This window comes from Microtus pennsylvanicus, chromosome 11 (assembly GCF_037038515.1).
Source record: "Microtus pennsylvanicus isolate mMicPen1 chromosome 11, mMicPen1.hap1, whole genome shotgun sequence".
Classification (NCBI taxonomy): Eukaryota; Metazoa; Chordata; class Mammalia; order Rodentia; family Cricetidae; genus Microtus; species Microtus pennsylvanicus.
This window is the reverse complement of record NC_134589.1, coordinates 91,492,996-91,562,982: the sequence shown is the minus strand read 5'-3', so window position 1 is coordinate 91,562,982 and position 69,987 is coordinate 91,492,996. Positions and strand designations below refer to the sequence as shown.

General features: G+C 48.5%; 4 protein-coding genes across 5 annotated transcripts in view; all 4 read right to left on the bottom strand.

Annotated features, from left to right (window-relative positions):
• The window catches only part of Pdpk1 (3-phosphoinositide dependent protein kinase 1), a 70,403-nt gene extending 53,241 nt beyond the window's left edge, over positions 1-17,162 (bottom strand). Inside the window, exon 1 of the mRNA XM_075941676.1 lies at positions 17,012-17,162. Coding sequence (XP_075797791.1) covers positions 17,012-17,035 — 24 coding nt within the window. The 5' untranslated portion in view covers positions 17,036-17,162. The remainder of the gene's footprint in view (positions 1-17,011) is intronic.
• A 14,541-nt stretch (positions 17,163-31,703) lies between these two features.
• Amdhd2 (amidohydrolase domain containing 2) lies at positions 31,704-40,515 on the bottom strand. Its single transcript, XM_075941675.1, has 11 exons — positions 40,343-40,515; positions 39,899-40,035; positions 39,681-39,820; positions 34,748-34,802; positions 34,419-34,631; positions 34,253-34,341; positions 34,026-34,170; positions 33,847-33,954; positions 33,649-33,717; positions 32,779-32,880; positions 31,704-31,976 (listed from the first exon to the last, which is right to left on the bottom strand). Exons 1-11 carry the CDS (start codon positions 40,423-40,425, stop codon positions 31,888-31,890), a joined length of 1,230 nt encoding a protein of 409 aa, XP_075797790.1. The 5' UTR covers positions 40,426-40,515; the 3' UTR covers positions 31,704-31,887.
• A 111-nt stretch (positions 40,516-40,626) lies between these two features.
• Positions 40,627-46,106, bottom strand: Atp6v0c (ATPase H+ transporting V0 subunit c). Its single transcript, XM_075941674.1, has 3 exons — positions 45,613-46,106; positions 41,461-41,644; positions 40,627-41,369 (listed from the first exon to the last, which is right to left on the bottom strand). The coding sequence occupies exons 1-3, from the start codon at positions 45,689-45,691 to the stop codon at positions 41,165-41,167; spliced, it is 468 nt and encodes a 155-aa protein (XP_075797789.1). The 5' UTR covers positions 45,692-46,106; the 3' UTR covers positions 40,627-41,164.
• Positions 46,107-53,216: 7,110 nt separating this feature from the next.
• Tbc1d24 (TBC1 domain family member 24) lies at positions 53,217-63,438 on the bottom strand. Of its 2 annotated transcripts, XM_075941671.1 has the most exons (7): positions 62,474-63,438; positions 61,632-61,649; positions 60,966-61,124; positions 59,931-59,994; positions 59,601-59,696; positions 58,813-59,044; positions 53,217-58,441 (listed from the first exon to the last, which is right to left on the bottom strand). In XM_075941671.1, exons 1-7 carry the CDS (start codon positions 63,436-63,438, stop codon positions 58,287-58,289), a joined length of 1,689 nt encoding a protein of 562 aa, XP_075797786.1. In that variant the 3' UTR covers positions 53,217-58,286. The 2 variants fall into 2 exon arrangements, with proteins under 2 accessions (XP_075797786.1, XP_075797788.1); XM_075941673.1 differs by lacking the exon at positions 61,632-61,649.
• Between the last annotated feature and the right edge of the window lie 6,549 nt (positions 63,439-69,987).

Sequence of the window (69,987 nt, the reverse complement as noted above, 5' to 3'; positions counted from 1 at the left end):
AAACAATAGGTTCTTGCTTTTGCTTTGCTAAAATTAATTTACAATATTAAAGTTGACAACTATGAATAATTGTGTTTCTAATCTGAAATCCTATTATACACCACTTAACCATGAATCTTTCTTTGGGAATTAAATTCATTCAACAAATGTTTTTCCCCACAATCTAGTCTGAGAATTAAAATGATGTTTCAGAGCCTGCAGGCACAGAGTACTTCCCTTCCAGACTAGAGTTCTGACCCTGGCGCCTGTAATCAGCTTCCAGCTTCAGTACTAGTTCCTTATAAGAACCTTGGTCTCTAGGACTCCAAGTCAAATGCTGAGATGAACTCTTGAATATTGTCATACAGCAAAAACCTTCCTCCAGGGCTACATGGCAGGGGACGCAGTGAAAGGAAGGAAGAAGAGAACACTTACACATATACTCCCAAGTGTGGGCATTCCTCTAGAGTTCCTGCCTTATCAAACCACTCCCTTCCATGGCAGCCTGTGATCTGACAAGCTAAGGTCTCTGCTCCTCCTGCAATGTCATTGTTGCTGTTATATTGCTTATGTTCACTCATACTAATTCACTGTCTTCCCCTCCCACTATCCTTCAACTCTATGCTGGCAAGGCATAAGATCCCTTGGGAACACAACAGGGGACTAACAGGAAGTTCCAGAGTCCTGAAGACACTGTTTACCCAGTATTTTCCATGTACAACCATAGTAATATGACTATTACAGTTGAGAGACCCTAATGGAAAATGCTGGGCTCATGGGTCAAACTTTTTTTTTAAACTATTCTCTGCTTGAAAGGAGAATAACAAAACCAGTCCCTAGGACACTGCTTACCACATGAGTAACAGTAATTGGGCAGAAATCCCCTCCAGCGGGTTCAAGAGCTCAGTTTATCCCTAACCATCTTTCCGCTGGGCTCCTTAGCTACACATGCTTAATAAAGAATTTCTTACTGAAATCAATAATGACCAAGTAAAACACAGAGACTCTGTACCACACTATTCATAACTAACTCCAGAGGAGAATTTCAAAACATCCTCAACATATACAGAAAGATCTGTATATCTTTCTGTGTGTCTTTCTGTACAAGCATGACATTCACACATCTACCAATCTAGAATTGTCACCAGAAATAGGAAGAAAAGGGAAAGCACTCAGCCAAACTGGGATTCCACATTCTTGCAGCTAATTCTTGAAAACCTAACCACAGGTTTCAAGAGGCCAGAAGTCCTTTGGTCCTCCACAGATGAGCCACTGTTATAGAGGCCTTAATTATCAACATCCAAAAACAATGTCACCCTTTCCTCAAAGTACCCCCCCATTATATGCAGTGCTGTTCTATCTTCTTATCTATTCTACCTTTGTGCTTGTTGTGTGTACATGTGAGTGCATGTGGGAATGCATGGAGACCAGAGGCTGTCACTGTTGTGTGTACATGTGAGTGCAAGTGGGAATGCATGGAGACCAGAGGCTGTCACTGTTGTGTGTACATGTGAGTGCAAGTGGGAATGCATGGAGACCAGAGGCTGTCACTGTTGTGTGTACATGTGAGTGCAAGTGGGAATGCATGGAAGCCAGAGGCTGTCACTGTTGTGTGTACATGTGAGTGCATGTGGGAATGCATGGAGACCAGAGGCTGTCACTGTTGTGTGTACATGTGAGTGCAAGTGGGAATGCATGGAGACCAGAGGCTGTCACTGTTGTGTGTACATGTGAGTGCAAGTGGGAATGCATGGAGACCAGAGGCTGTCACTGTTGTGTGTACATGTGAGTGCAAGTGGGAATGCATGGAAGCCAGAGGCTGTCACTGTTGTGTGTACATGTGAGTGCAAGTGGGAATGCATGGAGACCAGAGGCTGTCACTGTTGTGTGTACATGTGAGTGCAAGTGGGAATGCATGGAAGCCAGAGGCTGTCACTGTTGTGTGTACATGTGAGTGCAAGTGGGAATGCATGGAGACCAGAGGCTGTCACTGTTGTGTGTACATGTGAGTGCAAGTGGGAATGCATGGAAGCCAGAGGCTGTCACTGTTGTGTGTACATGTGAGTGCAAGTGGGAATGCATGGAGACCAGAGGCTGTCACTGTTGTGTGTACATGTGAGTGCAAGTGGGAATGCATGGAGACCAGAGGCTGTCACTGTTGTGTGTACATGTGAGTGCAAGTGGGAATGCATGGAAGCCAGAGGCTGTCACTGTTGTGTGTACATGTGAGTGCAAGTGGGAATGCATGGAAGCCAGAGGCTGTCATTAGGTGTCTTCCTTAATCACTTCAACAGCATTTTTTGAGGCAATCTCTCACTAAACCTGGAGCTCACCATCAGGTTACTGGCTGACCAATGAGCTATGGGGATTGGCCTGTCTCCGCCTTCCCAGCACTGGGGTCACAGATGCTTGCCTGACATGGATGCTAGGAATTACAACTTAAGTCCTCATGCTTGAGTGGCAGGTATTTTCCTGAATGAGATCCTAACCCCTAATTTCTACCTTCCTACCTTCTATTGATGCCATGTGGAGAAAAGACTGTATAGATCAGTGGTTCTCAACCTGTGGATCATGACCCCTTGGAGATTTGAATGACCCTTATATGGGGGGTTGTGTGTCAAATATTTACATTTCAATTCTTAACAGTAGCAAAATTAGTTATGAAGTAGCAATGAAATAATTTTATGGTTGGGGGGTCACCACAACATGAGGAACTGTATTAAAGGGTTGCAGCATTAGGAAGGTTGAGAACCACTGCTGCAAACTGAAGCAAACCAAGTTCTGCCTTTTCTGACATGCCTATCTCCAAGTTCTGTACCTGAAGAAATTCCACACTTGGTTCAATCTTAAAAAAGAAAGAAAGAAAGAAAGAAAGAAAGAAAGAAAGAAAGAAAGAAAGAAAGGTGGACATAGTAGCATGTGCCTATAATCCCAGCTACTGAAAGGCTGAGGAAGAAAACTGAGTTGAAGGGGAGGGGGAGGGGAGAGGAGGGGAGGGGAGGGGGAGGGGAGGGAAGGGGAGGGGAAGGGAGGGAAGGGGAGGGGAGGGGAGGGAAGGAAGAAGAGAAAGAGGAGGAGGAGAAGTCTCAAGCTAGTGAGATACGTCAGCAGGTAAATGAACTTTAACCTTTCCTTTCAACTGAGTTCAATTTCAGGATACATTTGGTAGAAGAAAAGAAATGACTCAGAGAAGTTGTCCTCTGACCTCTACATATATACTGTGGCAAACACATGCTCACAACCACACAAAGTAAACAAATAAATAAATGTAACTTAAATTTAATTTTTTGTTTTGTGTTTTTGAAACAGTCTTTCTTCATAGCCCTGGTGTCCTGGAACTTACTCTGTAGACCAGGCTGGCCTTGAACACCTGCTTCTGCCTCCCAAGTGCTGGTATTAAAGGTATACGCCACCATGCCTGCTTTAAATTTTCTTTTAGAGAAGTCAGTCCTATCACCGAGCTCACACTCACTGCACTATTGGAATGTCTCTGTTCCTACACAGTGTCCTAGAAGTGCCTAAGCCTGCAAATAGTGACTGTCTGGAGAGTCTGCACTCCAGGCCAGCTCCAACCTTCACCAGTCAGGAACTCTTCAAATCTCCAGTGTCTTCATCTAGAAGGACATGACTAGATAAGCAGAATAAAAATATCTATAATAAATAACACACACTGTAAGCATCATTGATCACAGGCTTCATTTTAATAAAGTATAATGAACTTCATCTAACATCATCAGTCATGTGGACATCATGAATCCCAAAAGGATGCAGAAGGCATCTCAGTTCCATAGGGTTCCTTATAATCATCAAATAAGGGGCTGGAAAGATGGCTCAGCGTTGCTCTGTTCTTCTAGAGGTCCCAAGTTCAATTTCAAACAACCACATGGTGGTTTATGACCATTTATGGTGGACCTGATGCCCTCTTCTGGTGTGCAGGCATACATATAGACAAAATACTCATACATAAACAAACAAAAAAAAAAGCCAGGTGAGCCGGGCGATGGTGGCGCACGCCTTTGATCCCAGCACTTGGGAGGCATAGGCAGGCGGATCTCTGTGTGTTCGAGACCAGCCTGGTCTACAGAGCGAGTTCCAGGACAGGCTCCAAAGCCACAGAGAAACCCTGTCTCGAAAAACCCAAAAAAAAAAAAAAAAAAAAAGCCAGGTGGTGGTACATGCATTTAATCACAGCACTCAGGAGACAGAGGCAGGCAATCTCTTTGAGTTGAAGGTCAGCCTGGAATACAGAGTGAGTTCTGGACAGCCAAAGCTACACAAAGAAATCCTGTCTTGAAAAATCAAAAAGAAAAAAAAAAAGAAAGAAAATCAGACAAATCCAGATTATGGGATATAAGATACCTGACCAGTATTCTCCCCAAAAGGAATAAAAGATCATAAAAAAAAATAAGGAAAATCACAGGGTCTCTTTTTTTGAAAGAGGGTCTCTCTGTAGCCCTCACTGTCCTAAAACTCACTATGTAAAGACCAGGCTGCCCTGAACCTACAGAGACCTGTGTGCCTCTGCCTCCCTGCTAGGATTAAGGACATGCATCTTGATTCCCATTCCTACTTATTTTTAATTTCTATTTATGTGGTGTGTGCGTGTGTGCAGCAGGGGGGACATGCCACAAAACATATGTGGAAACCAGAGGACAATTTTGTGACGTCTGTTCTCTCCTTCAACCTTTACATACAAAAAAAAAATGTAATTTAGAATTAAAATAACATTGGCTTTGTGTAGAAACTATCTTAATAACTTGAAAACACTTTGGGTCAATATTCAATAACTAATTTGAATATATGACTACTAAAAGAATATACTTGAAAAAGAAAAAAGGTATAATACGAATTTTTCTTTTTGTAATGTCTCTCAATGCAGCCCAGGCAGGCTTGCCTCCAACTCACACTCCTACTACCTCCAGAGAACTGGAATTAAAGGCATGAACCACTATACCAGGCTTAGTATTATTTTTTTTTCATTTTTTTTCTTAGGAAACTTTATGTCATAAATATTTGGCTTAAATGTATATCTGTGCTGAGAACTGGACCTAGGTCCTCTGGAAAAGCACCCAGTGCTCTTAGCTGTTCCCAGCCCCAGTATTTTTTGGGGGGGAATTGTCTTTACAGACAGGGTTTCTCTCTGTAGCCCTGGCTGTCCTGGAACTCACTCTGTAGACCACGTTGGCCTCAACCTCAGAGATCCATCTGCCTCTGCCTCCAGAGTGTTGGGATTAAAGGTGTGCACCACCACCATCTGGCAATGACCAACTTCTTTAGCTTACATTGTCGAATGATCTGAGTCTGCAAATAAACCCAGTCTCCACGCAAATAAGCTAATCAACAAGCAAGGTTTGCCTGATCTTCCCAACCTGCATACAACAGTTCTTGCAACTAAAAACTTTCTCCACTCTTGGCTATGTCCCTCCCCAGGCAAACCAAACTGCCCTCCCCTTTCTTCTTTGGGATGTCCCTCTCCACCTACTGCGTCCACCTTGGGGACTTTCCAGCAGACCCTCTAGAGCTGCTCCAAGAAGGTTGAACCTTTCTGTCAAAACACCATTCTTGCCAGTCATAAACCACCTAAATACCAGACTGTTGACCTTTTCCTTCAGGCCATGGGACAGTCAGTGGTTAGCCAGTCTCACAAGAAACAAACACCAAGGAAGCCATCTCCTAAACAGAAATGTTTCTCACCCAAGAGTTTTTTCAGGCAAGGAGCACGAAGTCCATCTTGTTCATGACCACTTCTTAAAGTATCCACCAGACACCCCCCGCTTGCCCTTCTGATCCAGACATAGTGCTCAGTGCCAACAGCATCTGTACAGGATAGGCTAAACCTTAAAACAAAACAGCACCACTTAGGCCATGAGGCAAGCAGGCTGGCTTTCTTTCTTTCTGAACTAAGAATAAAAAGAATCCATAAATAAATTCTATATTTAGATACACAGTTTTTAAAAACTGTGTATCTGATAATAATCAGCTATGTACATATAATTCATAGAAGGCTATAATTTGGACCAATGAAAAAAACATGAAAGAAAAATGTCAAACTGTAGGAAGAAAAAAATGAGTTGATAATAGAAAAAACATTCAATAAATGCTGTGGATTTCTGTGATGGTGCACAGAGTAAGCAACACATTTTCTTTATCTGGGTCCCTAATAAGCCACAGTACACTTGGAGGAGATGTAGGATGGCTAAGTGCCCACATTCAATGGGAAGTTAGAAAACAGCAGTCAGGTCAGGAATGAGCAGCTATCATGCTTCTAAGATTCCAACTTCCCTATAATCTGGCTGCTGTGGCTATGTAGAGCAAACCTTCCTAAGGAAGGGCTAAACAAAGCCAGGGCTCAGACAATTCTCCCAAGGTGGTTCTGCTCCCATCAGTATCTTAAGTAAAGGTCCATGAGATGGTCCTGCACAACAGCCAGTAATATCATGCTAGCTCTGACATCTGACATAGCCTGCCTAGGATGATGAGGCTCTCAGCATTCACTCATTGCACATCATGCATGGGCACATAGCAGAAAACCCTGAACTAAAGTGGGCTGTTCTGTAGCTTAAGTGCTAGGACACAATCACCACACCACCCTACACCAAGACCACCAACAGCACAAATATCCTGGGAATGCGGTTCTGTAGGTGACTGTCCCTACCCACAGAACTCACCCTGGAAATCAGAGTCAAGACAAGCCCAGGGAAAAGACCTTCGGGACTCTGCCCCAAAGTAGGAGAGTCCAGAGCAAGCCCTATACTATACTATTAAGGAAGGTAGGTAGCTTTAGGGGACACAGGGTAAACCAATCCTAAGGATCTAAAAGAAAATAGCCTTTCTACAGAAGTAGGGAGGAGCTTGGACTGGCATCTCTGAGGCTCTTCTACAGAAACTGAGGGAGCACTTGTGTGAGGACAGTGATCCAACCACACCTCACCAACTAAGACTGCAGCTTCAGCTCATGACACTGGTGCTCAGTGGTAAATTCAGCTAATCTTGATTTTTATCTAACATTTGATGGTCAGAACTTCCTAGAACTTTAGTGTACAAAGTAAACAAAAGTTTAGAAATTCCACTTTTCAAGGATCAGGTAATTTCTGATGAATGGGGGGAAAAACAAAAAACAAAAAACAACCAAGATGATAGAGAGATACTAAAATAACCATGTCATCTGGTGGTTCAGAATTTAGTTCTAGATCTAGTTCTTCATGGTGTGGCCATAAAGGATCAGGACACTCTTATTTTGAGGAAGGGAACTACAAAGACTGATATGGACATGACCCAGCATGAGAGCCATATGAGGGCACTGATGTTCTTCTAAGCAGAAGATACTTCCCTCTCAGTTCCAGAGCTGGGCTGTCAAGCACTGTCCACCAATGGCATGCACTCTAATATCACTACAGCCAAAGCTCTGCTCAGATGCAGCTGACTGACCCAGTGCAAACCTTCCATAATCAAGGAGCCAAAAACCCAAACCCTCTGTGCAGATAAGTGTAAGGTATCACCCTGCCATCATGTTACTTTTAAATTTCAATACAACCAAATGTTCCATCGGTTATGCAAATACCTAGTCTCTCTCTTCTCAAAGGTAAAATTTGAAAACAGAGTAAAAATACCATTTTTCTTCATTTATGGTCTTCAGTAATGTCCTAACCAGCTTGGGGAGACAGCTAAGTAGATAAAGCACTAGTCAAACAGAGTTTGTATCCCCAGCACCCACATAAAAAGCTGAGCAGATGTGGTAGAAAACATGAAAGAAATCCCAGCACTCAGAAGGCAGAGACAAGGGATCTCCAGCACAAGCTGCCTATCTAACCCAGCTGGAATTGGCAAGTTCAGCAAGAGACACTGTCTGAACAATGACTGAGAAGACACCCATTAACTCTGAACCTCCTACACATGTACATGTACTCATCCACACACACGCAAACACACACTTTATGCACAATTACACATACAAAAGACATACAAAAATTTAAATGTCCTAAACCTATAAAGAACCTATATTCCAATACTACTTTGAAGTTGACTTTTGCTTTGTTGTTGCTGCTGTTATTGTCTGGCAATCCTAAAAGGCAAAGTAGTTCTCTTGCATCAGCCTCCTGAATGCTGGAATTAAGAGTTATATACCACAATATCGACAGTTTTGTGCTGAAATTAAGTTATTTATGATTAGCAAACGTTTTCAGAGTATAAAAATATCAAACGAGGCTGGAGATACGGTTCAATGGATAAGAGCACTGACTGATCCTCCAGAGGACTCAGGTTCAATTCTCTGCACCGACATGGCAGCTTACAACTGTATGTAACTCCAGTTCCTGGGGATCCAACACCCTCATATAGACATACATGCAGGCAAAATATGAATGCAAATGAAATAAAAATAAATATTAAAAAAAAATCAAACCAGACAGGTGTGGTAGCTCACGCCTTTAATCCCAGCACTTGGGAGGTGGATCTCTGATTTTGAGGTCACTCTGGTCTACAGAGAAGAGTTTCAGGACAGTTAGTGCTACAGAGAAACCTCGTCTCAAAAACAACAAACAAAAATAACAAATTGAAACCCCATTCACTAGAGGTATGGGGTACATTGGGGCAGGGCACATTTCAGAGTGGAGAAAGCTGATAAGGGCTGACTCTTAGCCAGGTGATCATGGTCAACATTTACAGTGATACATCACTTTGACAGCAGGCACCGTAGATGAAAATGATACTTCTCCCATGTATTCTCCCCAAGATCCGTAACCCTAGTCTAAGCATAAGGACACATATACCAACAGTGGGCATCCAACAGTACCTGATCATTGTTCTTCAAAACTAAGGTCAATAGGATATGGTGGTGGCGCGTGCACACAGGTGACAAGAGGCAAGCAGATTTGTGTAAGTTCAAGGCCAGCCTGGTCTACACAGTGAGTTCCAGGAGATTCAGAACTACATGGAGAGACCGTCTCAATAAATAAATAAAATAAAATAAAAACACCACTAAGGTCCTCAAAAACAATGACATATGAGAAACTGACACAGTTACAGCCAAAGAGCCAGCCTATGGAGGCATAAGATAAAGTATAATATGTACAAGTTAGACTCTGAGAAAACAAAAAGGATATTAAGTAAAATTTAGGGGATTCCTTCATACTTGGGAGGCTGAGACAGGCAGATGGCAAATTGTAGGCCAGTTTGGGCCACATAGCAAGATCATGCTTAAAATAAATGAATAAATGAGTGTGAGTGAATGAATAACAGGGAGGGGAAGTGTTGAGCAATTTGTCTCAGCTGTAAAGTACTGAGTTCAGATTGACAAAACCCACATACAATGTGAGTGACACCATATCAGCCAGTCTTGCTGAACTGGTGAGCTCCAGGTTCAGTGAAAACACCCTGTCTGAAAATAAGGTAGAGAGCTGGGAGATAGCTTGGTGGGTAAGGTGCTGTTATGAGAGGAGAGGACCTGAGTTAGATCCCTGGTAACCAAGTAAAATGCCAGGCACGGTAGTGCATTCCTATAATTTCAGCACTGGCCAGTCACTCTAGCCAAAACAATAAAGCTACCAAACCTCCCATCCCACAGTTAGGAAGGCACATATACACATACAAATGTAAACACACACACACACACATATTCAAAAAAGGAGAATGTAGAGCGGGGAAGAGAAAGAAAATGGAGGAGGGGAGAGAGAAAGAGAAGGACTAGGAAGATGAATAAATCAGTAAAGTGTTTGTCATGCAGAGGATGTGAGTTCAATTCCCAGAATCCACATAAAAAACTGGGTGTGGTGGTGAGTCCCTATTATCTCAACACTGAGGAAGTTCAGACGCGTGGATCCCAGGGGCTTGCTGCCAGTCAGTCTAGTTGGTAACTCCAGGTGAAAGACTTTGTGTCAAAATGCAAAGGTGGGTGTCTCTAGAGAAATAATACCAGGAGTTGAATTCTAGAGCACGTGCGCACGCGCGCACACACACATGCACGCGCACACACACACACACACACACACACACAGAAGAGAGAAGAAAAAAGAAAGAAAAAAAAAAGGTGTAGTACATACCAGAATCCCAGCACTGGGCAAGTTAAGGCAAGAGGATCTAGAGTTCCAGGTTATCCTAAAATACATAGCAAGATTCTGCCTTAAGAAAGGCTGGGCAGGGGGCTGGAAAGATGGCTCAGAGGTTAAGAGCATTGCCTGCTCTTCCAAAGGTCCTGAGTTCAATTCCCAGCAACCACATGGTGGCTCACAACCATCTGTAATGAGATCTGGTGCCCTCTTCTGGCCTGCGGGCATATATGTGTATACATAATAAGTTAATTAATAAAAAAAAAAAGAAAGGCTGGGCAGTGATGGCACACACCTTTAAACCCAGCACTTAGGAGACAGAGGCAGGAGGGTCTCCGTGAGTTCGAGGCCAGCCTGGTCTACAAGAGCTAGTTCCAGAACAGCCAGGGTTGTGACAGAGAAACCTGTCTCAAAAACCCAGAAAAACATAAAAGAGAGAGAGAAAGAAAGGGATTGGAAAAGCAAGACTGTCCAGTGTTATCACAGGACACCTACCCAGGTATCAGAACCAAGAGGATTGAGTAAGAAAAGAGCAACCTAGAGGCTGTAGGCTTAGAAAGCCAAGGGTACAACAAAGTTTACCTTAGAGAACCAGGCACGGAACATGGAATACGAACCAAGGCTTGGGGAAAGGGCAGCCACCTTGAAGCAGACTGGTCAGACAAAATTGTACAGCCACGGGAAATGTATATGAGGGGTCTTCCACTGAGGGGAATTTCTTCAGGCAAAGAGGAAGAACATGAAAAAGACAAGAGGCCACTGAAAACCTGGCAGCCACAAACATCCCGGACATTTGCCTGGGCATGGGCATGTATGTGTGTGCGCGCACGTGTATACACACACACACACACACACACACACGCACGCACGCACGCACGCACGCACGCACGCACGCAAGAGTCTGAGGCATAGACCTTGGGAGAAACTAAATGACAAACCAGGAGAAAAGAGGAGGGGGCACAAGCACTGGCACCCGGAGACCCAACCAGCAAGTCACTGGAGTGTTCCTTGACCAGGAAAGGAAGAAGCCAGAAGAAAAGGGCAATAGGAACACAAAGACGGCAGTGGGCAGCCACATGGATGATAACATACAAGAGATCGCAACCCTGAACTACAGCCTCCCTCCAATCCACAGGTGCCGCACCTAAGACTAAGGTTCCACAGCAAGGTCCAGAAGATAAAACCACCTTTGCAGGCCTTGTCCCCTACACCCAGTTTAGGTCTCCCATAAACACTAAGAAAAAAAACTAAAAATTAGCTCAAGCGCCTTCTCACATTTTTTTTTAAATTTTCAAGACAATGTTTCTTTGTATAGTCCTGGCTGTCGTGGAACTCTGTAGACCAAGCTGGTCTTGAACTCACAGAGCTCTGCCTGCCTCTGACTCCCAAGCGCTGGGAATTAAAGCCTGTGCCACCACTGCCTGGCTCCTTCTCACATTTCTATTGCAGATCAAAGAACGCACTTGGCGAGACTTTTCAGAGAAGATTTGCTCTGATAATCTTACTGACAGTATCCAATATACAGATGCTACTCAGACCTACAATTCCTTCGTGCAGCAACAAACTCAAGCTTCGAAAGAGAAAATCTGTTGAAGAATTGGGGCTTTAACAACAATCTCACTGTAGAAGCTATGTCTCTGATGGACTGCATTTTGACCAAAATCTGCTGAGACCTGGGGCTCCTGCAATGAGAAGACAGTTTTAGTTTCTCTAAGCACACACAAGACACACACCTCTAAAAGGAACATCCTTGGCACCTAGACAGCCCTTCAAACAAGGTCTGTACTATGACTCCCTTCAGAAAGAAAATGACTTGAAACAAACTGGCACAGAGGGTAATGATCTCTCTGTGCAATGAGGGAAACCACCAGGCCCACGAAAACCATTTGCCCACCTTCAACTGGCCTCTTGACAAAACTGCAGAAAGAAACCATATATTCATGTTCAGTAGTGAGCAGAACCTTTAGCAGAACCTTTAGCACTGGCTATTAACTTAAAACACAACCTTGAATCAGGCACCTTGATAAGGAATCAATCCTTCCCAGTGTGGTCTGCACAAATCCCAGCACTTGGAAAGTAGAGACAGGAGGACCAGAAGTTCAAGGTCATCTTCAGCTATATATACTGTGTTGACTCCAGCCCATTACACGAGATTCTATCTTTAAAAACAAAAAGGGAGGGGGTCAGGTGTGGTGCTGCATACCTTTAGATCTCAGTATCCAAAGTGGATCTCTGTGAGTTCTAGGTCAGCCTGACTACGCAGTGAGTTCCAAGGCCAGTCAGGGCTGCACAGTGAGACCCTTTCTCAACAGATAGTAAATATTTTAAAAGTTAATCATTCATAACAAATTATCTGTTTTTATTTGGTTGGTTTGGTTTTTCGAGACAGGGTTTTTCTCTCTGTAGCTTTGGAGCCTGTCCTAGATCTCGCTCTGCAATCAGGCTGGCCTTGAACTCACAGAGATCCGCCTGCCTCTATTTCCCCAGTGCTGTGATTAAAGGCGCCACCACCATCAACTGGCCTTGGTTTTTTTTTCAATTAAAAAACATTTTTATGCGTATGGGTGTTTTGTCTACATGTAAGTCTGTGCGCCACTTGTGTACCTGCTACCCAAGAAAGTCGGACAGGACTTTACACTCCCTGGAACTGAGATTCCAGATGGTTGTGAGCTGCCATGTGGGTGCTGGGAATTGAACCTAGGTCCTCTGAAGAGTAGCCAGTGTTTTTAATTGCAGAGCCATCTCTTCAGCTCTTTAAGTATCGTTCTTAGCACATTAAAACAATTTGCAATGTCTCAGAGTAAAAAAAAAAATCAACTTTAACATCAAGAAAACTTTCTGGATTAACAATAAAAACAGACTTTCTATGAGTATATAAATGCAAACAAAGGTCGGGGACCAAAGCTGCACCCAACAGCTATCCCAATTCCAAACAGCCCTTTCTCACCACAGAGAGAACACATCTCTATAACTCTAAGAAAGTGCTCACTGCCTCTGATCTAACAGCTGGAGACTGTGAACATACAACCTGTTCACAACATTCAAGTAACTTTAAAAAGGTCTGGCATCACACCAAACAATGAGCAACGTGATCCAGTCACAGAAGAATGCATGACCAAGAAGATCTGACTGATACATGTCCCAAACTTACACTTCCACACAACACTTCCTCCCCCATTGACTTGCCCTTTGAACCTGTCTTCAAAACAACTGCACTGCATACCCCACTGCCACCTGTCACCCTACAGACAGGCCTGGGCACACTTGCACCTGCTGAGGGAGTCATTTCTGTACCAGTGTTCCTCTGCAATGACTTACTCTCCTCATAGAACTGAAAACCACACGGGATTCCCGGTCCACTCCAAAGAAGACACATTCTGAGGATCACTCTCCCAACACATCACCTCAGTCTCATCCTACAGCACTCCCAGCTAGTCACCTTCACATGCCCATCGCTGACTCCTACCAGGGTCAATCAGCTGCCTAGGAGTACCTCAACTCCAGCTCAAGTAGAGATGAGGGCACAGGCTGAAAAAGGAGACACATGTCCCCAGGAGTCACCTGTTCCTCTCCCCCAAAACTGTTCTGAAAGCAGCCTAGTGTCAAGAGCTCCCTTTAGTCCTATATCTCTGCAGACAGCTGCTAACTAAGATAATATCCTCCTCATATAATCCATGTCAGAAACATTTTTTAAAAAGTGTTCAAAGGTTAAGAGTACTCCTTGCTTTTCCTTGGGACCCTAATTTGGTTCCTGGCACCTATATCAGGTGACTCATAACCACCTGTAACTCAAGCTCCAGGGGATCTGAGACCCTCTCCTGGCCTTTGAGAGCACCCACGATCACAGGGGATTTACTCACACACACATAAATATATATATATGTATATATATAAATGTATAAACATATAAACAAATAAATATAAAGAAAAAAGAAAACATAAAACAGGTCCTTGATTCCATCTCTTATGGGGACCTTGCCTTGCCTGCAGGGTCTTCACTGGAGATGAAAATGCATTCTGTTCCATGACAAGCAGGCACCTCACAGTCTGGATGTGGCACAGCCTGAAGAGATGACTCTGCAGTTAAGAACACTTTTTGCTCTTCCAGAGAACAGGGGTCAGGTTCCCAGCATTTATGGTGGCTAACACCCATCTATAACTACAGTTCCAGAGGAACTGACGCCCTCTTTTGGCCTTCAAGGGCACTACACAACATGATGTACAGACAGGCATGCACCCATACATATAAAATAAAAACCACTTTGTTTTTTGAGGCAGGGTTTCTCTGTGTAGCCCTGGCATGTGTCACCACAGCCCAGCTAAAAATAAATCTCAAAAAAAAAAAAGCCAGGAGGTGGTGGTGCACATCTTTAATCCCATACTTGGGAGGCAGAAGGCAGAGGCTGGCGGATCTCTGAGTTCCAAGTTGGCCAAAGAATACAGAGAAACCCTGTATGGGGGTAAGAAATGTGTTAAGACCTAGTTGTGGCACACCTTTAATCCCAGCACAAGGGAAACAAGTAGGTAGATCTCTGTGAGTTCAAGGTCTACATAGCAAGTTCCAGGCCAACTTTTAAAAAAAATTTTTTTTGGATAATTTGAAAATCTGAAGCCACTTTTTTGCATGCTTTCTAAATTTCCCTGACAGATGCAGCACCCCTTGGAAAACCTAAAGCACCTTAAATTCTCCTCAATCCCCATGTCTCCTCTGACCAAACCACATCTCTTTTTTCCAAAAGGGAGGTCTCCAAGCCTCACCCCAGCAGAGCACCAGCCCTCAATAAGGGCAAACCACACAGAGCTTCTTCTAAGTAGGTGTTTTCTGACAGGACACAACATTTCAAAGAATGTGGTCATCTGCCCAAAGAAATATAATGTCCCTCTTCTTCCGACATGGCAAAGTTATACTTAGGAGGCTCAAGATCCAGGAAGACACCCTGGCCAGTGGCACTGAGGACTTACTCCCTAAACTGCCCACAGAGCCTCCCCTGGGAGATCCTCACATGACAGACAGGGAGACACAAGATTCTCTGCCCAAAACCAATCTGTTACTTATGAGTCATGTACTTGACCTCTCTTATCTTAGTGTTCTCACCTGTAAAATGGGAATATTATCTACCTCACAACACAATATGAATGAAGTATATGTCTAAACATCTGCCTTGAAGAGCTCAATAAATGGTACTTAAAAAGTCTGGCCCACCGTAAGGGCAGACTGAGCTAGGCCTATTTCCACAGCCTCAAGTCATATTGCTGGCTTTACAAGTGTAAAGCAGAAAGGCTTTGAGGAAGGTTAATTGAGACAGTGTCAGCATGCCAGGTTAAAGTTCAAATGCAAATACACTTTAACCATGCAAATCTTCCAATCCTCAAGGAAAAGCCATCAAGGGAGCCATCTCTGGGAAACAAGGCATAGTCTCATATGACGAGGATGCAAGGCCTAGTTCTCACTTTCTCACGGAGAAGTCTATCACTTACTCTGTAACTCTCTTCTGCTCACTAGATTATACAGTGCTTTCAACACTGAAAAAGCTGCCTGATGAGGAAACCGCAGGTATCAAATGCCCATCATGGAAGTACCAAGACCACGGGAGAAAATACACTTTTCCTCTGCACAGACACCATCAAATACACCTTATACACTGCAACAGCATCATGGCGTCAAAGTTCACTTCATAAGCATCCACGACACTGTCACTCCGACTTCCACGACTCATGTTTTTGCCTGCTAGCCCAAGCGCCCCGGGGTAAAGGCACAAGTGTTGCAACACCCTTTTGCCTTTCACCATTTTTCCCAACGGGATAGGTCCTCCTCCTTTTAGAACTTGGATTAATTATCACCCATCTCTACAAGGGGAGGCTATAACTTGGAAGCCCACAGATGAACTGCAGAAGGCTCAAGAGCCTCCAGTAGCCACAAAATTCAGAGCAGCTGTGCACGCTTCTCAAACGGGGCCCATACTTTCAGATTCTCAAAGGGACTCCTGACCCTCCAGAAACATTTAAAAGCCACTACCACAGCAGCAGCCGAGACCATACTGGAGCAAGTGAGTTTCTTGGGTCCGCCTGAGTAAAGAGATCTACAACTCCCTTCCCGCCCCACCCCACCCACAAGGAAGGTAGGGGGAAGGATCGAGCCCAAGAGCTCTGAACGTACAGGGCAAGCAGGTGGCCGCTAACGACAGCCCTAGCCCAAGGGGGGGTCTGCCTTTGAACCAAAGTTTGCTAGGTGTCTGACATTCCATCAGCCACCTCATATCGCACACAAGGTGGACGAGCTGATGCACCTTGAGCTTCAGAACTCTAAAACAGAAACTACAACTACGGATACTTTTAATAACACAGAGAAAACAGAAACATTTCACCCAACAAGTGGTTAGTTTTGTTTTTTTTTTCCCCTCTAAAACCCCTCCTCCCTGTCAAACTCAGGCTGCCCTCACTGGGGCCTCTAGGCCCAGCCTCCCAGGGCTTCCCACCTCACTGAGCGCAGAACCACAGGCAAGGGGAGCCCGGAGATGCCCCGCTGACCAGAGTCTGGAGAGGAGCCGTCAGCATCAGGTGTTACAAGCAGAAACTCCCATCGCCTGCTTCCCAAGACCCTCCTTCAGGTAAAGGCCAGAGGCTTCTCCTCCTCAGGCCAGACCTCAAGGTAAGCCCAGAGGCTCGGCTCCAGGCTGCGCGGAGCCGAAAACAAACTTTCCAGGCACTTCCACCCCGCCCGGCAGGGTGACACCTCCCGGCCTCCCCCGCCCTCCGCGCCCTGTCAGCGCCCCCGGCTGCCGCCGCCAGCCCGAGCCGGGGCCCGCGCTCCCCGCCGCGGCCGAGAGGCACCCTCGGACGGCGCCAGCAGTCCTGCCCGCCACCCAGCCGCAGGTGAGGCGCCGCCCGGCTCGCGGCACCGGGCCGCCCCGCCTCGCCTAGCAGAACCCGGGCGACCGCCACGCTCCCGGGTAACGGACCGGCGCGCCCTGCAGCCGCCGCGCGCTTACCAGCTGGCTGGTGGTCCTGGCCATGAGCCCCGCTTCGGCGCGGGCGCCTCCCCCGCAGCGTTGCGCTGCTCGGCGCCTCCTCAGCGTCCTCCTCCCCGCGGCGGAACCCCAGCAATGGCCGCCCTCATCCTGCGCCCGCCCCGCTGCCTGCCGCCCCCAGCGCCACCCCGCCCCCGCGCGACGCTGGGTGGGACTTCCGCGACGCAGACGCCGCTGCCCACGTCCATTGGTCAGTATACCTATCACTCGCCTCGGGCCGGGAGTGCCCCGCCCCCGCCCAGGAGCTGCATTTCCGGGTTGGGTCCCGGCGCGCCTGTAGAGGGGGACCGAGCGAGCCAATCCGTGGAGGCGGGGAGGGGCCGGGTCTGGAGCGCCGAACTGTCATCCGCGTTCCAGGTCAGGTAAATTGAGGCTGGCCGGCCAGCCGGCCAAGGCTTGCCTGGGGCAGCAGCAAGGCTGGGCTTGAACCCGCTGCCTGGACTCCTTGAGTTTCTTTGAGTCCCAGCTCACGAATGATCCGTGAGAGCGGTTGGGCTATACTATTATTGGAAGCAGAAAACAAGCCGCCGTCACTGACAGCCTCGGACACTGTGCCTATATTTTGGTGGGTGTCTTTTTTCTTTTTGGATGTCTTTGTGACCTTGCTTTTCTTCTTATTTCCTTTTCTCTCAACAGGATCGCACTGTGTAGCCAGACTGGCCTCATACTTGCAGCAATCCTCCTGTCTCAGCCTCCCAACTGCTGAAATTATAGGTGTGAGCCGCCACACCCTGCCTTAGTTATTATTAATGACAATGCTGTTGTTTTATAATTGTGATGAAAATACAAATTTTACAATCTTTACTTTAAAAAAAACTTTGTTGCCGAACGGAGGTGGCACACGCCTTTAATCCCAGCAATCGGGAGGCGGAGGCGCTGGCGCAGGAGACTCTCTGGGAGTTCAAGGCCAGCCTGGTCTACAGCGCGAGTTCCAGGACAGCCAGGGCTACAGAGAGAAACCCTGTCAGGAAAAAGAAGGGAAAGAAAGTGTTTTGTGCTTTGTGTATAGTGTATGTTCGTGCGCGCTTGTGTGTGGATGCCAGGTGTCTTCTATACCATTCTCCCCACCCCCCCCGAGCTTGCTAATTCTGCTAGGCTAACTGGCCAGTGACACACTTTAATCCCAGCACTTGTGAGGTCGAGGATCTCTGAGTTCAAGGCCAGCCTGGTCTACAAAGTGAATTACAGGACAGCCAGGACTACACAGAGAAGCCCTGTCTCAAAAAAAAAACAAACAAAAATAAATGGGGCATCTATATCATTCCCCTTCCAAATAAGGCTTCGAGAACGTTGAGAGAGAGGGAAAAGAAGGAATGTAAGAGTTGTCAAACGGCGAAGAACGCTGAGAAACGCCGTCTCCTGAGTACGTGGCCGAGAGGCACAGGCGCTCCGGGCAGCTGCGGCCACCTGACAGATCAAGCAGTCACAGGAAGGAGAGGGCCTCACAAGGCCCCCACACCTGTCTGAGGGATTGCAGGAACTGATAGCCGCTGGGAAAGAGCCTTTTTTCTCTGAGGGTGTGGCCACTGGAAGGTTGTCCACGCTCAAAGGGATGACCCACACACGTTCACACAGACAGCACTAACCAAACTCGGTAGGTTACTAAAAATATACTGCTCCCTGCCCCCGCTCAAAAGACGGTTTAACATCAAATGAAGTCGATTGTACCTGTTGAGCCTTCTAACCTTGTAGGAGAATCAATTGGTCCAGGAGTTCAAAGCCAATCTGAAGCCTGGCAGTAATGACTTACACCTTTAATCCCAGCACTCAGGAGACAGAGGCAGGTGCATCTCTGTGAGTTTGAGGCCACAAAGTTCCAGGACAGGCTCCAAAGCTACAGAGAAACCCTGTCTCAAAAAAACAAAACAAACAAACAAAAACAACAAAGCCAACCTGGGTAATATAGCAAGACTTTGTCTCAAAAAAAAGAAAATTTAGGTGGCATAGAGCAGCCAGCATGCATTCAGTAAACTCATGATCCCACGTAAGCAGGATGAATTGCGAAACAGTGATGGCATCAAAAGCGACTTTATACTGACTCTCAGTGAGGAATCTCCTAGATCTTCTATCCTAAAGCATCACTAACATTGTTATCCCAGTTTTCAGATGAGGAAGCATTCACTGGAGTGGCAGTTCTACAGTTTGCAGTGCCAGAATAGGGACCTAGGCATCCATTCTCTAGTGGATGTATAATGTGTGTCAACCCCTAAAGATACAGCCCATAGGGCTGGAGAGATGGCTCAGTGGTTAAGAGCATTGCCTGTTCTTCCAAAGGTCCTGAGTTCAATTCCCAGCAACCACATGGTGGCTCACAACCATCTGTAATGACGTCTGGTGCCCTCTTCTGGCCTGCAGGCATACACACAGACAGAATATTGTATACATAATAAATATATATATAAAAGATACAGCCCATAGCGACCCATTCTTCCAGCCTGCCATATGTTTATAGGCCTTAAAACAACAAATGGGGCTGGGCAGTGGTGGCACATGCCTTTAATTCCAGCACTCGGGAGACAGAGGCAGGCAGATCTCTGTGAGTTCGAGGCCAGCCTGGACTATAGAAACAAAAAGGCTAAGAGATGGCTCAGTGAGTAAAATGCTTGCCTGTAAAGGCATGAAAACCAGAGTTTGGATCCTCATAGTCATGTAAAGGCAGCCACTACTAAGTTCATCTGTAAACTCAGTATTCCAGTGAAGAGAATCCCTAGAGACTTGTGAGCCAGTTATTCTAGACCCTGAACATGGCTCAGCAGGAAAAATACTTGCTGTATTTTTCCTAAGGACCTGAGTTTAACCCAGCCTAAGGCAGGTGATGACTGACTCCATGCATGTGTGTATCCCCATCATCCACATGCAATATAATAAGTTTCTTAAATTTTTATTAGATTTATTCATTTTTAAATATATCATATATAGTGTTCTGCCTGCATGTATGCCTGCAGGCCAGAAGAGGGCACCAGATCTCATTACAGATAGTCATGAGCCACCATGTGGTCACTGGGAATTGAATTCAGGACCTTTGGAAGAACAGTCAGTGCTCTTAATCTCTGAGCCATCTCTCCAGACCCCAGTTTATTCATTTTTTATGTTGTATGTTTCTTGCATGTATATCTGTCTGTATACCCCATGTGCGCTTGGTGCCCACAGAAGTCAGAAGCAGGTATTGAATTACCTGGAACTGGAGATTGTTGTGATCAACCTGTGAGTGTTCAGAAAAAGAGCAACAAGTGTTCTAACCTCTGCCATTTCTCCAGCCACATGGGTATACACACCCACACACCCACACACCCACACACACTCTGGGGGGAGGGTTAAAGCATCAGGTGACTACAAATAATTCGGAGTGCCCTGCGGTCTCTTTCTATCCATGCTGACTTGACCGTCCATCCTTCCTTTAGCACCCAGCACTATGTCACCCTGTGTCCTCTGTGGCCCCTGGTCTCCTTCTGCCTCAGCTGCAGAGGACTCCATTGGAGGAACATTCCATTAACAGGTGGGATGTTTATAAACCCACATATTGATAAATCTCTACTAACATACCAAGCATAAAATGGTGCCCAGTTTTGTTCTGTTCTCACGAACCAGGTCCTACACCAAACTTCAGACACACCCTTACTTGCTCTCTTGGATAAATTTGTATTAGTGGGTCAAAGTGCAGTTCATTACTGCTAAATCGCCTGCCGAGTTCCACAAAAGACATTCCAGGTTGCACTCCTATCCGAAGAATTCACAAAGACAAGCCAGAGGGGACAGAGCTCCTGCCAGCATACACCCTGGAAGGCTTTGTCAGCCTGACACTTGATGGCCTATGAGCAGCAGGTACTGTGGTCATTCCCACTATCCACGTGAGGAAACGGAGGCTGCACTGACCACTCTTAATGGAGTTAGATCGCGGAATGCAGGTTTCAAAACCAGACCCAGTCAATTCTACTCAACTGCCTCCCAATCCTGTCAGTTTTATTTAGGTCTTGCTTCTTTTGAGAGAATACTAACCACTTTATATGATTACTCTTTTATATGATTAACATGAAAATGGTTAATATTCACTGCCATTTTATACATGAAACCATTAACACACTCTACAGTAACTACTGAGTATTGATACATACATTGCTATAGGTGTGTGGGTGTGAGAGAGAGATCATACTCCCTTTCTCAGAAAGTTACTGAAAGATGTGTTCCATCAAAAATAAAGGAACAAACCAAGAAAGAAGATATGAGAGTCACAGAAGAAACAAAGAATACACAGGAATAGAGTGTAGGGAAACCCCAGGTCCTCTATCTCCTTTCAACAGTCACTGAGCCTCCCCTGTGCCAAGCACTGTGCTTGGTAATTCACCAGTGAACTAAACACAGAAAGTTTTCCTGTGGTATTCTGGTACTAATACAGGATTGGGGGAAGAGAGAAAACTTAATCAGCAAATTTTATAGGACATTAGAAGGTAATAAGTCTTGTGGGGAAGAACAAAAATCAAATCAGTGGAGTTGAAGTGCACAGGGAGGAGGTAAAAGTTTAAATGGAGCCAGGCAATGGTGGCGCACGCCTTTAATCCCAGCACTCAGCACCCAGGAGGCAGAGGCAAGTGGATCTCCGTGTGTTTGAGGTCAGCCTGGTCTGCCAAGTGAGTTCCAGGATAGGTTCCAAAGCTACAGAGAAACCCTGTCTTGAAAAACCAAAAAAAAAAAAAGAAAAGAAAGAAAGAAAGAAAGAGAAAAAAAGAAAGAAAGAAAAGAAAGTTTAGATGGAAAAAGCTAAGACCTGTGGGCCAGAAACACCCAGACCCTAAGTATGCAGGCTTCCTGAGTACTCCAGAAAAATACTTAAAAAGGTAGGTTCTCAACACATAGAAAGCTGAGCTGAGAAGATGACGTAACTGAAAAAACTCCACGGGGGGGGGGGAGACAACCAAAACCTCTGAGCCCCTTTAGTGCCTCTCCTGCTGTGTGATATTTACAGACATGATCAGGTGCTGACTCAACCCTGAATCATCAGGCTCTCTTGACATGAGGCTGGAGCTGTGGCAGGGTATTCAGCACGAAAGCAATATATAGCCACAAATGATGACTCAAGATATAGACACTACTGAAAAAGATGGACATAAAAAGCAGGAAGACAGGGAGGTTGCTGATTTTATCACAGTCTTTTTCGAGCTTCTTTTTTTTTTTTTCATTTTAAACTTTATATGTATGGGGATTTTACCTGCATGTATGTCTGAATACTATTTGTGTGCCATGCCTAGGAAGGTCAAAAGAGAGCATCAAATGCCCTGAACTAGAGTTAAAGATGGTTTAAGTTGTCATGTGACTGCTGGAAATTGAACCTGGTCATCAAGAAGAACAGACAGTGTGTTTAAAGCTGAGTCATCTCTCCAGGCCCACTATTTGGTCTTTTATCTAGTGACAAATCAAAATTGATAAAAATGGAGCTGGGCATGGTGACTAACTTCTGTAATCTCAGCACTCAGAAGGCTGAGGCAGGAGGCTCACCAACCATACTTGAGAAACTCTCACTCCTGAGTGTGCCCCTGCTTTGTATGCTGAGGATTAGAGCCACAGCCTCCCTCCTTCGAAGCAGACGATTTACCATTGAGTAGCATCCTTGGTCCTGACAGCAGAGATGAGAGAAAGGGGCCATGCATTTAATGGGCAAGGGGTGAGGCACATGGAGGGTTTAGAGGGCAGAGAGGGAAGGGGAAATTATGGGCCTATATTGTAATCTTTAAAAAATATATTCAAAGCTGGGTAGTGGTGGCAGTGGCACACACCATTAATCTTAGCACTTGAAAGGCAGAGGTAGGCCAGGCGGTGGTGACGCACGCCTTTAATCCCAGCACTCGGGAGGCAGAGGCAGGCGGATCTCTGTGAGTTCGAGGCCAACCTGGTCTACAAGAGCTAGTGCCAGGACAGAAACCAAAAAGCTACAGAGAAACCCTGTCTTGAAAATCAAAAAAAAAAAAAAAAAGAAAGAAAGGCAAAGGTAGATAGATCCCTGAGTTCCAGGACAGTTGCGGCTTCACAGGAAAAGACTGTTTTGAAAGAAAGAAGGAAGGAAGAGAGAGAGAGAGAAGACAAAATTTAAAAAAAAGAAAAAGAAAAAAGAGCCGGGCGGTGGTGGCACACACCTTTAATCCCAGCACTCTAGGAGGCAGAAGCAAGATCATCACAGTGAGTTCGGGGCCAGCCTGGTCTACAAGAACTAGTTCCAGGACAGGCCCCAAAGCTACAGAGAAACCCGATCAAAAAAAGAAAAAAATGGCTGCTCTTCGAGAAGACCTAGGTCAATCCCAGCACCCACACAGCAGCGCACAACTGTCTAAAACTCCAATTCCAGAAGATCTGACTTCCTCACACAGACATACATGCAAGCAAAACACCAACCAAGACTCATCCAAATAAACTGAACAAAATAGATGATGAGGGCTAGGGACATAGTTCCAAGGGAGAGGAGCTGGCCTAGCATGCGTGACGCTCTGAGTTTAACCCCAGGATCACTAAAGTAAAAATGAGACAAGACAGGAAGGAAAAGGCTCAGTGGATACAGTCCTTGTTACACAAGCATGGGGACTGGAGTTTGGATCTTGTGAACCCACTTCATAGGGAGGGTACTCAACACTCAAAGGTAGAGACAGGAGATTGTTGGGGCAAACAGTTGACTAGCCTAGTCTATTCGTAAGCTCTGAGTTTGTTTGAGAGATCCTGCCTCAATAAATAAAAGTGGAGAGTCATCAAGGGAGATGACACCCAGTGTCAACTTCAGGCCTCCACATGCATGCACACACACATGGAACACATATGCACATACACACCATACACACATACTAACAACCTTATGTTTATTCGAGAGATTGAAGCTCAAGGAACAGGGCTGGAGAGATGGCTCAGTGGTTAAGAGCATTGCCTGCTCTTCCAAAGGTCCTGAGTTCAATTCCCAGCAACCACATGGTGGCTCACAACCATCTGTAAAGAGGTCTGGCGCCCTCTTCTGGCCTTCAGGCATACACACAGAATATTGTATACATAATGAATAAATAAATAAATAAGAAACTCAAGGAACAGAGCAAAGTTCTAACAGCAAAAGAGTAAAGTTAAAGAAGCCAACCAAAGCAGGTATGATGGCGCAGGCCTTTAACCCTAGCACTTGGGAAGCAGAGCAGGCGGATCTCTGCTGAGTTCAGGACAGCTTGGTCTATGAAGTGAGTTCCAGACCAGTCAGGGCCACATAGTGAAACCCGGTTTCAAAAAGTCAAACTAATAATAATAATAATACAACTGCCAGGCAATGGTGGTGCACACTTCTAATCCCAGCACTTAGGAGACAGGCAGATCTCTAAGTTCGAGACCAGGCTGGTCCACAGGACAAGTCCCAGGACACCCAAGGCTCTTACACAGAAAAACCCTGTCTTGAAAAATATATATATATTTTTTAAATCCAACAATGGCTGGCAAGATGGCTCAGCAGGTAGAAGCACTTGCTGCCAAGCCAGATGACCTGAGTCCAATCAAGGGACCCACATGATGAAAGAGAGAACAGACTCCTAAAAGTTGTCCTCTAACTACCATACAGGCTGCAACACACACACACATACATACACACATACATATAAAATATGTGTAAAAATCCACTGAAAGTGAGGTGGGATGCTGGGCGATGCAGGGCAGTGGCAGACTCACTGACTCCGTGAGATCCAAGGATCATTCTCTGGTAGAGACAAATGAGATGTGGCGGCAGGCTCCTTTAATTTTAGCATTCTGAAGCCTAAGGTGGGAGGAACTCAGGTTCAAGGCCAGCCTTGGTCATGGAGTGAACCCCTCTCATAAGTGGGGGAAATACAGCGGATGTTCCCTGCTACAGGTATGTGGCAGGCCAACAGATGGCTGAACTGGTCGAAGTAGGTGGCAGCAGCTCTGCCAATCACGATGGCCTGCGCTGTGTGAGGACCACACACAGAAGAGAGCCGACTGCCACTGGTGCTCCTCTAACCCCCACAGTTGTACCATGGCACACATATACCCACACAACGTACACCTACACAAAATAAAATAGTATTTTTTCAGGTAAGGACTTGCTATCTAGCCTTGGTCAGCCTAGAACTCACTATATAGGCCTGGCTGGGCTTGAATTTATGGAGACCTGCCTGCCTCTGCTTCCTGAGTGCTAGGATTACAGGTCTGTGAGGCCTGTAAAAAAATGTAAGTGAGCCGGGCGATGGTGGCGCACGCCTTTAATCCCAGCACTCGGGAGGCAGAGGCAGGCGGATCTCTGTGAGTTCAAGACCAGCCTGGTCTACAGAGCTAGTTCCAGGACAGGCTCCAAAGCCACAGAGAAACCCTGTCTCGAAAAACCAAAAAAAAAAAATGTAAGTGTATATAGTTTTTTGTGCATGTTGGGGTGTTGGGAATCAAATTTAGGAACATAGTAGACAAACACGCTACTTCAGAAGTACAAGTTCAGATCCCAATAAATTGATGAAAAATTAAAAATTAGCCGGGCAGTGGTGGTGCACACCTTTAATCCCAGCACTCAGGAGGCAGAGGCAGGCGGATCTCTTGTGAATTAAAGGCCAGCCTGGTCTTTAGAGTGAGTTCCAGGATAGGCTCCAAAGCTACAGAGAGAAACCCTGTCTCCAAAAAACTAAAAACAAACAAACAAACAAAAAAACAAACCAAAATAAAAGCCTAAAACAAGCCAGGAAATGGTTTATTTGATAAAATGATTGCCTTTCAAACATAAGAACCTAAGTTAATTCCCCAGAGTCCACATAAAAATCTTGGGCATGGTGGTATGCTGGTTAAAATAAAAGGTGGGCTGGAGAGATGGCTCAGCAGTTAGAGCATATACTGATCTTGCAGAAGACCCAAGTTTAGTTCCCAGTGCCTGTTTAACTACGTAAAGATGTGTTGCATTTATTAGATTGTGGAATGTTTAACTATGTAAAGGTGTTGCTGTTTTACCTTGCCTGTATAAGGCACCTAATTGGTCTAATAAAAAGCTGAATGGCCAATAGTTAGGCAGAGGAGGGATAGGCAGCCCAGGTGGGCAGAGATAAAGGGGAGCCAGCAAGCCAGTCGGGGCCCAGCCAGCAAGACACAGAGGAGCAGGAAAGCAGGATGGACTTACATGAAGTAATGAGCCTTGGGGCAGCACATAGATAACAGAAATGGGTTAATTTAAGTTGAAAACAAACTACGTAGAAACAAGCCTAAGCGAAGGCCAAGTATTCATAGTTAACAATCCGTTTCCATGTCATGATTTGGGGAACTGCATAGTCCAAGAAAGCCTGCTACAAGTACCCTGGTCAGGCTGCTCACAGCTGCCTGTAACTCTAGCTCCAGGGAGATCTGACACCTTTGGCTAATGAGGGCATCTGCACACGCGCCTGTGCGCACACACACACACACCCACACGTTTTAAAGGCAACTCAGCAAGGAAAGGAGGCAGCAGGAAGCTGGAGGACAGTTCTGTTTCTAAGACCTTCACGGTAGCCAACAGGCAAGACCCAAGCCAAGAGGGGAAATGCTCTTACCTGGTCTGGTGCTGTTCGTTGGTACCCAAAGTAAAGAAGAGGGACTGGCTGTCCCTTCTGTGCCCAGAATCTCTTATCTGCAGAGTACCCCTGAGCCACACATGTAGTGGCTTGGGGTGACATTATGAGGTCATGGAGGGCAGGAGGATGATGGGAACCATCTTAGAAGGGGCTGGGAAGTGTCTGGTGTGCACATGGCTCATGCTGTTTCTCTCTTCACCAGTCCTCATGATGTGAATGAGGAAATGGAGGCTAGAAACTGACCCACACGCCCCATCTGGACAGTTATACACTTTATGCTGTGTAACACGTCCCAAAACAACCTCATGATGTTTTGGAGTTAGGAGCCCAGAAGTGGCCTAGACCTACGTTTAGGTTCTGGTTTCTCCTGATGCTGCTGGAACTCTGTGTGACCACCTGTGTCTTTAATCCCAACACTTGTGAGGTAGAGGCAGGAGGATCAGGGTTCAAGGCCAACCTCCAACACACATCAAGCTTGAAGCTAGGCTTTGTCTGACCAACAAAACAAAACAAACAAACAAACAAACAAAAAACCCACAGCCATAGTTGAGAGGTCTGAAAGCTTGTGTGGGGCTGCTACCTCAGTGGGCTGCAGATCTCAGCTCCTCCCATGTGGGCGACCCCTACCACGTGTTCGCCTGCCAGACCAGCTGTCTCTCCTCGGACAAGGCAGGCGTCTTACCTGGAAAACTCTCCACTTCAATTTGACAAACGGACTAAAGGAAAGGTGTAATCTGGCTCAATAAAACAAGCGAGACACCCTGGCTGTGAAAACCGAGGAAAGGCAGGTTCGGCTGAAGCCGTTCGTTGTACTCCTTACAAAAGCTACCTACGGAGGACGTTGCCCTCATAAAACATACCCTACAGCGGCGGGCGTGACCGTCGCGGCTCCCTGCAGCACCCACCGGCTGAGTCTAGCCACTCCTCTAGCCTGTTGGTGCCTGCCATCCGACTCCAAGCTAGGGGTTATCTCTTTCACGGTCGACCCCTCTTTCCGAGAGCTTGGTCTTGCCGAGACAGCGGAGGCAAAAGGACTCAGGTCATCCGGCTCGGGGCTCGAACCCGAGTTCCGCTGAATCCCGCAGGCTGCTGCCCAGCGCTGGCCGCCAGATGGTACCCGTGCGCTTCTCAGTACTCAAGCGTTGGCCTCCCGGGCACACCGGGTTGAAACAGGCCGCCTCCGTCGCCAGGTGTCTCAGTAGCACTACCTCCCAACCTGTTCAGCCACCCACCACTACTGTGACTCAACTGACCTCAGGGAGTGGCTGTCCCCCCAGTCCACACCCACACCACAGGCATACCTAATGCGGCGCCACTGTTACCAAGAGCTGGGGCAACACCGGTGCCCCAGACTGAAGTAACCGGCACACCTTTCTGTGAAAGCTCTCCAGCATTGAGCCATTGACAGGGCAGCGTGTGGTTGTGGTAGGAGACTAATGCCAACGGCACGGTATGTCTGGAAAGTAATAGTTTCTGAGGTAATGGGGGCTATGACGGCATGACGAGTGTGCTTACAGAGACTAAACTGTACACTTGAGAGCGGATAATGTAAGGCTGCATTTGGCTCAGTGCACTGGCTGCTCTTCCAGAGGACCCTGGTTCAGTTCCCATCACCCACACAGCAGCTAACAGCCCTGTGAACTCCAGTTCCCCAGGGGATCCAATTCCTTCTCCGCCGGCATTGTACTTTTTATGTGGTGCACAGACATGAAGGCAGGCAAAACACCCATGCACATGAAATAAAATCTTTTTTTTTGTTAAGTCTAAATCTTTATGAAATAAAATCTTAAAGTAAATAAAAGAATGGAGGTTAAGGGCTGGAGAGATGGCTCAGAGGTTAAGAGCACTGACTGTTCTTCCAGAGGTTCTGAGTTCAAGCCCCAGCAACCACATGATGGCTCACAACCATCTGTAATGAGATCTGGTGCTCTCTTCTGGCCTGCAGGGACACATGCAAGTAGAATGCTGTATACATAATTAAATAAATCTTTTTAAAAAAATGGAGGTTAAAGTTGGCTGGAGGTCCTGGGCAGCTCACAGCCACCTGTAACTACAGCTCCCAAGAGGTCCCAGGCTTCCAGCCTCCACACACACACGTGTACATAACTAACTTTTTCTAAAAAAATATTATGTATACAATATTCTGTCTGTGTGTATGCCTGAAGGCCAGAAGAAGGCACCAGACCTCATTACGGATGGATGTGAGCCACCATGTGGTTGTTGGGAATTGAACTCAGGACCTTTGGAAGAGCAAGCAGTGCTCTTAACCGCTGAGCCATCTCTCCAGCCCAAGATAACTCTTTTAAGCAGTTAACGGACTGGAGAGACGAGACGGCTCAGTGATCAAGAGGACCTAGTTCAGTTCTCAGCACCCACCACATGCTCTGACATTCTCTTCTGGCTTTGGACACCTGAATACACATAAACGAACAATGAACACAAATAAGAAATAAGGTAATTTGAGATAAGGTCTCTCTACATAGCCCTCCCTGGCTGCCCTTGAACACACTATGTAGACCAGGCTGGCCTCAAACTCAGTGATCGAACTACCTCTGCCTCCCAAGTGTTGGGATTAAAACCATGTTAATTTTTTTTTAAGTAGGTGAAGTCATAAATTTTGGGTCTGGAGAGGTAGCTCGGTTGAGAGTGCTTGCTTATGCGTGAGGTGTTGGCTCAAACCTCCAGCACCAAGGACATTAGATGTGGTGCAGAGCTGTAAATCCAGCCCTCAGAAGGTGAAGAGAGGAGGATCAGGCTTTCCTCAACTACACAAAAATTGGAAGCTAGCTAGCCTTGGCTACAAGAGACTCCTCCCCAGTTTGCTGACATCATGCAGCCTAGGCTGGCCTCCAACTTGATATACAACCAAAGAGGATCTCGAACTCTTGGTCCTCCCGCCTCTACCTTCCAGGGGATTACAAGCATGCAAAACTATGCTGAACAATTTTATACTTTTTAAAGATTTGTTTTTACTATTTACTATCGAACATATAGCCATTCTCCTGCCTCTGCCTCCCAAGTGGATTAAAGGGATACGTCACCACCACCCATTTTAGGTTTGCTTTTAGCCAGACAGTGGTAGTGCATGCTTAACTCTCAGTTCTAGGTCAGCCTGGTCTACAAGTTCCAGGACAGCCAGGACTGCTACACAGAGAAATTCTTGTCATGAAAAACCAAAATAAAAAGTTTTTATTTTTAATTATGTGTGTGTGCGTGTCTGTGTGAAGGAATGTCCAGGGTGCTCTCACAGACGAGAGAGTCAGATCCCCCTGAAGCTAGTCTAGTCACAGTGGTTGCAAGCCATCTCACGTAGGTGCTGGGGCTTGAACACAGGTTCTCTGGAAAAACAGTAAGTGCTCTTAAACACTGAGCCATCTCTCCAGTCCTGTTTTTTTTTTTTTTTAATAAAAATAATTCAACCAGGTGGTGGTGGTGCATGCAGGAGGTTCGAGTTCAAGGCCAGCCTGGTCTACAAAGTGAGTTCCAGGACAAAGAAACCCTGTCTCTAACTGACCCCCCCCCCAAAAAAAAACCCAAAAAACTAATAAAACCAAATCCCTACAGCAGTTTCAGAGACAGAGTCCTCCCCTGGCTGTGTTCAACACGCAAACCTGCTCGCCCCTCCCTGTCCATTGTTGAGGCAGTTCTGTCTACCTCAAAACCTTCCCAGCGCTAGTTCCCATCATTTCTGGGTAGCCCCAAAAACACAGCTGACCGCCCCCACAGTTCCACCCAGAGCAGTAGCACGAATCCAGTGAAACTGGATCTGGGCAGGTCAGGTCAGTTCTGTACTGGAAACAGAACCCAGGGCCTTATATGCACGGAAGGTAAGCTCGCTACTATGAATGCACCTTTCGACTCCAGGCTGAGTCCTGGTCACCAGAACTGTCCAGCAGCAGAACGCAGTGCCCAGTCCCCTCATCTGAGAAATGAGGTGACAGACAGGTAGGCCAACCATTGGGTTTCTGGAAGATGGGTGGAATGAGTCAACATTCACGAGAGTTTGGGAGTGAGGCCTTCCACCAGCAGAGGAGGTTTCCATAGGCTGGTGAGTCCTGAGGGACTGGCCCCACGTGACTCATGCTCATGTGGAGGGGTGTGGCAATGGGGCAGATTATTTTCTCCCCACTGAGTCTGGGATCCCTCAAGATGGCTTTCTTGTGTTGACAGTGTCCCAAGCGACAAGTGGGGTGTGGCCCTGCTCAGTAGCTATTAAAAGTGATTTATTTTGTTTGCCTACTTTTTTGTCTCTTTCTTTAAATATTTCTCAAACTTTGACCTGGTATAAAAAGGTGACTTATAAAGAAATACTTTATATACCTTTATATACCAAGTATATAAATGACAGGGTGGGGGCAACAACTCCAGGAAACAAATGCAAAGTGGAGGCATTCCAAGACCTGACCTCCAATCTCAGGCACATCTGCCTACATCAATCACAGCCATCCTTAAAGTCAAAGGAATTCCCAAAGGCCGTGCAATGATGTTTCCAGGGAGCCTGCGGCACCACATTTCCCATGTGAGAGGAAGGCAGTCTAGGGTCCGGATACCCTGCACGGGTACTAGCAGAGCAGGCAGGGCATACCACAGCCACCAAACATGGGAATAAGGGGGATTTCTCAGCCCTTGGGGTCTTTGAAAGAAGACACCACAGGGAATGGAACTTTTGATTATCCAAGAAGGTGCTAGGCAGGTCTGGCAGGTTAGGGAGCAGTGGGAGGAGTCCTAGGCTCAAACTGGAGGCCCTTAAGGCACCTATTCCTGCATTCATTGCTAAGTAACCCCAGGTCCCGAGGCCAGCATATGGACACTCTCCTGAATATTGCCACAGAGAGTCTGGAGCTACAGCTTCCATTTTGCCCATCTAGCTCAGGGTCAGCCATCCACGATTACTGTCTCCAGCCTCTCCCAGTGGCTTCCCTCCAAGCTCATCCCACTCACTTCCCACCCAAACATCTTCCTGGGGGTCTGCAGGCCTCAAAACAGATCTGGCCTACAGAGGAGGTCCCGTATGGTATATCCAACCCTTCCTGGTCCCATAAGGCCCCAGGGTAACAGTGAACACCAGCAGCTCTGCAGAATATAAACAACTCAAAAAACAACTCGGATAAGGCAAGTCCTGTTGTCTGTATTTACGCCTCCTACGCCTCCCCTTCAGTGGAGTGATGAGGTTGTGTGTGAGACCTGGGGCAAGGCTCCCAGCTTGCTCCCTGGAGACCAGCTCCCTGGACTGCCTGGCCTGTCAGTGTCCAGCTGGAGCCAAGTGTCCTCTCCAGTCAAGATCCTCAGTCACGGCCCAGCTTCCTCTGCCTGCCACACCAGTTCACCAGAGATGTACGTAGCCTGGACATGGAGGGTGTCGTCGAGCACCACAAAGTCTGCGGCAGAAGCAGAAGGTGAGAGGAGACACAGTGGGGCCATCCATATCCCATTGTGGAGTCACTGAGTCATTTCCCTCTGAGGGAAAACTGAAGCCCAAGAACATGATTTGGACTGGTAGAGGAGCTGGAAGCAAGAGCATCAACTCCACACAGTTGGGCACAAGTGATCCCTGTAACCCTTACCTGGCCTGATCTTAGATGCCAAAAGCCAATGGGTGATAGCACATGCCAATAATCTGAGAACTCAAGAGACTAAGACAGGAGGATTACCATGAAATTTTTGTTTGTTTGCCTTTTTTTTTTGTTTTTTTTGGAGACAGGGTTTCTCTATGGTTTTGGAGCCTGTCCTGGAACTAGCTCTTGTAGACCAGGCTGGTCTCGAACTCACAGAGATCCGCCTGCCTCTGCCTCCCGAGTGCTGGGATTAAAGGTGTGCGCCACACCACTGCCCGGCTTGATTGCCATGAATTAGAAACCAGCCTGGCCTGCATAGTGGCTTCCAGGCCAGTCAGTGCTACATAGTATGACCCCGTGTCTCAAGACAAAACAAAACAAATAAACAAGTAAGGACCAACCAGGAGAAGGCTGAGGGGGTAAAGGCGCTTGCCACCAAGCCTGACTGAGTTTGACTGGGACTCATATGGTAGAAGGAGAGAACCAACTACAACAAGTTGTCCTCTGACCTCCACAGGTGAGCTGAGAAGATAAAGGTAGGAGTCTATGGTGGGAATGGCCGCAAGGGCAGGGGCAGAGAAGACCCACCCCCTTGAGCCGACTCAACCCCTCCAAGGGGCCTCACCTGCATCAGCACCGAAGTCCAGGCTCCCCTTGGTCTTCTCCAGCCCTAGCAGCTGGGCAGGGTGGAGGGACGCAGCTTCCAGAGCCGACTCCACACTACAGCCTGCTCAGGAACACACTGTGGTGAGCTTGGACTCCGCAGGCAGCAGCTTGGGGAGAACCCTCACTCCCCTAGCTTTGGGAGACGCCGCTTACCACTCTCTTCCAAGTTCTACAGGGAGCCCATTCTCTCAACAGACAGGGGACGTTAGAGTGTGTTCAGTGTTGTATGGTCATAGACCCTATTGCCTACTTCTGGCAAAGAAGTCATACCTGGGCCACCATGTCACCAGTCCAGCTGTCAACTGGAACCCTGTACTCTGAGCAGGGCCTAACTTGAGGCCCAGTGACCACACTCACTTTACGGTACCACTTCTTGCCAGGGTAGTTATTTCCTGTGTCCCAGGCCATGCCCAGCCCATTTGCGCTAGCATTGCCCGCACTCAGAATGACACTCAACCTTGAGATGCTGACAGGTGTAGAGCAGAACCAGCTCTAAGCCCCAGAATGCCACTTTACTCTGCCCATGGATACTGCCCCTGCAAATTCCCACTATCCCATGTGTCTAGGCCTTGGCCCTTCTATGAGCAATGCGACCCTTGCTCTTCCATCATCCTGCTCTAGTGACTGGCTGTTAGCATTCTTCCATAGCTGAGCTCTAGCTGGGAATGGCCATGATCATTTCCATCTGCCAGAAGTCACAGCTCCCCATCTCCCAGTTTACAGGTAGTTAGAGGAAGTCAGCAAAGAAGTCCAATTTCTCTAGCTTCCTTCTAGCTTTCCCCAGTTACAGTCTCCGCCCTCAGACACCTAGGAACACCAGCCCACTGACCTGTGGCCTGCAGGAAATGCCGGATGCACACATCCATGGGGGCTATGCTGCCGCACAGAGTCTTGGTGCCTTGAGAGCAGAAAGGCCAGGATTGGAGGAGAGGGTTTCTATGGGCCTAGTAACCCAGTGAGTAAAGGAACAGGGCGTACCCGAGGGAAAAGCCGAGACCACACATATGTGGGTACAGGAGTCACTCACCTGCAATGTAGGCTATGAGTCCATCTACCTCCACCTCCTGCTGTCCCAGCGTATGGCGGCCATTGCCCAAGCCCAGGGCAGGGACAGCATCCGTGACCAGCACCAGTCCTGGGGGAGGAAGCGGCTCAGGACCTGGCCAGCTGTTATCCTACTTGTCTCTACCCTGCCCAGCTACTCACCCTGGGGATGGGCCCGATGAGCAATGCGCAGAGCTGCGGGGTTAGTGTGTATGCCGTCAGCAATCATCCCATAGAAGATGCAGTGGCCTGGGGGAAGCTTGTCACTGGTGAGAAGTCCTACTATGCCTGGGTCACGGTGGTGGAACTAGGCAGGGCAAGAGGGAATGTAACTGAGTGACAGTACTGGCCCGAGTCCCCGTCCACCCAGGAGCGGGGGTGACACTCACAGGCAACATGGCATTGAAAAGGTGGGTGATAAAGGTGGCTCCACTCTGCACTGCTACTTCTGCAGCCCCCAGGTCAGCCACTGAATGCCCTGCATGGAGGACCCAAGGTAAGCTTCTGCAGCAGTTGAGAATCCTGAGCAGGCAACCCTGACGGGTGGCCTCTCACCTAGAGACACACGGATGCCTTGGGCTGTCAATGCCTGGATCACTTCATGGCTCCGCTCTAACTCAGGGGCAAGTGTCACAATGCGGACGTTGTCCAGGGACCCATATGTGGCCAGCACATCATGAAAAGCATTGTCTTCAAAGGAGCGGAGGTAGGCCTCAGGGTGTGCACCCCGCTTCTCTCGGCTGATGAATGGGCCCTCCAAGTGCACCCCTGAGAGGAAGGACAAGGGTGGTTCTAGAAGGCATTTCCACCTAGCAGTCCCACCCCAGGCCCTTGATCTGCCCTCCCTTCCCCACTGGGCATTTTGGAAGAAGTTAACCACTCACCGAGGACCCCTGCCCCATGGGGACCTCCACTCTTCACAGGAATCTGAGGAAGGACCTAGGGGGAACCAGCTGTTAAAGCCCTGCCCCCCACCTCCACACTGCTCAGCACCCAGAGGTCACAGTCCAACCAAGGTCAGATCTTCAGGTGAGGTTTAAGACTCTGGCCCAGCCCAGCCCAGCCCTACTGTCCTTCCCACCCCAGTGGTCAAAGCAGGAAGAAATGGCAACAGGGAACACTTGGTAAACTACCCTGAGGACCAGGAGGCGAAAGCATCCCCAGGCCGCAGAAGCCTGATGGAGGCTTCTCCAACCTGCTCTGGCCTTCAAAGTGCTTCTGCCAAACAGCCCGGATGGAGTAGTCAAAGCCCTGAAAAAATGACTGCAGCCTCCCTAAGCTGCAGGACAAGCAGGTTGGAGGTGGCAGGAGGAAGGCAGGGCAGAAGCAGAGGGCTGGAGGCTGGGGGACTCCATGCAGGTGGGGACAGGGCTCAGCCATTCTGATCAGGAAGTTCACAGCCTCGGGAAAGAGACCAAGTATAGCCACAACCCTCCCTCCAGACCCTTCAGCTATGGAAGCCCCCAGACAAACAGTAATACCCTCCCTTGGGATTACTCACTCCCAAAACAAAGGGCAGTTAAGACCCTTCAGCTGAGTATGGCAGTGCGTGCCTACAACCCCAAGCACTTGGCAGGAAAGCAGGCCAGCCTCAGCTACGTAATAAATTCAAGACCAGCCTAGGATACATGATACCCCGTCTCAAATTAACCAAAACCAAACCCATGCTTAGAAATCTGAGGACAAAGAATGAGAGAAGGGCAGTCAGTCAGACTCTGAGCAGCAAACAGGCCGACTCTGGACACATCTCCATTGGAGAGGGACTCAGGAAACTCAGGCCTCACAGAACCTAGCACTGTGAGAAACAGGCTGGGGGCAGGACTGGAAAGGGGGCCTCAGTAGAGGCAGAATACAAATATTGAGAAGTTTATGTCCTAAAGGGTCTCTTAATAGCTTCTTCTGGCCTTTAATCCCATCACTCGGGAGGCAAAGGCAGGCAGATCTCTTGTGAGTTCAAGGCCAGCCTGGTCTACAAGAGCTAGTTTCCAAGACAGGCTCTGAGAAACCCTGTCTCCAAAAAAAATAAAAATAAATAAAAATAAAAATGTTCCCTCTGAAGAAAACAAGACTCTTCCCAGGGGATCACACAAGTCCCAAGTCCCAGAGACAGAACCTTGGCAGCACAACCAGGGGTAACCCACAAAGCTTCCCTTGAAGGGTAGGTATTCCTTGTGGCCTGCTAGTGCCAGCCACTAAACAGCCTACACTGAGTTCCCCAAGAAGCAGAGGAAGGAGAAGATGCCAAGAGAGGACACAGAAAAAAAAAGCCAACATTAATACCCTCAGGCAATGAGGCTTTATAGCCATGAAGCCAGACAAGATGTCAGAGCAATAAATTGCTCCTCCAAACTCAAAGGTATGCAAGAATCCCATGGGATGAGTTCCAAGACAGAAGCTGAGGAAACATCTAGAAAGTGGTGCCAAGATGAAAGGGTGAGAGAAAGTAGTTCCCACAAAGGATCAAGGAACAAGCAGATGGCTTCCTACTTCTTAGCTACAACATGAGAAGCCTAAAGACAGCAGACACAGGCCAGGCATAGTGTAACACTCTGAGTTCAAGGACAACCTTGTCTTACTAGTGTGCCAGGACAAACAGGCCCACACAGAGTCCCTGTCTTTTTTTTTTTTCTGGTATTTTGAGACAGGGTTTCTCTGTAGCTTTGGAACCTATCCTGGAACTCGCTCTTGTAGAACAGGCTTGCCTCGAACTCACAGAGATCCTCCTGCCTCTGCCTCCCGAGTGCTGGGATGAAAGGTGTGAGCCACCACCACCCAGCTAGAGACCCTGTCTTAAAAAAACAAAATGGCTCACAACAAGACAGTAGACATTGGAGACGCTGTGCACAGTGGTAACTATCTGCTGTCCCCATGCTCAGGAGATCACTTGAGCCCAGGAGTTTGAGACCAGTATACAACACAGTAAAACCCTCCATCAAAAAAGGGGGGGGGTAAATAAAGTGCAGCTGGGACATCCCAGTAGTTCTGGGCTTCGCAATGTAGCGCACTAACTTTGCTTAGCATGTACAAAGTCCTGGGACCAATCCTCAGCACCACAGACATGGTTTATTTTATAAGTGCCTGCATATTTGTTTGTAAAACACATGTGTACCCTCCTGGTACCTGTAGAGGCCAGAAGGAGGGACAAATCCCCTGGAACTGAAACTGCAGGCAATTATGAGTCACATGATGTGGGTGCTAGAAACCAAACCTGAATCCTCTGCAAGAGCAGGTATACTTTCATGTCTGCCAGTCCCAAACACAAATATTCCTCCTTCACCTCTAACCAAAACATGGATCGGGAGAATAAAGACATAGCTAGCAATGGTGGTGCAGCCTTTAATCCCCACTAGGAGACAGACGCCAGCTGATCTCTGGGTTCCAGGCTAGCCTGATCTAACTGGAGGTCAAGGACAGCCAGAACAAACAAATGAGAATAAAGGCAGGGCTAGAGAGACAGAGAGGCGCAGTGCTGAAGAGTGTTTAGTACTTGACAGCAGAGGGCTGGGTTCAGTTCAGTAACCACATTGGGTGGTTGGACAACTCCAGTTTCAGGGGAACCAGACACCTCTGAGGGCACCTGCACTCACACATACATGCTCACGTGCAGACATATGCATCTATACATAACTCAAAGTGATAAATCTTCCAAGAAGCAGCAGCAGCTGCCACCGCCACTACCTACAGGTAACTTAGCAGCTTAAACAAGCAGAGCTAGGCACGATAGTATGTGGGGGTTGCGACAGCAGGTCAAGGCCAGCCTCAACTACAAAGTGAAGTCAATCTAGGATACATTAAGTCCTTGACAAAAAAAAAAAACGTGAAATGGCTCAGTGGGCAAAGGCACTTGCTGCCCAGCTACCTGATGACCGAGTTCAGTCCCAGGAGACCGTGGAGGGCACGAGTGCACGCGCATGTCCACACACCCGCTATTTTCTAGAAAAGCACTTCGAAGGACAAAGTGAGAGCACACAGCAGAGAGAACAGGATAAACAAGATTTGAAGCAGATTTGAAGCAGAAAACAATCCAGCAGAGCTGCCTTCTTGAAGCCCAACTAGGAGAGTGAGTCTCAGAAAAAGAGTGGTCCCGATGAACCAGACTTGATGAAGGTACCTGAGTAGTACCTGGATGACTGGACAAGCCCCTCAGCGAGAAGGGGCCCTAGAAGTCAGGGATCATAGGAGGGGGAGAGGTTTGAGGGCAGAGTCTCTGCGTTTCAAATACAACGGGGTATTATGGGTTATACTCAGAGCTGCCCACTCTGCCATTGTTTCCCACCTGCTTCCCAAGGTTTTCTGTGGGTCTATTAGGTGCTTAGACTACAGTGAGGAGCCAGAAAGAAAACTTCAGGAATGTTAGCCTCCACTCCACCTGAGGGAGAGCCGGCCTTGCACCTTGCACCTTGCCAGTCACACCTGCAGCAAGAGGGAAGCTGGGAGGGGTGAGGGAGCATGGGGGAAGGGCTAACGGGAGAACAAGGCCTTCCTGGGTGAGCCTGGGAGGAGGGGAGACCTGGAGCTGTTGGAATGTGCCTCAGGGAGAGAGAAGCATCTTAACTAGTGGGAAGGGAATGTGGTAGGAAGGGGGTACGTCCTGATACCTGTCACCTTAAAGGTTACTCTAGCAAGACCCAGAGTCTGTGAGATCAGAAGAGAGGACCAAGTACCTATCTGCTGTGAGGCTGCACTTTTGAGGGTGGGGTGGGAGAGCTGTGGGAAACTTCCAGAAAGACATCTCTAGTTAACATTCAAGAAATGTTTAATATGTGTTAAGTGTCCACTAACTGTTCTCACTCTAGGTTTAATGAAATTGAGACTCGAAAGTGAGTAAAGTTGTCCCAAGTCTCCCAAGGGTGGCAAGTCAAGAGGCCGAAGCCAAGCCTATGGGCACAGCCCACACTCAATGCCCATGGCCTCCTACTCTGATTCTGAGTCTACACACCCAAAAAGGGAACTAGAGACAGTCATACACTTTCCGATCCCATTACGGATCCTGCAGTGGGAGAAAAACTGGCTGAGGCAACTGACAGCAGGAACAGGAAGAACCCATTCAAGTACAGGTAACAGTTTACTAACCTCATCAACTGCACTACATTGCATAAGAGAATACCATACTTTCAAGCAAGAATTCAGGACTGAGAGATAGAGGGCAGAATACACACGAACTGCTCTTGAATGTGCTGAAGACAGCCACCCAAGCAAGCTGAGCTCACACTGGGAAACCTGTGGCAAAGCCTTCTCACGAAAATGGGATCCATGACAACAGACCTCCCTCTAGAGAGAGGGTGGAAGGGTGAGGGATGCAGGGCAGTGGCGAGAAGAGCAGCTCTCTCTGAAAGGCTTCTTCAGGTGAGTCACATAATAGAGCAAGTTAGGGAGGAAGAGCCTGACTAGAGACAATGGCTGGGGCAGAATTCCCGAGGCCCAGAGGCTGCCTACAGGGCGCTGGGTGTGGCAGATTAGAATGGTGACGGTGACAGAAAAAGTCCGCAACTGCACTGGCAGCTGCAGAGACCAGGAAGGGCACAACTGAACAAGAGCGAGGAGCATCCCCTCACAACCAAGTGGATGGAGGCCTCATTCAGGTTAAGAAAACGCTACTGACCGGGCTGTGGTGGTGCACGCCTTTAATCCCAGCACTTGAGAGGCAAAGGCAGGTGAATCTTTGGGAGTTTGAGGCCAGCCTGGTCTACTAGTCAGCTAGGACTGTTGCACAGAGAAACCCTGGCTCTGGGGAAAAAACCAAAAATAAAAAGAAAAGGCTACTACCCCTGGGGGGAAAGGGTCCCTTTGCTCAGGGGTAAAACAGCCTCATCTCACCTTGTGATAAATCTCTGGTGGGGAAGTGACCAGGGTGGGACAGAAGGAGGTGACACCATGGGACAGGATCCTCCGGGCCACTAGGGCGACCCCAGAACCCACATCCTCCGTGGTCTTGGAGAAGTCAACACCAAATCCACCTGTGGCCACAGAAAACAAGGGGTAGCACAGTGCTCAGAGCTCCTCCCCTGGATTCCCTGGCCCAAGCCAGGCCGCACCGTTCATCTGCACATCGATAAAGCCGGGCGCCAGGATGCGGCCTCCGCAGTCCAGCTGCTCATCAGCCACGCGCCTCTCCTCAAAAAACAGCTTCTCTGGGTCCAGGATGCGGCCCCCGCGCACCCACAGATCCTCCCTGAGGGCAGAGCAGTCGGCACTTTGGTCACCACCAGGCCCTGGAACCAAGCCCTAGTTCTATCTTGCTCCCGGCTTGTCCCTGCACCCACTATTCTACTCGGTTCCCAGCCACACACCCAGGAGAGTCCTGCCCTCCACATTCACACACCCAGGACAGTCCTGCCCTCCACATTCTTGGGTTCCCACACCCGACCCAGCCCCGCCGCTTTTACGGCTTAGGTCCTACACTCGCCCCATCCCTGAACCCCACATTGCAGTATCACCTCTCCTACACCAGGCCGAACCCCGCACTATGCAGCCCAGACCTGAGCAGCGTGCCGCCGCGCAGGATGCGGCAGTTGGTGAACTGGCGCACGGGGGCCCCCGCCGCAGGCTGCCCGCTACGCATCGTGAGTCGCGCCGACCTCAGCAAGCTTTGGGCGCAAACCGGCAGTGCCCGGAGCACCCGTAATAGGAAGCAGGCGCAGGCCGCACCACGTGACTCTCAGCTGAAGGTTTATCACGTGGACTTCGGCTCCACGTGACCAGGCCACGTGACCCGGAAGACCCGCCCGCTCAGCCCACAGAAGCGCCAGAACACACAAGCCAGTCACATCCGAGAACTTTTATTGGACACAGCTGGGAGCCAGCCCTGGCGCGCTGTACACGCTACCCTCTACCCTGGCTGTCCAGGGTTGGGGGGAGGGTGGCTCCATCCAAGGAGTCTCAGCAACAGGAACCCCACAGGCAACACTTTACTAATGATTACTATATAGTTGGGAGACAGGGCTGCTCCACAGACGCATGAATAGGTCAAATCTTTTATAAATAAACATCCAGTGAAGAGAAAAATGACAACTCTAATTCATCCTTATACACAGAGCACTCTAGGGCGATGGGTGGGGTAGCCAGAGGCTGACATCCTCACTGGTCAGGGGCCTGGATGGGAGATGAGTGGGCCCAGATGTCCACAGCACGGGGCAGCAGGGGCCAGGCGGGGGCAACAGACAATGGGCACTAGGACACTGCGCATTTACAAGACCAACTACTGAGGGGGCAGCTGCCCGTGCGTGTGTGTCAGGCTGTTCGTTCTGGAATGAGGAGGGGTGGTCTTTACATCCTATCCTGTGACTGGTGGTGGAAAACGGCTACTTTGTGGAGAGGATTAGGGCCACGATGAGACCGTAGAGGCCAAGCACCTCCGCGAAGATGAGGATCAGGATCATGCCCACGAACAGTCGTGGCTGCTGGGCAGTGCCCCGAACACCAGCATCCCCCACAATGCCAATGGCAAAGCCAGCAGCCAGACCACTCAGCCCCACGCTCAGGCCAGCACCCAGCTGAAGAAAACTCCTGGGAAGAGAAGAGATACAGGCTGTCAGCAATCTGCCTGCCCGCAGGCAAATGATGCACTTCACCAGACAAGTACAGGTCCAGCACTCACCTGTAGAGGGTGATGCCATCGGTCAGGGAGTTAGCGATAAGTACTGCCACCACCAGGCCATAGATGGCGATGATCCCAGCCATAACCACTGGGATGATGGACTTCATGATCATCTCTGGCCTCATGACCGACATAGCTGCGATGCCAGTGCCACTCTTGGCTGTGCCATAGGCGGCTCCCATGGCTGTGGGGGGAGAGATGAAGTGAGCTCTGGGCAGCATGGAAGTTGCCTGGGGAGCTTTTTTGCACATTGGGAAGGCTCCCCAATTACCACCACTAGAGGAACTGAAGGCATGCAGTCAAGCAGGAGCCCCCTGGGAGAATAACCATCACTATAGCCACTTCTCTTTCCACTAGCAGAGCCTCACCCCAACCTCCTAGTCCACTTCCGCCTGGAGTAGTCCTTGTGGTCATGGGGGTCCTGGTTTGCTGTGAAAGCAGCCTTTGTTCCCTAGCATTCTCTAGCTTGTGACCTCTGGCAAAACAATCACATGGAAAAGAAGCAGATGGGCCAATGAAAGCTTTGCTTGAGACTCGGGCATCTCTGTCCCACACCCTAAGTTCCAGGCACTTCAAACATAAGGGGACTACCTCTCAGCTGCCTTAGAGGCCAGTCCAGGGTCAGTCAGTCCCTGCCTGCAGTGGGGCCTTCAAGCCTTCCAAGACAGGACAACCTGTCTCCTTAGAGGGTGTTCTCGATCCAACCTCCTCATCAGACTGCTGCCTTCCTTTCAGGTCTTTGTTTCCCTCTCCTGCCTCTAGGTCTTGAACTCCAATTTTCCTCATTTCTGCTTTTGTTTTCCAGACCCTATAAGAACTACTCAACTACTTAAACAGGTGATATGGGCAATCTCCAAACTGTCTCTGCCCAGGGCATTCAAGCCATGGCCATTCTGGGAGCAGTATATAACCCGATGCACAGAAAACACAGGCCAGAGGTAAAAAGGACACGAACAACCCCAGCCACTCTACACTGTTCGCTGATCTCGCTGGACCACAAATATTCCTACTGTGTGCCCAGTTCTGAGTAGGGCAAATGTGTGCCTCTCAGCTCAGTAACAGCAAAAAGACAGGACAGTGACTCAACACATTCACATCTCCAGGAAGGAAAGAACACAGACAGAGGAGGGACTTACACCGAGGGGAGGAGGGTTTGAAAAAGATCATGGAGTGGGAGATGATGAGGTAAACAGCAGAGCAAAGGAAAACCAGGCAAAGAGCAAGATTCTTGACAGCACATTCAGGCACTGAGCAGACAGTCCTAGATGAGATAACTGCAAGAGGCAGGGACTCCAATAGACAGCTTGTCTCTTCAACAGCACCCTTAGATGCCCAGACACTTCCCAAAGACTTAACACCTTAGCTTTCAAGTCCCGGGTCCATTTCAAGAGAGATTTTCCTGGAACTGTTCTGGTCATTGTGCATATCTCAGGCTCCTACTGCAAGCCAAGTCCATGCTTGGCTTCATCACAGTGAGTGCCTGAAGAGCTCCCATTCCTGAGGACACGGTACTAGACACTGAGAATACAGGCTGCTATGTGCTACTGTGAAGGTGGGGACTGAACTCAAGGAACTCTGTATACTAAAAGGCAGAACTCTGAAACAGGAAAGGAGTTGAGTTGGGTCCTTCCCCAGAGCATAGCAGGTGGATCATGTCGCTGAAGGATGGGTGGCAAGAAGAGAGATGATGAGAATCAGGGATGGCACCAGGGACCAAGGCAAGAGGAGATAAAAATTAGCCTAGACCCAGACAGTAGCAGGTATCTAGAAGGCCAAGTCTGACAGGCTGCAGAAGGGAGATCTGTCAACACCAATGCAGTGGGGCACAGAGAGCCGGGTCTGGAGGCACTTCCAGGAAAACAAGCAAACATAGGGGAAGTCACGGAAAGAAGTCACTGGCAGTTTCATGGAGAACATGATGAAGAAACAACCAACAGAATATTTGTCATAAGAAAAAAAGGGAAGCTAACATGTGAGCAGGGAGGGACTGGAGACCTCAAAGACGTGTGCAGACCTCATTTAGTTAAAAGAACAATGGTCTTTAAACTTGGTTCATGAGGTCCAAGAGAGGCCATGAGCCAGTCACTGAGACTAGGCTTTGAGTCTTCCCAGCAGCAACACTGAGGCCAGAGGGATTTCTTTAGGTGGTGGCAGGACAAAGATGTGCTATTAAATAGCAAGCTTGGAAGGAGAAAATGAAATCAGAAGGTGATTCAAGTGGCCAATAAGAGCCTAAGCCCCAGAGGACTGTGAGAATCTTGTGTGAAGGAATGGGACTGGTAGCATGTAGGTCCCAATCCCCAGAAGCTAGGGTCAGGAAGGAAAAAGCCTAGTCCAGCAAATATACAGTTTTCAATAGTTCAGAGACACCTGTTGGCCAGACGCGGCACATGAAAGGTCTCAACAGAAGAGGTTCAGGGAGCTGAGTGCAGAAAAACAGCAGAACATGAGCTCCACATGGTCAGGGATATTGTTTTGTTCACAGTAAGAACTCAAGAAAGATTTGCTAGCCGGGCAATGGTGGCGCACGTCTTTAATCCCAGCACTCGGGAGGCAGAGGCAGGTGGATCTCTGTGAGTTCGAGACCAGCCTGGTCTACAGAGCTAGTTCCAGGACAGGCTCCAAAGCCACAGAGAAACCCTGTCTCGAAAAAAAAAAAAAAAAATTTGCTAGATTTGTGTACGAATGAGTGACAACCACAAGTCATCACAGGTGGCCAAAATAGGGGAACCTATGGACACATTCTAGGGCAAAGAGCAGTACGAAATGCTTGGCAACCTTCTCTAAGGAGCCCTAAAGTGTGGGGAGAACAGGCATGGGCTGGGAGGGGAAAGGAGAAGTCTAGACCACATCTCCCACCACAAATGATCCCTTAAGCCAACCATGTGGGAAGAACAGGGCTCTTAGAAGCACCTGACAGGCCCAGGCAAGGGGAGGTCACCAAGACAGACAACTGGCCACCCCAATCTGCACCCTACAGGTGTTTACAGTCAACAGACACTGTTTGGAGTTCAAACTCTCCGAGTACCTGCACAGAGGGCCAGCCTCTCCAACTGCCAGCTAGGGTGGGGCAGGGCGAGGTCACTTAAGCCAAAGACCAGACCTTCCAGAGGAGGCACAGACCAGGCCAGACCAGTCCCTGGGGGCTGTGACTTACCTCCCTCAATCCCACATTCTTGAGTCTGACCCAAAGGCTTTTCTCCCAGGAAGGCCAATTTTCACTAAATTTGATATCATAGAACTGTCAAGGCCCAACTTGAAAAGCAGCGTGCTATCAAGAACCTTGCCAGGCTTTTCCTTCACTGAGCAAGGAAGCATCTATCTCCCAGTTCCAGCCCCTCACCCCCCTAGAAGAGGAAGGTCATTCATTCACTCATCCATTCATTAGGGCCAGGACTGAAGATCAAAGACCTAACCACGGAAATGCTGCCACTCTCAGACAAGCAGACTCTCAGCAAGCATTATTCGCTCAAGTGCTCCTTTCTGGACCAACCTCACTTCCATAGGCTCTAACCTGAGTCCCTGCAGGTTCCCAGGACCAACCCCTCAGCCCAGTTTTCCCAACCAACCCACACGATGACAGAACGATTGGGATTGGGAAACCGAGACAAGTCTCAACCGGAAACACCTGCCTCACCCAGGGTACAGACCCACCTGACCCCCTAGCTGCCCGGCAGCCACAAAAGCTTGGCTTTTGGACCTTAACGGGGACACAGGCTCCCTCTGGCCAGGAAGCCAAGGACTCCCGCACTGGGCCCGCCGCAGCCTACGGACTGGCGCCTTTCAAGATGTGATGTCACACCTGTCCGCAGAATGCAGGATGCGGCACAGGATCGCGCGCCGCCCCCCCCCCGCCGACCCCCACCCCACCTTCATGCCTGTTTCTCGGGGCTAAAATGGCAGCCACACCACCGCCCCACCCCCGCACAAACGAGGCTCGGCTGGCTGATAGAACCAGCACCCGGATCAAGCCCGTAAGCCCACACAGTCCACTGTCCCCGCCGCCATGGGGCTGACCCCCAACCCGCCAGGCCCGACACCCACATAGCTGGGAATGACGTCAGAGTGACGTCACGCCCAGCCCCCAGTGAGCAGCGGGCTCTAGTCCCGCACCGCTTCGGCAACCCCCGCTCCTCCTGCTGCGATGCTCACCGCTGAAGACCATGGCGGACGAAGCGCCTATGACAGCGAAAAATGCAGCATATTCGGGGGTGTTCTTGATGTCAGCCATGTCTGCAAGCTGGGAGAGGGCAAGCTCAGCCGGCGGCTGGGGTAGGACGGTGGGAGAGCGAGCGGGCAAGCGGCGAAGGTCCTCAAGGCGGCTGAAGGGAAGGCGACCCCGCCAGTCAGCCGCTGCGCTCTAAATACCAGCACCGCAGAGCAAGATGGCGGCCGCGCTCGCGTCACATGATCTGGGCTCCGCCCCTACGGGTCGTACCACTCTGCGCCGGCGGGGGAGAGCGGCTCCAGGGTGACCGGCAGCCCCTGGACAGTGTGTGGGCCCTGCCACCAGTCCCCTGGGCCCGGGGCCCAACGCCTGGCCTGGCCTGGGACTTCGCTGGTTCGCTGATCCCTGCCGACGTCTCCCCGGACCCTACCGTGTTGGCCCCACCGGTACCCGAGGCGGGGCCGCAGCTCGCCATATTAGCATACAGGGTGGAGCCTACGCTAGCCCGCCTCCTCTGCGGCTGCGCGGCGCTCTCTGGTGTTCGAGTACCCGGGTACATTTTCCCTGTGTTCCCTGACCGAGAACCCTAGGCACTGTGCTGCATGTTGTTCAGGTTCTCACGTTTGCCCGGAGAGCTAGGTTAAAGTAGTGGCTCTGCAGAATCCGTAACAGGAAATCCCTAGTGCAGGGGCTTCACCCTCTCCTCCAGCCCTCGGGAATGCCACGCCCCACCCCGCCGTGTTTAAAGAGCCACAACCCCAGGTGTTCAGTCCACACCCGGGTTCCTGAAGATCCTGGCCTAACGTCTTCCCTTTGATTCAAGGGGAGAAAAAGGAATCCCTCACTTTACCCTTCTTGCATCAGGACCCTGACATCAGTTGAGAGGTCTCTGTCTGCCCATGACTGGTTTTATTTTTTTCTATTTTTCTGCTGTTGTATTTATTTATTTGTTTATTTATTTATTTATTTAGATAGGATTTCTCTGCATAGCCTGGCTTTCCTGGAACTCGCACTGTTAACCAGGCTGGCCTTGTACTCACAGAGATCCACCTGCCTCTGCCTCCCGAGTGCTGGGATTAAAGGTGTGCGTTACCACCGCCCGGCTATTATTTTATTAGATTTATTACTTATTATTTTGATTTATGTATGTATTTTATGTATATGAGTGCTCCATTTACATGAATGCCTGAATGGCAGAAGAAGGCACCAGATCTCATTACAGATGGTTGTGAGCTACCATGTGGCTGCTGGAAATTGAACTCAGGACCTCTGGAAGAGCAGTTTGTGCTCTTAATCCCTGAGTCATCTTTCTAGCCCCTCTGTTTTATTTTTGAGACAGAGTCCCACTGTGTAGCTCTGGCTAACCTGAAATTTGCCATGTAGACCAGTCCTGCCTGCTTCTGCTTCTTGAGTGCTGGGATTAAAGGTATGCACCACCCTACTCGACATAACATTTTTAAAATTTTTTTGAATTTTATTTAATGCACATTGGTATCTTGCCATGGGTGTCAGGACCCTTGGAACGAGAATTCTGGACAGTTGTGAGCTGCCATATAGGTGCTGGAAATTGAACCTGGGTCCTCTGGAAGAGCAGCCGGTGCTCTTACCCACTGAGCCATTTCTCCAGCCCCCATTGTTGTTGTTTTGGGTTTTGGGGTGTTTTTTTTTTTGTTTGTTTTTGTTTTTTAATGGCACATAATCAGTGAAAGTTAACCCAGGTTTCTAAAAATCTCAGAAAGGCCTCCTTGTCCTTCCAGCATCCACGCAAGGCCCACACCTGCAGGGCCTCCTTTCTGGATGGTGATGGAGGACTGGTTTCCATAGCAATAGAGTAGCTGAGAGTGCCTCTGCTCTACTGATGCTCCTGTAGTGACCTAGGACCCCAGCTACCAGCCTTCCTTCCACCTGTCAACTCTGGCTGCTTCTTTTCCTTTATCCCTCCCTCGAGGCTCAAGCTCATATCCCAAGACTGGGGGTCTTTCCAAGTGGTTTGTGTGCTAGTACCTCAACTTCCCCATGGAGGCAATGATCCTTCTGCTACACTCTAACTCCTCCCCCTTTTCACAATAGAACCCTTCCTGTGCCCCTCCCCTCACTTGCCCATGGAAGAGCAGGGGCCTGTTCTGTTTCAGAGAGGAAGCTACAGAGGGCAGTTACTAGGGCTCCCTCTACCCCCTCTTGCCCGTTCTAATTTTTGAAGAAGAATCTTCACTGCTGTCTCCGCCTCTTCACCTTCCCTCTCCAGCTCCTTGCCAAAGTCACACTGACTTCTGAGACGCTAGTTATGCTGACTGTCTCCAATTCTTCCTCCCGCTCCCCGCTCTTTATCCTGTGTGCTAGTGCCCGAGGAAGGCAGAGAGCATGTCATATCTCCTGGAACTGGAGCTACAGACAGTTGTGAGAGGTCATGTAGGTGCTGGGAATTGAACCAGATCCTCTGCAAGAGCAGCAAGTGCTCTTAAGCACTGAGCCATTGCTCTAGCCCTTACAGTTGTTTTTTCTAATCATCACTTAATATCCTATAATTCTTCCGTGATCACATGCTAGACCTTCTCGGTGTGCTCCCCCTGCTGTCATTTACCCTTCAGCTCCAATCCCCTCTTCTTTTTTTTTTTTTTTTGGTTTTTTTTTTTTTTTTTTTTTTTTTGGTTTTTCGAGACAGGGTTTCTGTGTGGCTTTGGAGCCTGTCCTGGAACTAGCTCTGTAGACCAGGCTGGTCTCGAACTCACAGAGATCCGCCTGCCTCTGCCTCCCAAGTGCTTCCAATCCCCTCTTCTTACCCATTTCTCAGAAACCACTTTCCTCCAGGGAGCCCCCTGCCATGGTGCCATGTTTCTCCTCTCCCTCCCCTAATGTCCTCCTCACACCCCATCCTCACTTTTACTGAAGGCATTTTGACTCTTTGTGTATCCCAGATCCCCAGCAGGATGTTCAGCGGAGGGCACCTACATGCCAGGCCCTATACTGAGGCATTTGAGGCTACTGCCACACCTATTCTTATTCAGTGGATAGTAAAGCAAACCTAGGAAGGCTAAGAGCCTTGCTCTGGTCACCAACCAGCAAATGATGGAATTAAAATTCTGGTCTAGGGCCTGGGCTAGCGGGCTACACTGCCAGGTCAGCCACCATTTCTCAGCTCATTCCATCTCATGCCTCCTACTGGGATCTCCCAGACACTGCAAGGGGCCCCTCCTTTGGACTCTAGGAAAGAAATTGTAGGGGCATCCCTGCCTTCTCCCTTGCTGTTACTTCCCCCTTGGCATGAAATCACAGGTCATGAGTTCTGGCCTGTCACTGTGAGTGGGGATTTCCAGACACTGAGAGGGAGGGGATTTGGAAATGCACGTCAGAGAGATATGAGGAGAGGGACAGAGATGCAGGGTGGGACCCTTAGACAGCCATTGGCACTTTCCAGAAATCCCAGAAGAGGAGGCAGAAGAAGTTAATAACATCCTTGACAACCTTAGCCTGGAAAGATGGACTTACTCCAAGGAAGGCAAGACCAGGTTTAGTAATACACAACAGTCAGCTCAGCACTTTGGATGCCAGGGCAGAAAGAGCATAAATTTAAGGCAAGCCTGGATCACACAGTACTATCTCAAAACAAAAACAAAACAAAAAGGTTGGCGGGAGAGAGAAAGGAAAAAATAGGAGGAAGAGAGGGGCAGGCAAGGGGAAGTAACAGGAAAGCGAGGAGGAGGAGGAAGTGGAGGAGGGCCAGAAGGAGGGGAAGGAAGAAGAGGGGGAAGAAGAGGAGGGCAAGGGAAAAGGAAGAGGAGGGTGAGGGGAAGAAGAGGGTCAGAAGGAGGAGGAAGAGGAGGAAGGTGAGGGGAAGGAAGAGGAGGAGGGCCGGAAGGAGGGGAAGGAAGAAGAGGGGGAAGAAGAAGAGAGCGAGAAGGAGGGGAAGAAGCAGCAGCCTTTCTGGAACATCAAGAACCATGTGTCCCAGAAGGAACCTTGCCAACAGCCTCCTTCTGAGTCACCATGGAGGCCTGGGTGAGGGGGAGAGGAACACAAGGACACGGGACAGAGAACACTATAAAGAGATGGCACCATGGCACTGTGCTTTTGTACATTGGTGAGACAGGGCCATGTGTGGCCTGGACATGGTTAGTAGAAACAAAAGCACACAGATAACGGCACTATTTTGGGGAATGAAATATGATAAAAGGCAGCTAATTTTTTAACCCAAAAATAGTTGAGTCATGCATGGTAGTGCACATCTATAACCCCAGCATTTAAGGGGTTGAACAGGAAGTTGGAAATTTTGAGGATAGCCTGTGCTATACAGGCAGATCTTAATCTAAAAACACCAAATAAGGCTGGCCCTTGGGGGGGGGGGCAGGGTGTTGCTTGATGGTAGAATTTGTGTTTAGCATGCATGGTGTCCTGGACTTAATCCTGAGCAAGAGAAATAAATACCTTATGGAATAAGGATCAGAGAAATAAAAACAGGGGCTGGAGAAATGGCTCAGTGGTTAACAGCACTTGCTGCTTTTTCAGAGGACCGGATTCCATGCCCAGTGTCCACAGGACAACTCGCAGCTTCGGTTTAGGGAATCAGATGCCATCTTCTGGCCTCGTGGTGCATGTGCAAACATGCAGGCAAAAAACGCTCACAAATTAAAACAAAACAAAAACCCAGCAAAATAAAACCCCTCCTGCTCACGGTGGAACACTCCTTTAACTCCAGCACTTGGAAGGCAGAGGCAAGAGGATCTCTATGAGTTCAAGGCCAGCCTGGTGTATGTAGCCGGTTCTAGGATAGCCAATGCCACATATGGAGAGCTTGTCTAAAAATTAATTTAAAAAACAATAAATAAATAAAATCCTATAAACACAGAATCTATCTCTTGCTGCTTGGCTCCTAGACAGTTTGAATAGCAAGGGTGATCTCAAGGGCAACAATAATTATGTATCTACAAGGCAGGCAGCTAGAATGATCCCAACACAGGGCAACTCTGGTTTCTAGCAAAATTTCCAGATTTCAAGTGTTGGTGCCAGGGGCCTGACTGGATCTTCTCTGAATGAACAGGCAGGCAGAGAGGCAACTCTGCCACCAGGGGGCAGTGGGACAGACTAAAGCTAGTTTGCTGTAAGCTTAGGTGTGGAAGCAGCTTGTCAGATGCCTTTGACTCTGTCTCCCCCGCATGGTAGAGGTGAGCTGGGAGCCTATTGTGGGAGTAAACATGTAAACCTCATTTTAAAATAAGTCAGAAAGGAGGGAGAAATGGTTGGGGCTCCACCCTGGGGTCCAACAAAAATCTTATTTCTAAATAAGTCTTAAAATATAAAAAGGTTAGCCGGGCTGTGCTCGTGCGTGCCTTTAATCCCAGCACTTCAGAGGCGGAAGCTGGCAGATCTCAGGGAGTTCAAGGTCAGCCTGGTCTACAAAGGGAGTTCCCGGACAGGTTCCGATTTTTTTTTTTTTTTTTTTTTTTTTGGTTTTTTGAGACAGGGTTTCTCTGTGGTTTTGGAGCCTGTCCTGGAACTAGCTCTTGTAGACCAGGCTGGTCTCGAACTCACAGAGATCCACCTGCCTCTGCCTCCCAAGTGCTGGGATTAAAGGCGTGCGCCACCACCGCCCGGCCCCGGACAGGTTTCAAAGATACAGAAAAACCCTGTCTCAAAAAAAAAAAGTTTTTAGAACAGGAAGAAGACAAAGACACAATCCAGGTTTTTATTGTTTATGGGGGTGGGGGGTGGGGGTGTCTTATGTGACCTAGGATGGTCTTGAACCCCAGATCAACTTTTAACTCTCAAGTCCTGAGATTACAAGTGTGGTTTATCTGTCTGTGTTGTGGGATTGTTCTGAGCACCAGCAGTAAGAGGAAAGAGCTATTTTGGGGAATTCTAGGGGTGTAGGACAAACCTTGGGAATGGCCCTGTACCTGCAGTGCAGCTGCTGTTAAATTCTGCCCTGGACGGCTGGCAGTCCACAGTGGACAACAGAACAGTAAAGTTTTCTTTTTTTTGTTTTGTTTTGTTTTTAGAGACAGGGTTTCTTGTAGCTTTGGAGTCCTGAAATTCACTCGGTAGACCAGCCTGGCCTTGAACTCAGAGATCCACCTGTCTCTGCCTCCCTAGTTCTGGAACTAAAGGCTTGCACCACCACCTCCTACCAAGAACAGTAAAGCTTTCTTAGGAGCTACAAAGCTAGGAAGGGGCTTGAAAGCCCAGAAACAGGTTCTGGGTCCATCTGAGGAACTGCAGAAAACCAGAGCTCACTGTAGCTATGCTGGAGGAGCCCTCGGATCAAGTACCTCCTGGTCTAGTAGACAAGGGCTTCTCAAAGTGGACCAGACCTCCCAGCATCCTCTGGAGTAACCTGCAATACGACAGGAAAGTCCTTGAGTTAAGAGGCAGCAAAGGAAAAGATTACAGGCCATATCTACCCTTGCAGTCAACATGGGGAAGAGAACCAGGGAAGAAGTGGATAACCACTATTTTATGGGGAAGCAAGCAGGGTTCCAGAGCAGCTGTAGGCACAGGGCAAGAACCATGCGCAGAAGCCTCACAGCAAGGAACTAGATAGGAGAGCAGGTATTTGTGCACCGTTCAAAGATAAACATCGTGCTAGGCTTCGTGGTGCCAGCATGTAATCTCACCTCCTTTGGAGGCTAAGAAAGATGATCACAAGTTCAAGCCTAGTCCGGTCTAGGCTACAGAGTGAGTAGAAGGACAGCTTGGGCACCTTAGGACACTGTGTCTTAAGCAAAAAAGTAAAAACAAACAAAACAAAACAAAAAACCAGTTTGAGGATATAATCAGTGGCATGTGCAAGATGCCACATCAAATTCTCAGTACCACAGACATTAAAAAAAAAGTAGACAGCATTAGGAAAGATGTTAATATTAGCTTATGCAAATGTTCAAGTCAGTTTCATTTTGAAAGAGAAACATGAGTTTGATTTTTTTTTTGAAAGAATGTTTCTCTGTTTAACAATTTTGGCTGTCCTGGAACTCATGCTGTGAGCAGGCTGGTCTTGAACCACAGAGATCTGCCTGCCTCTGCCTCCCAGGTGCTGGAACTAAAGGTATGCACCACCGCCCTGCTGCTTTTACTTTTTAATGATTTATTTTATGTGCATTGGTGTAAGGGTGGAACTGGAGTCACAGACAGTTGTGAGCTGCCACTGGGTGCTGGGAACTGAACCCGGGTCCTCTGGAAGAGCAGCCAAGTGCTCTTGACTGTTGAGCCATCTATCCAGCCCCTGACTTTGCTATTGACATTGAGTTTTATGTTTCACAGGAACCAGACGACTGGAGACATCTGGTGGCTCCTCACAGTGGTTCTTCTCCTTTCTTCAGTTATGCCAAATGACAAACCCTGAGGGCCAGAAGGCAGAAGCAAGGTCAGTAAGTGGGTTCCCATGTCTGGCAGTGACAAAGGAAGCAGCAGAATATGCACCTGTCTCTGTGGGGTCTCCTTGTCATGGCTATGATGGGCTGGTGCAGACTTCAGCTCTACTTGAAGAGGGCAATGGATCCTTAGTCTACGTCTTCTCCTAAGAGATGGCCAGTGTATCCTGGGAAGGGTGCTTGGAACGTCCCATCCTGTACTCTCACGGCACACACAACGATGCCTCTTCTTCAGTTATTAATTTTATTTAGGACTCACATCAACACTATCCAAACATCACAAAATCACTTATTTTCACATTACAAAATTGCATTTTGCTCAAATCCACACTTTTGCTCTGTAAGCGGGAGTACGTTTGGTACACTCACTCGGATGCTCCGCAGGGTCAGCCGGGAACCACACTGGATTTAGTTTTTTATTTTAAGATAAGGTCTCACTATGTAAGTTAGGCCGGCATGAAACTAGCTTCATCCTGCAATCTTCCTGCCGCAGCCTCCGGAGTGCTGAGATTACAGGTGTGAACCACGACGCCTAACTGGTGACCACCTGTCAAAGCCCATCACAAGATCTAAAAGGTAAAGTTATACTTAGACCGCTTCCCCTCCAGTCTTCAGCTTACAAACTTTAAGCTTTATTTTTATCTTATTTGTATGATTTTGCCTGCATGTGTGTCTGTGCACTGTTGCACGCAGTGCCCAGAGGCCAAGAGAGGGTGGAAGATCCGCTTGAACTGGAGAAATGGGCAGCTGTGAACCGCAGTTTGGGTGTTGGGAAACAAACCTGGGTTCTCTGGAAGAGCAACAGTGCTCTCTGACCCCAAGACAGGTTCTCTCTGTGTAGCCCTGGCTGACCTCAGACTCAGAGATCTAGTTGCCTCTGTCTCCTGAGCGCTGGGACTAAAGGAATGTACCACTCTGCCCAGCTCTTCATGTCTAATGCACAGCAGAGGTGTTCTGGTCTCTTCGTGTAGGAAGGCAGGGCCAGAGAGCAGCTGAAAGCAGCCAAGCGGCACACCAGGAGATACGAGTCTACATGGAAGTGTTTTGGTGGTTTGGTTCTTGCCATGTCACAGGTCAGTGTGTCCATGTATACACGCACTGCCTTTTTCGTCCTAAATACAATGCTGACAAATTCCATGCAGCTCAAGAAAGGGACTGAGCCTGCACACAATCATTGTCTGTAGTAATGTACATGACACTGCACCTAATGCCAACAGCACAATCAGAAGTTGAGGGAATGAGGGACGTCATAAAAAGGTCCTTTTTTTTTTCTTTTCTCTTTTTAAGAGATTGTAGCCAAAGCTAGCCTTGAGCTCAGTAAGTAGCTAAGGATGACCTCATCTTTCTGCTTCCACTTCCACATGGTGGGATTTTAAACACAAACCAGGCCCGGGTAAGAATCTTTTTTTTTAAAAGACTTATTTATTAATTATGCATACAGGGTTCTTCCTGCATGTATGCCTTCAGGCCAGAAGAGGGCACCAGATCTCATTACTGATGGTTGTGAGCCACCATGTGGTTGCTGGGAATTGAACTCAAGACCTCTGAGCCATGTCTCCAGCCCCCAGGTAAGAATCTTAATACCAAAATTATCTTTTAACTTCATATGCTCTCTGGCCGGATGTAGATATGGTGGGGAAAGAACTTGAAGGCCTGTTTGGCATTCATGCTCGATATAATAACTGCACATAAACCCGAGGAAGCCATGGAGGAGCTACTCTGGAGTAGCTGCTATAGAGAACTACAACCTAAATGGTGGCTTACAAAACAAAAACAAAGCAAACAAACAAAGCCAATCTAAAACCCTAACAGTCTTTTGAGTCTGACAGCGGTCTAGATTTCGTGAGGGCATGAGAAAGCAGGTGTCCGTAAGCACTGCATGTATTCCCGCTGAGCGGAAAGACAAGGCTGTGGTTTAGTCAGGGGCTGTGCCAAAGCCACTTTCTGGTTTATTTTTCCTTCATTTTTATTTTATGAGTGTTTTGTGTATATGTATATATATATATATACATGTACATATATATATGTATGTCTATGAACTATATCGATATAGTGCCCACAGAGGCCAGAAAAGGGTCTGGATCCTTGGGAACTGGAGTTACAGACAGCTGTGAGCTGCCACGTGGCTGCTGGGAATTGAACCTGGTTAGAGCCAGTGCTCTAACCGCTGAACCTTCTTTCCAAACCACCCCTCTCCCTACACCTTTTTAAAACAAGGTCTCATTATTTAGCCTTGGCTGGTCTGGGACTTGCAGCATAGAACAGGCTGGGCTCAAGCTCACAGAGATCTACCTGCCTTGACCTTCTGAGTGCTCGAATTAAAGGTGTGTCGCTTGGCCAATTCTTTTGATATTTACAGTGGATAATTGGATGAGGATCTTCAAAAACTTCCACCTCAGCAATTCTGATGTAAACTGTAGGTACAGGGTCCTAGATTCGCTCCTCAGCATCTTTAAAAAAGGAGTACAAAACCTAAATTATTAAATATAAAATACTTAAGGAGACCAGAAAAGCTTTGCAGACTCAGGAAATGAATAAGAGAAACCTGAAAATCTGAAATCCAGAATGCTCGAAAACAAACTGCTCTAAAAAAGTAGAAAAAAATAAAAGCAAGCAGTTTACAAAAATAAGAAAAACTATGGGGCTCAGCGGTTAGAGCACTGGCTGCTCCCACAGAAGACCTGGCTCAGTCCCAGCACCCATGTGACAGCTCACAAAAATAGGAAAAACTAAAGCAGTAATTTAGTTCATTAGAAGAGAAATTTTTAAAATGCGAACAGCCACTGCTGTCTCATGAAATATTTTTAAAGTGAGTTGTCACCAAGCATAGTGGCACACACCTGTGAGCCAATTATATGGGGTGCAGAAGCACACGGAAGAGTTCAGGAAAAGCTTCGTCTACGGCTAGTCTGAGCTGCATGAAACTGGCTCTTGTCATAATCAGAGTACAGACTGATTTTCTGAGGCCCCAAAGGCACGTGGTTTACAGTAACAAAGTTACTTTAATGAACTAATTTATATTAAGTTCAATATTTGTTTTAAAAACAAATGTTTAAGTGATGATAAAACTCCTTATTCAATGCCATCAAATTCTAGCTTTTTTTACATTAAAAGCTAATAAATAATAGAAAACATTATTAAATACGAAGTGGAAACACTTAGCATCAGATAAAGAGTGATAAGAATAAAAATACAAAGAAAATGACATATCTTTTGGCAGAAAGGTCAGGAAAAAGGAGATATTAAATTTAAAAAACTGAGAATGTTGTGGGTAAAAGCTAAGAACTTTGCTTATGATGCAATTGTGACTAAGCACTGACCAGTCTTCTTGCACTGGACCCCAGGAAGGCCAGTGGGACCACACAAAACAAGAATCTACTACCCAGTCAGGAATCTTACAGGGCCCTGCACACACTGCTCAGTTAACTTAACCTGCTTCTGAAAGTCTCCCGAGTCCCAGGGGCAATGCATGGGTGAGCATCATGACGCCACAGCCTAGGAATGTCCTAGGGCCTTCTGTCTGGAGACCAAGCTCAACGTCGAGGAGTTAATGCAACAGGAAAGGGCTTAATGCCTACGAACTTGACACTTAGGAGGCTGAGGCAGGTCATGATTTTGAGGCCAACCTAGGCTACATAGCCATTTCCAGGGTAGCCTGGGCTACATAGTGGGTTCCAGACCAAATAGGCTACCTAGTAAGATCTTGCCAGAAACGACAGTCACAAAAATCAAGATGGCCTTAAAGGAACACTGAAGTTGGAGGTGCAGGTCTAGGACAGCAGGCTCAGAGGAATGGCGGCACAGGCTACCACTTTGCAGAGTGAGCAACAACAGCTCCTCCCAGGACTCCTTCCCTCTAGAGTCAGGTCGACCTGTCGTAGAGGCCAGCATGTCAGGAGAACTGTTCACTGCACAGAGTCCAAGTTCCATGCGGGTTTACCAGGTGGCCCAAAACTTCAGGGAACTCCTCCCTGCCCTGCCTCTTGTGCCACTGTGGCCGTGCTGAGAGCTGATATGACTAGATGGGGCAGGGGCGGATGAAGCTCTCACAGCAAGTGTGATATCAGTGTGGAGGCAAGCACAGGTGTGATACACGCTGACCCAGGCACGCCAGACGCAGTCATGTGGGAACCAGGCAACTGTTCTTATGATCCAGACTTCTGTGGCCCCAGCCAGCCATTTGGGTTAACTTCTTCTTCTCTCTTCCTCTGTGGAGCCTAGACCCTCAGGACCAGCTGAGGGAGGTCACAGGGTGGGCGGGAGGTCACGGGGAAATGGAGCTTGCTACAGTCCTCAGAGGCAGCACTTTCCTTGGCATATGCGGTGCCAGGTCAGTACAGGGCTCAAGAAGTACAGACATCCAGAGACTGGAAGGCCATAACGGGAGAAGGGTAGCACACAGAAAACATGACATGTGGCTAGCCATAATGACAGCAGAGATCAGAAGTCACACTGCTTTATCAGATGCTGTATGAACAGGTCTAGGGAACCACAGGCCTGGGAAGGCAGAAGGCTGGACTGAGACAAGCATGCCATGCTAGGATTCGGGTGATCCTGGGCTTCAGTCATTACAGCGACGAGGAAAGGAACAGAGTCACCAAGACTACAGGAGTCCAAGGAGGCTACAAGGATGGACAGAAGGTGGGCAGAAAGCCTCAGAGTCCAGTCAGCTCTGAGGAGAACCCTGGAAATGGAGCTGACTGGCCACGCTGGTCAAGGAAAGTCTCTCCAGAGGCCACCTTCAGGTGTGGACTTGCAGTGAGATGCAGCAAGAGCTTCAGGCTCTGCAGAAACACAAAGACAAGACAGCTTTCCCGAGTTTGTCCCTTCTAGGACAGGAGGGGCCGCAGAGCTCTGCACACATCCTGCCCTCCCCTATCCTGTCCTGCAGCAGCAAACATAGCTCAGGGGAGCGCAGGGGGTCAGAGGACCAGCAGGGGGCACCAGAGACCCACATTTGGCAAGATTCATTTGTCCTTTCCCTACAGGGGCTGAGGACCAGAGGCAGAGCAATGTAGCCCTGGCAATCTTGGGTACTGGATACCTCCATGCAACCCAGGACCCTGGGTGAGGGCAGACACTGGACAGGGCTGGGGGCATAATAGCCCCTTGAGCTCAGAAACAGTAGGGTGCAGGGGTCCTAGCCTAACAAGTCCAAGCAGGACGTCCCCACCGCACAGCAAGCCTGCCTGCTTCATGGGGGTGTTGTTTCACTCATGCCCTGCTCCCTCAAGAGGTAGCTTGGCCTCCACCCCATCACCCCACAACGAGGCTCAGTCACCACCAGCGCAGACCCATCACTGGGTGTCAGGGTCTTGGAAGCCCCAAGCCTCCACAGCAGAGATAAGGAAGTTCTCAGAGCAGAGGGGCTGGTTGTTGAAAGTGTCGCAGTGTCCAGTGCGGCCTCGGTTCAGGTCCCCGTCGATGTAGAGTGCTTGGCCACCTCCTCCCCCTGTGGGAAATACAAGGGAACAGATGTCTTTCTGCTCCAACATCCACCCCATACCCACATATGCCATCATCTCTGTCCTTGAAGGGTCTGCTAAATAGCAATCTCAGTAAAGAGCTCCTTGGACTACAGGGGTTCCTCTAGAACCCCAAATTTACCCGGGCCTGGCTGTCCTGGCTACTGCTTGTCTGCTAGCCCATACCTCCCACCTTTCATACTGGTCTACCCCCAACAACCCAGCTCCTTTTCCTCTAACGGAGATGTCTACTTTGTTGACCACTAGTCAGCGAGGACTGGGCACAGAGGTTTCCGCTCCCCTCAAGCCCCCATGTCCTCCTCCCAGACTGAATGAAGGGAAGGGAAGAGGTGCCCACCAATGATGAGGCAGTCGTTGCCCCCAGCCATGAACATGGACTCTGTCTTGGAGGGCAGGTTGAAGTGCCGGGCAGCCAGGAAAGGAGACAGCCGATCAGCAGGGTCTGAAGAGACGGAGTGGCTGAGGAAGGAAGGAGCAGCTGCAGTCTCTGAGGACTTGAAGGATGTTGGCCTGGTCAACTCTGGGTGCTTGATGACCACCCACTCGTAACGCTGCACCTCTGGCTGCAGCTGGAGAAGAATGGGTGGCAGTCAGAGTAACTGGCGTGGGGCACCTCCCTGGGCCTTCCTGCTCCAAAGCCACTGCCCATCTCCATGCCACAACTCTGCTGTGGGTGGATCCCGAAGAGGGCTGTGGGTGGATCCCGAAGAGGGCTGTGGGTGGATCCCTAAGAGGGCTGTGGGTGGATCCCGAAGAGGGCTGTGGGTGGATCCCGAAGAGGGCTGTGGGTGGATCCCGAAGAGGGCTGTGGCAATGGCACACCACATTAGCAAATGAGGTCCTGCTAGCTTTTGGGGCACTCATAGCCTAACCAACAAATCCCAGAAGTAAAAACAGAGCATGTTTTAGGGTACTCGCTACAATGAAGATGAAACGAGGCTCTTGTGCTGGGGGGACTTCTGAGCCCCTCGAGCCAGCTTCTGTGACAATTCCCTGGTCCAGGACAGATGTTGGGCCTACACTCAGTCTTGGAGGGCTGATTAAGTACTCAGAATGTCTGAAGAGACAGGAACAGCCAAGGAAGGAGGGAGAGGGCAGAGGAACTCCACACTTAGCCCAACTCACCCTAAAAACAAAGCATTCTCCCGTTCCGAAGAAGCCCAGTTTGCCTCCAAACTTATTTCTTTCGCTCCAATCTGTTGACAGGTAAGCGCCACAAACCTAGGGAGGAAGGCTGGGGTGAGACTTCTGTCATCAGGCGTGCTGAGAGACCACATCCCAGCTTAGGGGTATTGTATGCTGTGTTCTCCCACCACTGAGGGCAAAGGTCATAGAGAGGACTGAGTTAAGGCAGTGTACCCTCAGGGCCATTCTGTCTTCCCCTGTGGCTCTCAAGCATGAGAACCATATCCATACTCAGACCTTGGCACCAGCCCAATAAACCAGGCTCCTCACCTCCTTTTGTGTGGTCTTGATGAGCAGGAGGGTGGGCTCGTGTCCTTCACACTGGAAATAGAACCTGGGGGCAGAGACCACATGCTATCCTGCATGCCCTCCAATTAGCACGGCCACTGTCAGTCCCAAGGTCAGGGTAGAGAGGCCTGGGGACTACCCTCTTTTACCACCACCTCTCTCCACAGTGGCCAAGGACCTTGCAATGTCATCTGGGCCAGGCCAGGCTGCTATAGTGTGACAAAAGAGAAGATTAGGTGAATTCTCCCTCAGGCAAAGCTGGAAGCTACCGAGAAGCAGGAACCAGAGAAGCAGGGGAAAGCTCAGCCCTGAACTGAGGAAGGTGAGAGGTTTGCCACTGAGATGCTCAGGCATCCCTGGGGCTGGAAGGAGCAGGGGATGGGGGTTCTCTGTGTAACCCTGGCTATCCTGGAACTCACTTTGTAGACCAGGTTGGCCTCGAACTCAGAACTGCCTCTGCCTCCGAGTGCCAGGATTAAAGGTGTGCGTCAGCACCACCTGGTGAGACGTGACTCTTAGCTAAGCTGAAATGTTTGTGTGATTGCAGGCAGGAGACTCGGGGTTGAGGGAGGGTGGTCCAGATTTTGTGAGCTGTCATTTGAGACCTGAACACTAACTGGACCCAACCAATCCAGCTTGGAGGGCAATGTGCCCCTGCTAGAATACCAGGTGCTTACACAGAGACACAAAAAAGGGGTATCTGGTCCAGGACTGTGATGGACACAGGGGGTAAGGGTAGCAGGGAGGCCAGGGCCAGCTGTCCAGATGACATCTCCCTAATAATTCTGAGCTCCTCAGATGGGGACTTTGATTTCTCTATCTTTATGATACCCACACAGAGCCCTCAACTGTGCTGCATACAGCAATGATTTCCAAAGTCTATGTAGCCTGGGAATGACCGAAGGCCAGGATAAGAGGCTCCTGATTCTGCAAGACCTTATCAGAACTCAGGTTCAAAGGCTCATTTCCTGAAGTGGAGAACAGAGTGTGGCGTGCACAGTCTTGGGGGTGCCTCACCTGGTTAAGCTGTACCCATGCTGCAGAGAGGAGAAGAGCAGGAGGGGTTGGCAGAGGGCAAAACGCTCAGGGATCCAGGACCAAATGTCTCTCATCTCCTTCACGCTGACAATCTCTGAGCGGAAGTTTTCTGCATGAACAGCCAAGTGCACAAACTGCCTGGGAAAAGTGGGGAGGGGTGAGAGCCCACAGTGGCCATAGTCCTGACTGTACCCCCTTACCTTGAGACTCCACAGTTTCATTTTGGTACATATCCTGGAAAGGATATCCCACTTACTCAGCCAGGTTTACAGCATGGCTCTAGGTGCCGCTTGGAAATGGGGTGAAATCATTCCTAGAAGCCCCGCCTCCCACCTGATACGTGGAAGAGGGCCCAGCCTAGGGGTATGGGCGACAAAAGCTCTTTTCTTTAAGAAACCAGGACAAATGAAGTAAGCCTCCAGCAAGGCAAGGCTGCAAAGCCAGCCAAGCACCAGATCTCACAAGTGAGGCAGAAAGAGGGACAGACAGACAGACAGTGCCTGTATCAATCAGGCTAAAGCAGCAAGCAGAAGCCAGCCCAGGAGAGCCAGCTGGGCACGGGAGACAGTGAGCAGCCAAGCCAAAGCTGGCTGGAAGAAAGGCAGGGCAGAGAGGCCAAGCATCGAGGTGTGGTTTCAGACCTACCTTTTAGAAAGTGAGACACTGAGAAACAGGAGGAAGCAACGAACATGGAGAAGAAGAAAAATAAAACAGACAAGGCGAGGTTAGTGGTGGGTATCGATCCCCAGGTATGCCTTCCTTTGGGCCCAGGAGAAAGTGAACTCCATCAGCAGCCATGCCTACAGCAGTCTACAAATCAGGTATCAAACACCATGACTTCCCAACCCTGCTCCCCAAGGACAGGGAGCCCATAATAAGCATCCAGAAGAATGCCAGCCATGAAGCTCAGAGCTGGAAGGGCAGAGCAGGAGCTGTTCTGATGTGACCCCTAGGAACCCAGTCTGGCACCTGCTGGGCCTCCTGACCCCCTGGTAGTATCCAGCTTCCTTGTCTTAATAAGGCTGTAATTACAAAGCCCTTCCTGTTTTCTAGTGTCTGTTTTTTTGTTTTGTTTTGTTTTTCGAGACAGGGTTTCTCTGTGGCTTTGGTTCCTGTCCTGGAACTAGCTCTTGTAGACCAGGCTGGCCTCGAACTCACAGAGATCCGCCTGCCTCTGCCTCCTGAGTGCTGGCATTAAAAGCATGAGCCACCACCGCCTGGCTTTTCTAGTGTCTTTCTGTCCACACGTGAGCAGGTGGACAGACAGAAGGCTAGAAGCAGATCAACGGCTGGCTGGACAAGCTCATGCTCAGACCTCAAAGATGCGTTCCACTAAAGCTTCCCACTCCACAAACGCAATATGCTCACAGCATAGGCACACGCACACTCACACATACACACAGCACACACATGTATTCACACACACTTAACTTACAAACAGAGGCATGAGCACACATGCAATGCATAGGATCCCGGGGCCCACCTACCTCTTCTGTTTGACAGTAATGCCCTTCTGCTTTAGTGCTTTCTCATTGGCCATTTGCAAGAGCTGGATCTCCTTGCGGGAAAATAGGCGGATGGCAAAGGCCTTCTCTAATAGCTTCTCAGGGGACACCGTCTTGGCAATGTCCTTGACAAACACGCGGATGTCTTGCTTTACGTTGTCTGATTCGAGGGGCTGGCCTGCTCTCACCTTGTGGAAGAACTTGAGGATGGCCAGAGCGACTCGATATAATACCTTGTAGCCTTCTACAAGGAAGACATCAAAGACACGGGCAAAGTAGTTGAGGGGCAGCTCCCCAAACAGCCACCGCTGCCAGTCAGAGTAGACCTGCAGGACATCCTCGGACACAGCTACCATCAGTTTGTGGGCCGCCTGGCAGTACTTGTTCACCAGGTCCCCAAACGTCATGCAGGAGGACTCGAAGGCCAGGAAGCTCTGGTCAATGAGCTTCTTGCTGGGGTCGTTGCAGGCCAGGATGCGGCAAGCCTTTTCGAAGCACTCAGCCTCGTCGATGCTGTAGTGCAGTAGCAGGGCCACCACAGCCGGCAGGGCAGGGCAGAAGGAGATGTCGGGGAACTGATTGGCGATACACAGCAGAATCTTGCGCACAGCCCCCTCACCCCGCGTGTTCAGGCAGTAGGTGGGCACCTGAGTGTTGTCCACAAACTCGGGCAAGGGCAGGCTACTGCTGCTGTGCTTGCCCACAATCTTGCCCACGATGTCGCTGTACACACTGGCATCAGGTGTGACCGTGCGGCAGGGGATGTCCCGGATCAGGCGCTGGTACACTTTCCCCCGCAGGGCGTGGCTCTGAGCCCAGTAGCCCTGGCGTGCCAGTTGCTTCAACTCCTGAAGCTCAGTGAAGTTCAGTTCCTTTGGCCCCAGGTCCTGGATGGACGCGTCCATCTTGTCCCTGTCCACAAAGCAGTTGTACCCTGGGGAGTCCATGGCGCCTGAGGTGCCTGGGAGGCAGGTTCCAGGCTGCCAGGAAGGGAACTAAGAGTAGCTAAATCTTGCAGCCCCGTCCTTGGGGACTTTCTGTCAACCAGTCAGTCATCTCTCACACCTAGAGGATTGAAAACCATTTTAGTACATGCACTGAAAGTTCACCTTTTAAAGGACTTGGTGTTGTTTGTATTATTTCTAAAAGGGTTAGGAAGATAAACAATTGCTCTGACAAGTCATCACTAACTCTGGAGAACAACTTCTTTTCACAGAGTTTATGTGTTAACAGAAGAGGTCATAGGTTCCAAGTAATGAAAAGCTAGGGACAGATTCCCAGTAATGCTTTGAAAGCCTGACTCTGTGGGCCAGAGATGGCTGGATGGTTAGGAGTGCTTACTTCTCTTTCAGAAGACTCGAGTTCAATTCCTAGCAACCAGCTCAGGCAGTTTAAACCTGTAACTCCAGTTCCAAGGGACCCAGCATCCTCTTCTGACCTCTGCAGGCACAGCACACATGTGGTGTAAACTAATACAGAGAAACACTCATACAAAAATAACAAGACAAACCTTCCTCTTTCTTATTTATTTTTGGTCTTTTGAGACAGGGTTTCTCTTTGTAGCCTTGGCTGTCCTGGAACTTGTGCTGTAGACCAGGCTGGTTTCACAGAGATCTCCCTGCCACTGCCTCCAGAGTGCTGGGATTAAGGGTGTGCGTCATCACTGCCCGTCATAAATCTTTTTTAAAAACATTTAAAATTTAATCCAGGTGGTGGTCTTCAAAGTGAGTTCCAGGACAGCCAGGACTGTTACACAGAGAAACCCTGTCTCAAAAAGCAAAAACAAAACACATTTAAAGTTAGGTGTTTTGTTTTGTTTTTATTTTCGAGACAGGGTTTCTCTGTGGTTTTGGAGCCTGTCCTGGAACTAGCTCTTGTAGACCAGGCTGGCCTCGAACTCACAGAGATCTGCCTGCCTCTGCCTCCCGAGTGCTGGGATTAAAGGTGTGCGCCACCACCGCCCGGCTAAAGTTAGTTTTATTACCTGTGCAGGTGTTCTGCCTACGTGTGCATGTGTACCTGTGCACCACAGTGTGCCTGGTGCCCATGGAAGCCAGAAGGGGAGGATCTCCTGGGACTGGATTTACAGACAGTTAAGAGCCACCACTGCTGTGCAATATTCCTTTATACTGTGTCACTGTGATTGGTTTAATAAAAAGCTAACTGGCCAACAGCTAAGCGGGAGGTATAGGTGAGACTTCTGGACAGAGGGAGCTCTGGGAAGAAAGGCAGAGTCACCAGCCAGACGCAGAATAACCAGGATGTGCATAAAAGAGATGAGGTAATGAGCATGTGGAAGAGTGTAGATAAAAATATGGGTTAATTTAAGTCATAAAAGCTAGTTAGAAGCCAGGCGGTGGTGCCGCACGCCTTTAACTCCAGCACTTGGGAGGCAGAGGCAGGTGGATCTCTGTGAGTTTGGGGCCAACCTGGTCTAGAAGAGCTAGTTCCAGGACAGGCTCCAAAGCTACAGAGAAACCCTGTCTCGAAAAACAAAACGAAAATAAACCTTGACACATATCAGTTAGCAAAAAAAAAAGCTAGTTAGAAGTAAGTCTAAACTAAGACTGAGCTTTCATAATTAATAATTAGTCTCTGTGTCATGTTTTGTGAACTGGTGGCCCACAAAGAAAAGCTCATCTATACACCATATGGGTGTGGAATGGAACCCAAGTTCTCTGGAATAGCAGCCAGTGCTCTTAAGCACTGAGCCATCTTTTTAATCCTCACCATTTTTAAAAAGTAAAAATACAGGGGCTGGAGAGATGGCTCAGTGGTTAAGAGCACTGGCTGCTATTCCAGAGGGTTAATATCTAGCACCTACATGGCAGCTCATAAATAGAACTGTAACTCCACTTCTAGGGGATTCGAGAGACACCCTCACCCAGAGCATATACAGGCAAAACACTAATGCACATAAAATAAAAATGAATAAATTATTTTAAAAATACAATAAATCTTTTAAAAAATTTTTTAAAAGCCTGCTCTTTAAAAAAAAAAGATTTATTTTATGTATAAGATTGCTCTATCTGAAATGTACAACTTTATGCCAGAAGAGGGCATCAGATCCCACTCTAGATGGTGTGAGACACCATGTGGTTGCTGGGAATTGAACTCAGGACCTCTGGAAGAGCAGCCAGTGCTTTACCATCTGAGTTCACCTCTCCAACCCCCCCCCCGCCCTCTTTTAAAAAGATCTATTTATTTATTTATTAAAAAGCCTGACCTTACTAGAAATAGCTTTCCACTTGGGAAGGTCTACTTAGGCCATTGTAGCCTAGAGGCTATTAGAAAACAAATAAGGATCAAAGGAGCCAACCTGATAGAGCTTCCTCTCAGTCCTGGGGTGTTGGTCAGGCTCAAACCAGCTGTCTGGAGGGCTCATGCATGCTTACCTCAGCATGCTGCATGAACTACTAGGCCAGGACTGCATCTCTGAGCGCATCCCAGGTTGTGGAGTAGTTCTATGGGCAGCTCTTACCCTCCTCTGCCAGTTTAAAAGCTAAGTTCCAGAAGGGTAATTCTAGGGGAAGTCACCAGTAGGGTGCGAAATGGGACCTGGAGTGTAATTCTGTAGTACAGGTGTTGAGGAACAAACGGAAGGTGACAAAATTTCAAAACTAGACGCTCTGGCTCCAAGTAAACTAGTGGCAGAATGCTTAGGAGAGATGATGTCATTCCACTACCCGGCAGCTGTCGTGACTCAGGCACACAGAAAAAGAAGTGGGTGAGCAGACAGGGTGCAGTGCACACGTGTGAAGCACCAGAACTTTGGAGGGATGGGAGGCAGGAGAATCGTGAGTTCAAAGTCTGCCTGAACTACACAGAAAGTTCAAGACTGAGTAGGATCGTGAGACTCTACCTTAAACAAACAAACAGGCTCAGCAGTTATGAGCAATCATTGCTTTGCAGAGGATCTGATACTCTGTTCTGGCCTCCTCAGGAATCTGCACTCACTCACATGGACTATCCAAGCACACACACACACACACAATTTAAAATAATAAAAATATGGGGCTGGAGAAAAGGTTCAACTGTTGAGAGCACTTGTTGCTCTTGAAGAGAACCTAGGTTTGGTTTTCAGCACCCACATTGTGACTCCCAACCATCCATAACTCCAGTTTCAGGGGAGCTGGTGCCCTCTTCTGACCTCTGTGGGCACCAGGAACCACATGGTACACATAAATACATACGGGCCAAACACTTATGCACATAAAATACATGAAAAGAAAAAAAAAGCTAGTTCTAGGACAGGTTCCAAAGAGAAACCCTGTCTTGAAAAACCAAAACAACAACAATATTCATACACATAAAATGAAAAAAGCAAAGCAAGGGCTAGGATGGAGCTCAGTTATGGAGCAGCTGTAGTATGCATGGGGCCTACGGTTTGGCCTCAAGCCCAGAAAACAAGAGAGAGGAAGGGAGAGGAAGGGAGAAAGGGAGAGATCATACTGGAGAGGAGAGGGCAGTGGAGGGAACAGTGGAGGGTGAGATATACTAAGAGACCATGTACACGAGCTATAATAGCCCATTGATTTGGGTCCTAATGCTTCAAAAAGACTGCGGTCCTGGACACAGTCACTCACGCACACTGGGCTGACCTTTCTGATCTGGACGGTAGAACTGTCCCACAGCGCCATTGGGGGTCTGCTTCAGTGAGTTTAGGAAATTTCCACACCACTCTGATTTGTCTTGCATCTAGAAAATTCAACTAGAAAATAAACAGAAAAAGACAATGCTACCGAGTTAAAAGAATTTTCTTTTTTTCCCAGATAGGGTTTTTTTGTGTATAGCCTTGACTGTCCTGGAACTCTCTCTGTAGATCAGCTTGCCCTCAAATTCACAAAGATCCACCTGCCTCTGCCTCCCTAGTGCTGGAATTAAACGTATGGGCCACCATGCCCAGCAAGACCAGCTTTAAAAACTGGAGTTGCTCACCGGGTGGTGGTGGTGCACGCCTTTAATCCCAGCACTTGGGAGGCAGAGACAGGCAGATCTTGGTGAGTTTAAGGCCAGCCTGGTCTACAGAGCGAGTTCCAGACCGGCTCTAAAGCTATAGAGAAACCCTTTCTCGAGAAAAAAAAAAAAAGTTGAAGTTGCTCAAATGACCTCTGTCCCCTGGCCTCCTTTTATATACAGGGTATATAAAATGATTATAATCATTTGGATGTAATCATTTGGTGTGCCATCACGCCAGGCAGAAAAATTATAATGCAGATGCTAATGTGTGGGACTATCTAAGAAAACACCTTGATTTTATGTTCCTCTCTCTGTGGTAAATATATGTGAAACATCATTTTAACCATTTTTAAAATATTTGTGTGTGGGTACACTGGACAGCACACTTGTTGGAGAACAGAAGACAACCTTGGGTGTTGATCTTTGCTTCCATTTCGTTTAAGACAGGGTCTCTTGTTCACTACTGCATACACCGGGTTAGCTCCCGTGAGCAAAGGGATTCTCCCACCTTCCAGCCAAGCCCCCAACAGTTGCATTAGGGCTGGAGTGACGGATAATGTTTCCAAGTCCAGCTTTACATGGGTTCTGGTGATCTGAACTAAGTCCTCACTTGCACACAAAACACCTTATCCATGGACCATCTCCTTAGCTTCCATTTTAACCACTTCAGGGCTGGAGCAATGGCTCAGTGGTAAGGGCTGGCTGCTTTTCCAGAGAACCTGTGCTTAATGCCCAGGGCCAACATGGTGGTTCAGAACCATCTGTAATTCTGTTCCCAGGGAATCCAACCTCCATAGGCATCAGGCATATATGTGGTGCACAGACATACATGCGGGCAAAAGATGCACATAAAATACAAAGAAAAGAAGATACTTTAGTGGTGTCACGTGACTTCACGTTGCTGTGCCATCCCACTGTCTCCAGAACTGCTCCATCTCCCACTCAAACTCCCCGGTCCTCCCCTAGTCCTAGAGATGACTTCACAGCATTTTTTTCCTTCCAAATGAGGTTTCTCTGGCCATCCAGGAACTCACTCGGCAGACTGAACTCACAAGGCTGGCCTTGAACTCAGATCTGTCTGCCTCTGCCTCCAAAGTGATGAGTGTCCACCATCACCTCCCAGCACATTTTTCCCTTTAAAATGACAGTCTAACTATGTTGCACACACTAACCTTGAAGCTGTGACCATCCTGCCATAGCCTCCTGAGTTGTGAAATTACAGCTGTATATCAACATACCCTGGTGGCACACTCCTTTAATCCCAGCACTCAGGAGGCAGAGGCAGGCAGATCTCTGTGAGTTCGAGGCCAGCCCGGTCTACAAGAGCTAGTTCCAGGACAGCCAAGGCTGTTACACAGAGAAAGCCTATCTCGGGGGGGGAGGGGGGAGACTTGATTCTTATTTTTTTTTTGTGACTTGATTCTTTTTTATGTGTATGAGTGCTCACCTGCATGCCAGAAAAGGGCACTGGATCCCCTGGAACTGGAGTTACAGCCAGCTTGAGCCACCATGTGGGTGCTGGGACTGGAGCCACCATGTGGGTGCTGGGACTGAAACCACGTGCTCTGAAAGAGCAGCAAGTGTTCTCAATCACTAAGCCATCTCTTCAGCCCCATTGATAACTCTTTACAGGGGCTTCCTTATATTAATCATTAATTGAAACAAGGTTTTCTGGGTCTGAGGGTGTAGCTAAGTGGCACAGTACTTAGCCGTGACTGAGGTCATGGTACCACAAACAACCCAAAATTGCTACAAGCACTATAACCATACTAAATTGATTTTAACGTGTCCCAGCAGGAAAGATCGCTTATAGCGGGTCCAGTCCTGCTGCCTCACTGGCAGGTCTGAGGAAGCCCTCTTTCACGTCTCTGAAAACAGCAGCCCCCTGCCTGCTTTCCCTCAACCATCCCCCGGCCACAATGTCTGATTCCCACATCTGAGCCATCTCTAGACTTCGGTTCTCAGTTTAAAAACCTACAGAGCCACCCACCACAGGTCCATTCTTTCTGGGTAACAAGGACCTGTTGCCCCTGAGTGAAATAAAAACGTTTATAAATAGAACAGGAGTTTAGCAGAGCATGCCAGCTGCCTCCAGGTTGAACATTAAACTGAAAACTCCAAAAGTGGTGGCGGTACTGTTCAAAGACCTCCCTCAGGAGGGAGCAACACAGGGTGCCACTGCCACAGCCAGAGGCCCAGGGAACGCTCTGGAACCAGAAGGACCCAATCATCTCTCCTTCACATCCCACTCAAAGGGAACTGTATGATCCCGGGGCTGGGCACATGAGGCTTTCTCCAGGCAGCTATAAAATGGGCTCAGCTGCCTTGCAATTCCAGAGGATCTGATGCCTTCTTCTGACCTCTGAGGTCAACAGGCATGCATATGGTGCATATAAATACACACAGGCAAAACACTCATAATTATAACAGAAAGCAAAATTTAAAGTCTTTTAAAAGATGGGCTCAGGATGTCTTTATCACGTGATAAAAGAACACGTAATCAGGCTGGAACTATGGCTCAGAGGTTGGGAGCACTG

Excerpts from the sequence above, each read along its gene's own strand:
- Amdhd2 (XM_075941675.1), bottom strand. The coding sequence starts at position 40,425 with ATGCGTAGCGGGCAGCCTGCGGCGGGGGCCCCCGTGCGCCAGTTCACC. Across the intron at positions 34,632-34,747 it reads CCATGGGGCAGGGGTCCTCG|GGGTGCACTTGGAGGGCCCA; the intron begins GTGAGTGGTTAA and ends CCTTCCTCTCAG. Across the intron at positions 34,342-34,418 it reads AGGCATCCGTGTGTCTCTAG|GGCATTCAGTGGCTGACCTG; the intron begins GTGAGAGGCCAC and ends TCCTCCATGCAG.
- Atp6v0c (XM_075941674.1), bottom strand. The coding sequence starts at position 45,691 with ATGGCTGACATCAAGAACACCCCCGAATATGCTGCATTTTTCGCTGTC. Across the intron at positions 41,645-45,612 it reads GTCCGCCATGGTCTTCAGCG|CCATGGGAGCCGCCTATGGC; the intron begins GTGAGCATCGCA and ends CTCCCCCCACAG. Across the intron at positions 41,370-41,460 it reads GATGGCATCACCCTCTACAG|GAGTTTTCTTCAGCTGGGTG; the intron begins GTGAGTGCTGGA and ends TTCTCTTCCCAG.
- Tbc1d24 (XM_075941671.1), bottom strand. The coding sequence starts at position 63,438 with ATGGACTCCCCAGGGTACAACTGCTTTGTGGACAGGGACAAGATGGAC. Across the intron at positions 59,045-59,600 it reads GAGAATGCTTTGTTTTTAGG|CTGCAGCCAGAGGTGCAGCG; the intron begins GTGAGTTGGGCT and ends ATTCTTCTCCAG. Across the intron at positions 58,442-58,812 it reads CAACGACTGCCTCATCATTG|GGGGAGGAGGTGGCCAAGCA; the intron begins GTGGGCACCTCT and ends TATTTCCCACAG.